The 72,089-nt window shown below is 35.2% G+C and overlaps 2 pseudogenes; both read left to right on the plus strand.

Moving 5' to 3' along the window:
- The first annotated feature begins 45,700 nt into the window (after positions 1-45,700).
- Positions 45,701-53,020, plus strand: LOC103661662 (annotated as a pseudogene).
- A 13,612-nt stretch (positions 53,021-66,632) lies between these two features.
- LOC103661663 lies at positions 66,633-67,145 on the plus strand (annotated as a pseudogene).
- Positions 67,146-72,089: the final 4,944 nt, after the last annotated feature.

Genomic DNA, 72,089 nt, shown 5'->3' on the forward strand with positions numbered 1-72,089 from the left:
AGTTAATTAACTTGGCTTTATACACAACAAAAGTAGCTAAAGTGAATAATTCAGGCCCTCAAATGAATATCGATTTCTTACAATAGTAGAACTTACTAGCTTTCCCATATGTTATGCCAAAACCTAGCTAAGAGTATGTCTACCTCCTTAGGCTTCCATCTCCTTTGCCTTTCCTCACTCCCCACTTTGCTTGCCAACATTTTCAACTAATGTTTATAACTGCCTTGATTCCCCCATAAACTAAAAATGTAATAAGACACTGCAAAATATAGTTCTTTCTTGAGTGATGTATTGGGTGGAGCAGGGTTTGATATTCTCAGTCAGCCGTTTATAGCCAGCATTATGAAAGCCATTTTTGGCACTAGATTGAAGGAATGATAAATGGGGGCAATGGACATGCAAAACAGAAAAGCAATTTCTCCCATATGAAGACTTTGCTATTTTAGTCATAAATAGCCTGACTAAAATTATACCACATATTAGGAAAATGAAGAGTGAATTCGTGAAAATGTTTGGTTTTAATATTTCATTTTTCCACCATTATTATCATTTATTTATTTGTGAAGTGATGACAGGTATTTGGCTTAATCAAACTATTAGAAAAGACAGAGTTCCTGCCCTAACAATTTCCTACGAAAGTGCACAAATTCAGGAAGTAAGATATAGTTTGGTTTAAATAGGGATGAGGTCTTTTTCTTTTTCTTTCAGAAGTGTGACATTTAGGGGCTCCTGGGTGGTGCAGTCCTTAAGCATCTGCCTTCGGCTCAGGGCGTGATCCCAGCGTTCTGGGATGGAGCCCCACATCAGGCTCCTCTGCTGGGAGCCTGCTTCATCCTCTCCCACTCCCCCTGCTTGTGTTCACTCTCTCGCTGGCTGTCTCTGTCAAATAAATAAATAAAATCTTTTAAAAAAAGAAAAAAAAGAAAAAGAAACGTGACATTTACTGTTTTTTTTTTTTTTTTTACTTAAGGGAGGGGGTGATTGATGCCCCCCCCAAAAGACTTCTGATAATAAATAATTTTTAGCAGAAATCGAATATTATAAAGGAAAGAAACTTCATTTGATTATTATGTGATTATAGAAAGCATTACAATATTGGATGTGCCTAATTCATGTATATCCATTTTATGTTACTAGAAAATGATATCAACAAAACGTCTTTTCTTAAGATTTATTTATTTGAGAGAGAGAGAGGGAGGGAAGGAATGCACATGGGGAGGAGAGGTGGGGCAGAGAGGGAGACTCTCAAGCAGACTCCCCACTGAGCATGGAGCCTCACTGATGGGGGGCAGGGAGGACTGCCCTTGGGGCTAGACCCATGAGATCATGACCTGAGCTGAAACCAAAAGTAAGACGCTTACCCAACTGAGCCACTCAGGTGCCCCTCAACATCTTCTGATCAAGAATATCAAATGGAGAAAAGAAAAGAAAGAGCAGTTTAAAAATAAACACAAATTTTGCCACATAAATAAAAATATAGAAGCCACAAATCTCAGTCTGATAATCTGTCCATGAATTATGTTATTTTAAAGACCAAAAGGAACTACTGTGTTACCAATAATTTTTCATTATGTCATTTGTGGAGGAAAAAAAGAGACACAGCTTTTTCCTGGCCTTTCCCAAAAAGTCTGTTGATGAAATACTTGAGATACACTGTTATCATTCCTGTGGAAAATGGAATACCCTGAAATTGTGCTTTCGAATTTGCTTCCAATTAGTAGTGATTGATTGTATGCATATTTGATAAATCGTTTTTGGGTTAGAGACAAAATAAACATTGATGTTTCTAAACCAAAGCACAGATGGGAAATAAAGCCAGAAAAGACAGCTTCCAAAGCTTTCGTATAGCACTTGAATTATGTTTTAAAAGATTTTTATCATCCTGCTTTCAAAGTTTTGTAGGGATGGGATGCATTTTCCTTTTCTTAGTTTACACAAGGGGTTACCTGTCTTTTCAGTTATAGAGTCTAAGAAAATCTCAGAAAATTCTTGTGCAAAGATGTTCCATTTTGGTCTACTGCATTTTTCTTTGGCAAACTTTTGCAGCTCGTCAGCATTACAAAATATGACAGTCTCCACAGCACTGGCTGCCGGCAGGACAACAGGAAATACCCACCACAATAAAAAAGTTTATAGTGTTTAAAAACTTATTTCCTGGGAGCAGAAAAACTGATCTTCTCAACAGGCAAATTTAAAACACTTCACGGGTAGAAAAAACTATGTTTCACTTTTTCTCATAATTATTTCAAACGGCTCTAACTGAAAGATATTCCATACATTGAAAGAAAATCAGCAAACAGTCATGGTAAGCCACATGACTTTGTTTCTTCGAAGCATGAAAGCACTTCAGAATGAAAAACCAGAAAAGCAGATGACTAAAAATAAATTTACATACATATTTCTTTGATAAAATAGAGCTTTTGTAGTTATAAATTACTCCTGTGTGCGGTCTCACCATTAAAATATCATCATTTTTTTTTTTTCTTATTCTCTCCAGGGTATATTTAAGATAACTCAATTGCAGGTGTACATTGAAAAACTCTATTTTTTATTTCCTCTAATTTCCAAATTTATAGACATCTACAAGATGAATTTGAACAGCCAGATAAATAAAAGTATTCTTTTAAGTAAGTTTAATAGTTACATCCAATAGAAAGCAGGAACTGCCAGGAAGAGAGGCCCTTAATCTGTTTCCCAGCCAAAGGAAAACATCACCAGTGAAAAGTATTCCCAGACCACCGAGAACAAAGTTCTTCATTCACAAAGCGAAAGACGCCAAGGACAACCAGAATGTTTATTGAAATCCAAGGAATAGCTTTGATTACAAAATGTTCAATCTCTCTAAGTGGAACTAAAATGTACTTTGTGGATAGTTGCAATTTATTGAAATCAGGAAGAGACGCATATACTCATTATCCTTTCATGAAGTTTCTTTGTATACCTCCATATTTGTTTTAATTTTAAAGTAGACTATGTTCTATATAACAAGCTCCTGTTTTTGTGTTGTTTTTATTCATAAAATCACACCCTTTGGCAAACCACTTCAGAAATATGTTACATTAAAACTCTGTTCTAATCCAACACTTGTTTCTTTTTGTTAAAACTTTCTTGTTTCTAAAGCCTACTTAATGGATATTAAAGTATATATTTTCTCACCAAAAATCTAAGTATGCTCAAATGAACAAGCGAAGTGTAACTCTATCAGTTAAGTATGATGCACAGATGAAAAGATGATCAGAATCTGTTGAGAGCTTTAAATTCCTTTTCAAGAAGCTTGGGTTTGTCCCACAGGTGATACAATAGCATTTTGGGGCTTTTATGTTTTTTTATTGTGGGTGGAGTGTTGGGAAAGTGTTGGGTAGGAGATAGCATGATCAGGTCTAACTTTAGCAAGATCATATATATGATAACAAAGTGATGAAAGTGCAGGAGGGCAAAAAGTCTAGAATCGTGGATAATGGTTTAAAAAATTACTTTTACTACAATACCCAAGTTAAAAACTGCTGAAATCAAGAGGATGGAAATTGATAAGGTATTGTGATTTCTTGGAGGTAGGGTTTAAGGCAAAAGAGATGAGAAGGATTTTAACTCAGGAATTTGGAGGAGATGTTAAACTAATAATTGATACAGGAAACATGGGAAGACAAACTGGTGTAGAGAAAATTTACAAATTCTGAGAAGTACATTTCAGTCAATATGATCAGTAGTAAGTATCTGTTGAAAGAAAAACATAGAGCAACTTGTAAGTTGTTATCACCTTCTTGTTACTTCTGCCACAATGAGAGACTAACCTACCACAACGGGCACAAAAGGCAAAGCAATGAAATCTCAGAGATTTTCAGTCACAGGAACTTGAAGACAGACTTACACAGGAAGCCTAATGCACCCTTGTGAATAGACCCAGTTTGGAAATAATTTTTAAGATTAAATATGTGTCTTCGAAGGAGCCAGTTATAAACTATATATTTCAGTTTAGCATAAAGAAAATAAAAGTTTTATGACAAAATACTAAGAGGTAGAAAGCATTCAAAATGAGACAGAAACCGTTAAAACAATAAATCATTACTATTAACAGGTGACACTGATAGACCAGAGTATGTTATTTGTATTTTGATGCATAGAATGACTGACTAAATTAATGCATATTATATTCTCATTTCATTGTGTTGCAAAACGTCTTCTTAGCCAGTCCTAAAAACGTCCAGATATGTATTGCAACTGAAGTAGAACAAAACTAATCCATGCTACTTCATGTTGGTTCGAATGGGGGCAAGTCAGAGTCAACCTCCGGATGAACATTAAAGTGCTTGGTATAGCATCACCTACTGGTGATTTATTAGCTATGACAAGCATAACTGAGATGAAAAACTCTGAATCCATTATGGCCACAGATTTCCCATTCCAGACACTCAAGAAAGATACATGCAAATCAGACGAGACCAGTAGCTGCATTACAGTTCTTCAGTTAGTCCTCTCTGATCACCTGAGATAGTCCATGTGTGAACTGCAACAGCTCCTTTTTATAAACTATGAGCCTAGGTCTCTGGCATCTTTTCCTGCTGGCTCCCCTCCACCTCTTGTTTGGCCTCTCAAGTTTGAAGCCAGTCTGCTTAAAGAAAATTTGATTTAAGAGGAGTACAAAGAACTGACTTCAAAAAAAATGAATTTCTTGAAGAAATCCCAAGACTTTGGCAAATGGATGCGAAAATCTTTAGCTTCTCCTACATGGCTGAAAACGAACTCTCAACTAACTCTTCACCCTGCCAGGTTGTTCCTTAACACATCCCACCATCATGACATAATAATATCCTTAGCTTTGACTTTGAATATCTGTACTTCTCTTTATTATTTTTACGAATTGGGATAGGGTTGAAAAGGCAAGCTTCCTATTGTAAGGTAATATGCCTTTGTTGACTGACACTCATTAAATTTATTTTAATTTGCAACTTTTTAACAAATTGATGAGCAACCTGGGAAAGTCATTTTACTATGAATTTTAACATCATTGCTAGAACTCAGAAGATTATCTTAAACATACAAACCATTGGAAAAGGCCCCGATGATTCAAGATACCTGGTCTGTGTTTCTACCTTTTTTAAAGCAATATGATATTTTCTGAAGCTCTACTATATCATATGTATACAATCCATATCTCTTTTGGAATTTTATCTCTACCTTACAATTGCTGGACCTCAAACTCCTGCAAAGTTCTCATTTCGAAGATGCTTCTAAAGAATTCTCATATGACTTCATGAAAAAGTCTGATGATGTTTTTTCCCCCACCTGTCGGTCCCCTGTGCTACCATTTATACTCTCTCATCACACACTGAGAAGTACAATGTCTTGCGGTCACTGCCACCATACTTCTGCAGGTTGCTTCTGTCTTCTGCCTTTAACTATCATCTCTCATAATTTTCTACTGAAAACTATTTTTATCCAATTATCTTTGCTTTCTAGCAGGTATCACCATCTCTGGTTGAACACCACTGCTAATCCTACTCTGATCTTGAGGAGCCGTTATGATAGAATGTCCTGGGGCGAAGCGATCAGTTACTCTCTCCATTTGTTCTTCAGATGCTCTTTCAAAGTGGCTCTAAGGCTGCATATTTTGTTCTTTAATAACATCAGGTGTGTCGATGAAACCACCATTTTAACCCTGTGCAAAAATTTTATGATTTCCTCTCTTCCTTTCTCATCATTCTCTTAAGATAAGAGTACCTGGGATATTGGGCCAAGAAACAAGTCTGAGTGAAGCCCCCCCTAGCCCAGCAGCATCTGTCCATTACAATAATAAATGCTTTATGACAAGGTCAAGCTTATCTACCCAACATTGTAACTTGTTTCTTCTTAGCTTCTTACGCCAACAGACTTCTGATGAAACATATGTTTCTCTGAATGACAATATTAAGCAAGTTTCAGATGAAGGTTCATGACACGCAAAGCAGGGCAATTGGACATGATGAGCCTAAGGGTTTATGGAAACATGGCTCTCTACACTCATCTGCTCCTACACTCGTTTGTATTGAGTGATGCCTTTATATCACTCACATTTAGCTTAGTCTTATTTCCTTAAAAAAATAACAATACATTTGAAATTTATGACATTTTTATTTGGGACTATTTCATATTTTGAAGGTCACAGAAGGACCTCTGCAGCAAGATTATATTCTGCACTTATTGTGTATGTATATGTTGAAATAAGTACTCTTTTCAAATATGAGGTAGCATTAGTTACATTATTTCAAGTAGTGAGTTCATCTAAAAGTATAATCATCTCCGGAAATATATCATTTACCATAAAAGAATACGTGCTTATCCACAGAATTTCCTCCAATTAATATGCTTCTCTTTCATTTCAGAAATGTAATTTTTAAATTTTTAATTAAGGAAATATTAAGCAAATCATTATTTCACCAAAACCAAAATATGTAATTTCATTCAACTGACTCAAGTTAAAATAGGTAAAAGCATAAGCTTATTTTCAGCAATTATGGTGATATTCTTTATCAGGTACATGTAATAAACTAAATTCTTCAAACTTTTGTTCTGTTTGCTCTTGATAACATAACATCAAAAAAGGAGAAAGTTTGCAGCCACTGTGGAAAACAGTATGGAGGTTCCTCAAAAAATTAAAAATAGAATTACCATATGATTCAGTAATTCTTCTACTAAGAATTTACACAAAGAATATGAAAACACTAATTCAAAAAGATTTATGTACCCCCTATATTTATGGCAGCATTATTTACAATAGCCAAATTATGGAAGCAGCCCAAGTGTCCATCAATCGATGAATGGAAAAAGAAGATGGTATATATACAATGGAATATTATTTAGTCATAAAAAAGAATGAAATCTTACCTTTTGCAACAACATGGATGGATCTAAAGAGTATAATTTCAACTGAAATAAGTCATTCAGAGAAAGACAAATGCCATATGATTTCACAAATATGTGAAATTTAAGAAACAACAAAGGAGCAAAGAAAAAAAGACAGAGAGACAACTGTAACTCTTAACTATAGAGAACAAACTGATGTTACCAAAGGGAAGGTGGGTGGGAATGGATGAAATAGGTGAAAGGGATTAAGAGTACACTTATCATAATGAGCACTGAGTAATGTATACTGGATCATATCATAATTGTTGAATCACTTTATGTACACCTGAAATTAATTTTACACTGTATATTGACTATATTGGAATTATTTTTTCAAAAATGAGAGAGGCATGTAGAAGAGTTAACATTATTGAATATGCTGTGACAAGCAAGTAGTTGATTATTCAATTTTTATTCTGTAATTTTTTTATATAAATGTTGTATTTCACATTTTCTGATAGTGTATTTGACTTCCACTAATGTCTATGCATACACTAACATATCTCAGAATAGCTGTTGTTATGATACACTTAAAATAAATAAGATGGAGTCAACTTGGGAGTATAAGGTGGGCAGGAATCAGAAATGAGACCTATTTAATGCATTCAGTTAGGGTCTCTAGATCAATGGTCCTAAAACTTTTGGATTAATGAAAATCTAATTAAAGTTATGTTCTCTGTAGAAACACACACACACACACACACACACACACACATTGAATATGTATTTTTAAAGTTGTCACCAACTTTCTATCCATGAAACAAAAAATTCAGTTTGATTTAAGAAAAACTTAGAGCATGCCAACTTTGATGGAACAACCAAGCTCCAAATACTCTGAGATGACCAGGTTGGCAAACTAGCATTTTGAATGAATAAAACAGTCAGAATGACTAGGGATTTTTCTACCCAAATAGGATCTGGGAAACTACTCAAGGAATTAGTAGTAGTAGTAGTAGTAGTAATAGTAGTAGTAGCAGCAGTAATTATTAACTATGTGTCAGTTGCCATCCAAAGTACTTTATACGTGATAAAAAATTAATCTTCACAACTCTATTGGGAAGATACCATTTTAGATGGTACAGATGAGGAAAGTAAGACTAAAAAAAGTTAACTCCCCAAATAATCCAACGTTTAACTGATAGATCCTGGATTTAAATCCAGTCAGTCCTGTTGCTGACTGAAAGCTTTAACTATCATGATATATCACCCTAGTATCTGCTGCCCCGTACAAAAAGTCCCAGCAAGAGCAGGTAAAATTGGAAAATGCAGAAGAATAATTGAATAACAGTAGGTTACTCTGTCCTCACGAGAAAGACCCATAGCTCTGAGAACAGATAGGAGGCTTTATGTCAGTCACAAATGAGAGAAAATTGTCACCTAGGAGACAGGATTGATAGCCACGTGGTTTTGGATATTAGACAGGGAAGAAGAGAGACTTAATTAGTGGTGTAGATGGAAGATACTAGATCTCAGAACAGAAGAGTAGTTTTGTTAAAAAAAATGACAGAGCAATTAAAAATATACATATTATTACTTCCCTAAAGCATGTAATTTCCTTCTTCCTATAATTTGCCTTGGATTAGTCAATAATTCCAATTTTTTAATTCAGAGAGATGTACAAGATGAAAACCACAGTTTTGTACTTCTATGTGGAAATATTTGTCAATAAAATGTCATATGGTCACTATTAACTGAAGTCTATCTCCTGACTATATAATTGTTCATAAGGGAGAGTCTGTTTCATTCAAATAATTGCTTAAGAGAAACAATTGAAAGAATGGCTGATAAATCTGAGTAGTGAACTAGGAGATGTTGAATCTCATTTGCCAACTTTGAGAGAAAAAGCTAAGTTACTGTTACCTACATATATTCACTTCTTAGATAACAAATCTTCATGTCTAGAATCTGTTAAATATCACAGCTCTTTTTTTAATAACCATTACAAATGTAGAAGGGACATAGATGTGTAGACACTGTTATTATTTTAGAAGGTGAAGCTCATATTCAAAATACTCCTGCCCCTAAGTAGTACATGGCATGTACAAGACAGTAAAGTGGCCAGAGACTATATCATAAGGGGCAGATAAAATCAATCTTTTTAAAAATTTTATTTTATACCTGGAAAGATGAATATATTTTCATGGGTATTCAATGGAAAGAAACAAGAAGAGCAGAAGTTCTGGTGCTGGCAACCAACACAATTTAGAAATTTGTTCCAATTATTTGTAACTTGAAAATCAGATTTAATTAAAACACTATTCTGAGGGGAAATATAAATATGTCTGTTGGAACGAATAAGTGAAAAAAAGACTGTAGTCATGTGCAATAAAATGTCATACTCCACAGTGAACAAAATCAGGGAGTATTAAATGTCAATGTTAAAGCTGAAGACAAGGACAGAAATAAATTTTCTTTAATCAAAAAAAAGGCATAAGTTATTTTCTTATAACTAAGTTAATTCAAATGATAGGCTAAAATTAATTAAATTTAAAACTGAAATAATACAGAAGGAATAATAACCTTAATCTGAAATAAAGAATTTCTAAATATCCTTCCATATTGACATATCATTTGTCTTTTGTTATAGTTGGAGCTGAAAATTATCTGGCTATCAATGCATTTATTTATTCATTATGTAAAGAAATACATAATGAGATATGTTAAAGGGACTCTACCAGGCACTAGAGATAAAATATTGGAAAAGTCTACACCCCATTTGCAATAAGATTATGGTTTAATAGCAGATTCAAAATCTGTGTTGTATATAGAACTAATTCTGAGAAAAATTAATGACAAATATTTTGAGAATATAGTGTTCAAATAAATTTGGGAATTATTGCTTTTACTCCCTCTTGAGGTATATTTTCTGATATTTCAGTTAGCATCTTCTTTAGGAGTTAGGTTTTAAAAAGCAAAAATAAGTATACTCAAAATGATCCTTAAAAGTCCCCTAAATCTTCTACAGGATACAACATACATGGCTAAATTTATAGCTCATGTTGGAGGGAAATATATAGTCTAACTCTATTTCATTGTTTTCTTGGTAAAGGATCACATGAAATGTTTGGCTTGAATTTAGAAGCCAAATTGTGTTGAAAATGTGTATCTTTAAACATTAGTTTCATATGCAACATGGCCAGATGCTCTCATGAAAAATGAGTAGCAATTTAAACCAGTTCAGCCAAAAGCAAATCTTATCTCCTACCTCAATTTTATTCTGGATAAATGGAGAGGCTCAGTAGGCGGAATCACTTACAATATTTATGTCTTTTATTTCTTATATTTGTTTTTATGGTTGTTGTTTTACTTTCTTGTTTATCTACTTTAAATGGTTGAAATCTTGCAAGTTGCGTGTTTAATGAGACTTCCCTTTAATGGGAATCTATTTCTGCTTGCTTAACGTGATGTTTTAAATTTTACTTGACCATGGAATTCGTGTATGCGTGTGTAGCACTTACTATTCTTAAAAATGGTGGCCCACAGAACTCAGTTACCTGAATGAACAATGTATTTAATGAGCAACATGAATTTGCTGAAAAATAGTGGGAGAGAAAAAGAAAAGCTGGCAATACTAGGTTTTGTATTTATTCCTAATTATAAATAATTTTAATACTCTTTGTGTTAAAGTCCACAATTGACTGATACAAATATAGCCAACTGATTTCGACAAAGGTGTAAAAGCAATTCAATGTAGAAAAAATTATCTTTACCATAAATGGTGCTAGAAAAATTGGACAATCACTTGAGAGGGTTGAACTGCAACATATACCTTTTATAAAAAATTAACTCATCAAGGATCATAAACCTAAATATAAAATGTAGAACTCCTTAAGTTTTAGAATAAAACATGGGAGAAAAATCTCTATGAACTTAGATTTGGCAATGAGTTTTAGATATAACACCAAACGTGTGATCCATAAAAGACAAAAAATGATAAAACATTACATTATAAAAATGTAAGATTTTTGGTCTTTAAAAGCTACTGTTAAGAAAATGAAAAGATAATGCACAGACTGGGAGAAAATATTTACAACTCATATAAACTCATATAAAAAAATATTTACAACTCATAAAGAGTTTTTTATCCAGAATAGGTATAAAAGAGTTTTTTATCCAGAATAAGTATAAAAAATAACACTTAAAACTCAAGAACACAAATAATATATTTTATTTTTTATTTTTTTATTCATTTGGTTTTTTCTGTTTTTTTAAATTATAATAATATTTTTTTATTATATTATGTTAGTCTCCATACAGTACATCCCTGGTTTTTGATGTAAAGTTCGATGATTCATTAGTTGCGTATAACACCCAGTGCACCATGCAATACGTGCCCTCCTTACTACCCATCACCAGCGTATCCCATTCCCCCATCCCCCTCCCCTCTGAGGCCCTCAGTTTGTTTCTCAGAGTCCATAGTCTCTCATGCTTCATTCCCCCTTCTGATTACCCCCCTTTCTTTATCCCTTTCTTCTCCTACCAATCTTCCTAGTTCTTATGTTCCATAGATGAGAGAAACCATATGATAAAAGGAAAATACCAAAATCTAAAAGATCTTTTACCAAAAAATATGGAGATAGTAAAAAAACGTATTAAAATATACCCAATATTAGGTAAATGTCAGTAGCTAAATCCTAATTAAGACCATGAAGACGGAATACTACATACTTATTAAAATCATTAAAATTAAAATCATTAAAAATTTTTTAGAAGTTACAATATGTCCTATAGATACAGAGGAGTAAAAAGGTCTCATTCATCAATGGCAGAAATGCAAAATGCTAAAGCTATTTTGGAAACAGTAAGGCAGTTTATTATAAATTAAACATACAGTGATTGTATGACCTAGCCATTCAAATTCCTTGTATTTACTCAAATGAACTGAAATTTTATGTTCACACAAAACCCTGTATGCAAATGGTCCTAACTGCTTTATTTATGATTGTCAAAAACTGGAAACAACCAAGAAATTCTTAAACAAGTTAATAGCAAAACAAACTGTGGTACATCCATACCCAGAAAAATACTCAGCAATAAAAAGGAATAGTTATTTACTCATGCAAGAACATGAGTGAATCTCGAACGCATTTTGGTAAAAGAAAGATGCCAGGCCGTTAGCTAATGACTGGACTGACTGGTACAGAAAAATGAAGCTGGGCTTCCATGCTATCATTTGGGACAACTGTGGAAGCAAAATTTTCACTCTGGAGTTCTCCTGAGGGATTAGTCCGTGGCTGGGACTTTGCCCAAAACCTTGTTCTTGCTTGGATTTCCCCCCTTCCTTTTCCTGCCTCCTTTTGTTCATTTCTGGATTTGCTCCTAAGAAAACGTCTTTAATAAATCATATGCATGCAAATCCTTGTCTCAGTATCTGCTTCTAAGATAATGTAAATGTAAAAGTAAAATGAACTGAATTTAGAAGCTTTCTGTAGAAGTTCCTTACTGTTATACTTACTGAAATTTAAGTCCACAGGACATTCGTTGTTTGTAGCTCGTACCTATAGTGTAACAATTAAGAGACTTTATCTAATGTACTTAGCATATTTCTTGAAAAAATGTAACTTAAAGATTGTTAGTAAATAGAGACTAAAAGCAATTTTTAAGTTTTAAAAGAACTAAATCTGTCCCATAATTCCAAGTATGTAATTAATGACCCTTCAAACTTGAAAATGGGAAAAAACGTATAAAGAAGTTTTTGCAATATAAACTTCAATATAAACTCCTAGATTCCAAAGCAGTAGATATCCTTTCTGATTTTCATATAGGATAATGAGGTTATAAACAACGATGGAAAATACATGAAACTTAGGCAAGAAGCAGTGAAAATAAGAGTAAATATGCCCAACCTGTCCACTTATTTTCCTTAAGACTGCTTTAAATGACCATGTATAATTTATATTAACTTATTTTAATACTTACTGGTTTGTATTTATTTAAATTACAAAATAACTTGTATATGTAAATTGGTTTGACAAATATTCAGGTAGTTTTAATACAGAATGGAGTGGAATAAGATATAAAAAATCTTATTTTATTTTATTTTTATTTACTTGAGAAAGAGGGAGCTCACACAAGCAGGGGGAGGAACAGAGGCAGAGGGAGAAGCAGATTCCCCACTGAGCAGGGAGCCCCATATGGGGCTCGATCCCAGGACCCTGAGATCATGACCTCAGCCAAAGGCAGACGCTTCACCAACAGAGCCACCCAGGTGCCCCTAAAATAGCAAAACTAGCAATAACTGCTGTTTGACAAACCTCAGCAAATAATTATTGGTGTGCAATCTAGGCCCATTGTTTCTCAACATGTCATCATGGGAAAAAAGTATGAATCTGGTGTTTGAACAGAGATTCTGATTCTGTTTATCTCGTGTGGAGCTGTGGTGTCCGAATTCATATCAAGTACCATGGCTGATTTTTGTGCATTCTACTGGTGAAAATCCAAATAGATCTGTGCTGACAATTTAATTCTTCTTCAGTTAAGACCATTGTCATACCAAGCAAAAGAATCCTTATGGTTATCTGCATGAGTTAAGAAAAACTTGTTCCTTATTATATGTGGAAGAGATGAAATCATGACATTATTTTCTACCTAAAAATACAGAACCCTAAGTTATTGCAAATTTGGAGTGACTAATATGCTCCACTTTCTGTTTTATAAAAACTATCCAGTTGTACTGTAATTGGTTTAAATTATAGTATCTTATGTCCTTGAACCATGATTACTACTTTTAGAACATAATTTAGCAATATTATTATACTAAAATTCAATATCTTTACAGGTACAATTAATTTAGTATGTGTGATTTAATAATTTATACAATTAGAATAACTTCATTTATGTTGTTAAAAGTGCTATACAGACACTTCGTTATAGTATATTGTGTTCAAAGTACTGATTTATGACCTCTGAGTGGTTTGTCCAAATTAATGTGAAATTTGCACTGGGTCATTAATGTTTTTCTCTGTTACTTGGTAACCAAAAAAAAAAAAAAAAAGTTTTAATATTGCACATCATAAATCATTCACTTTCTAAAAAAAAAAAAAAAAAAAAAAAAACCCTAAACTCTTTGTGGCTCCAAATACAGCAGTTGTGATCTTCATAAGGTTTGAGTGTCAGTGGAGAGAGCTGAACGCAAAACAAAGCCAGGGCTAGCCAGAAAAACAAGCGTGAGATTTCCAGACAGATTTTTAAGAGGTATTTTGTTTCCCAGAGGAAGAAAAGTGTGTCAGCCGGAAATGGGACGCTTTCAGGGATTAAGAATTAAAAGAAGCTAGGCAGAGCACTCCTACAAGAGTAAAAAAAGGATAGAAAATAAATGATTATTAGTAACACAACATGAAGTTCTTTGCTTTTCTGTTTTGCTTGGCTCCTCACTCTTCCTATCCAGGAATGTCTCCAGCTGGGCTGCCTTTGCTCTATTTGCTACAATAAAACAGTTGTTCAATGAAATTATTCCAATACCCTGGGAGGGTTTCATTATAACTGTATCTGACCAGTACAAGGTACTATGAGGACTGAAACTTATGATTTAATCTTTAGAAGTCTCCGTACCCTAATGTGAGATAGAATTTTGACAGCTCAAACCCTCTTTCTCAAAATAATCCAAACAATCCGTGAACCGAAGTTTTCCCTGTTGTATTCCCCTTGAGGTACAATTATCACAAAGTCCAGTTTTAGTCCTTGATTAAATAGTGGAACAGAAGGGGAAAAAAGTGAAATTGGATCACAACCTAATAATCAGGAAATAGAGCTGAAGAGAAACTCCTGTCCCACTGACAATGTGATGATTAGTTGTATGTGTCAGTTTGAAAGGGCAATAGTACTGGTTATTTAATTAAACAGTAATCTAAGTGTGGCTGTGAAAGTAGTTTGTGGATGTGTTAATTAACACCTGCAATCGGTGAATTTTAAGTCACGATTACCCTCAATAAACCAGGTGGGCCTCAAACAATCAGTTGAAAGGCCTTAAAAGCAAAAAGCTGATATTTTCCAGAGAAGAAGTTCTGCCATGATGCTGTATCAAATACTGGGGGTGTTTCCAATCTCCTGATGTGCCCTATAAATTTCAGACTTGCCAACCGCCACAATCACGTGAACCAATTTTTTAAAATCTCTCTTTTCTTCTCTCTCTGTATACATACATATAAATGTATGTGTATACATATGTGTGCAATCGGCTATTGGTTATGTTTCTCTGGAAAACCAGGACTCATATAAGTAGTTACTTAAAATGTCAAATAATTATATGTAGTAACCAGAAAAAAGTAGATGTGTAAAAATAAAATCACTAAACATCCTCCTTCTTACTTCCGTAAGTAAACTAAGCGCTATAGATACAAGTAACAGGTAAACAGATATAACGTGGGCAGAAACCTGGTGGACTGGTCTCCACACACAAGCACATATGTGTGTGTGGTGAGTATGCACATTTACTCGGCCAAGTTGCTTTGTGTAACTAGACTTACTTAATGTTAGTGGTCATCGTGAGCTCTCCGAACACATCTTAATGTCACTGAGTATTTTGGTCAATATAAGGAATAGCGTTGAAAAGGATCAACAACTGACACGTTTGAAAGGACCGGCAAGAAGGATAATATTAAAGAGACGATAAGGGAGCTGTGGCTAAGATGTGCAAATAGGTTTTCCATGTATCTTTGACAGTAATGAATGGTACATAATATCAGTTCTAGGTAAGGAATGCTCAGTACATTCAAAAGAAAAGAGAAGTCAGAGAAGCATGGCAACATTTGGAATTACTAAATGTCATAAAAGCAAGACGATAGAATAAACACACAGAGTATATCATCATTGAACTGTTTTATTTTCATTTTCAAAAAGCTATTAGCTTTTATCTTTACATTTAAACAACAATCTCAGTCTTGAAAGCACCTAGTAAAGTCATGTTTTCTATCACAGGCCCTTCAGATAAGTTTTCACCTAGATATTATCTCTTTATTTTATTCTGTATATAAAGAGCAAAAGACATTCACGTTTCTTTGGTTCCTTCTGTTTGTGTTTAATATTCTCATCTTGTCTAGATTATATTTCAGTAGTTTTCATAGTGTAGTTAGTGAATTCCTGTGTGTCTCTGAGATGTATTCAGGGTTCCATAAGGTCAAAACTATTTTCATCACAATACTAGGATGTTATTGCCTTTTTTCACTGGTTGTACTGATGGTGGAAAAGGAATCGGTGAGAGAAAAGCATGAATTGAAATTATGTTACTAAAGTATAGTAGTCCTTTTATGTTTCACTTCCACACACTCACATGAAAAAAACATTTTACTTAGGAATGTCCTGATGAAGCAGTAAAACATTAATTATACTAAATCTCTATTCCTGCCTATGTGCTTTTTAAAAATTTTTGTGATGAAATGAAAAGTACACATAAAGTGTTTCTGTCATGTACTGAAATATAAGAGTTGTCTTGAGGAAAAAGCACCTGTGCACTTGAGTTGCTAGCTGAACTAGCTGCTTCTTTTGTAAGGGTAAATCATTCTTACATGAAAGAATGACCAGCAATCAATGGTTATTCAGACGGGGGTACAGGACAGCCTTTTCTCGCAAAAGAACAAAGTATGCCTATCATTTTAAGGAAAGCAACTGACAGAATTTATGGCTAATGATAGAATTTGATCTGTTAAGTGAAAGTTAGAGTTTTGACAAAGGTATCTGCCACTCTGAGCCTTGCCAATGCTTAAAGAATTTTCTGGTAAAATTGGTAGCGATATCAGCAAAAATAATTTTCCACATTCTATAGTAAAATGTGACGTTTGGAAGATATGCATAACAATGAACCTTTGCTTTCCAAATGATCAGTGATGATGTAACAAAATCAACCAAGGGTAAATAACACAATGAGAGTGCAAGAAAGACCAAAGGTTTTATTATAATACTCCCTTGGTACAATGCGAGATTCTACTATAACTTGTTGATATGATATCAAATAAGAAATATTCACACTTATCTGAAAAAGCTTTCATGTATTTCTCACTTTTTCAATGACATTCAAGTTCCCTGTCGATCTTTTTTCAACAATATAAGTCTTTTTCAACTATATAGTTCTTCATTAACTTCAACAACACAACATATAGTCACATATTGAATGTAGACACAGATATTACCAGCCAGATATCTTCTAAAAGCTAAACATTAAAGAAATTTAAAAAATACAAAACAATTCCAGTGTTTTTACTATTTGTTTTTATTTTTCAAAATAGTTATATTATAAAAATATTATTTATGTTACCATAGCATAGGTTTATTGTGTCACTTTAAATGAATTTAGAAATATATTTAAAATTACTGTTTTAATATTTAATATGGTTAATATAAGTAGTGAGTACCAAAAAAAAGAGCTCTTCTAAGCAGTAAAAATTAATTGTATTAAAGCTCCAGCGCTCTGTATATGTCTTTTTAAAATGCTGTGTGATGAAATGGAAAGCACCTATAAAACACTTCTGTTATGTGCTAAGCAATGATTTTTAGGTTCTAATTGGATCCTGAGACCACGAAGTTTGAAAATATTTTTTTCCAAATTTTTTTTTGAATTTTTTTTTCAAAATATATAGATTTGTGCTGGTTTCCATATTGGTGTCAGTATTTATATATAGGAATCCCTTGCCTCTCCACTGTTACCTGGTTAAATTTGAGTAAATTCCAAAATCCCTTGCTATCTAGATTTTTCCTCTTTCTCACCAAAAACTCAAACATCAGATTTATTTGGATGACAAAGTCGTCTTTACTCTCTATACTCAGTCTTCAAATCCTTGCTATCTGAAATAAAGAACAAAATAGATTTGGTGATTAAAGTAGTTGGGTCTTAACAACATTGCATTGCCGATTATCCTTTCACTACTTTACGATCATGATCGTCTGCAGGTTTGTCTGCCCAGGCACTCAAGTTTTCCAGGAATATTGCTTTGCCCTTCCCTTCTATCGGGAGGCCTGTTTGGAAGGAGTATCTGTGTTCATACACAACGATGACCTCCCTCTGGCATTTTTGATGAGGCTACAGCAGGCCCTTGCTGTCAGGTGAATTTGTGAGCCCATCTGTTGTTATATTTCGACGAAATTTTCTCAATCACTTTGATGCCCTTAAACAAAGGAAGCTATTAACTCTAGAGCTGCAGTTGATCACTAAGGGAATTGGAAGTCAAACAAATCAGAGTCAGAAGAGTAAAGTAGATGCTCAGGAAGCAAGACAAGCAGGAATGAGAAATGGAAAAAAAAATTTGTTTCTCCTACTTTTTTATTTGTTTCTGGTCTTATTTTTAAGAGAGTCTTTTTCTTAAGAGGTTGCCTATGTCTTTTTAAGATCTCCAGTAGAAATCACATTGTCATAACAAATTAGCTGCCAAAATTATCCATTGTACCTTCTGGTCTGATTGTTACTTCAAAGTACATCTTCTGCTCACAGATCCTTGCGTAGAGAGTGTATGTGAACATGTGATGTAAGAATAAGTTTGTTAGAACTTCAAGTTTCTTTCTCTTCTGGTTTTCTTGTTTTCTGCTTCCATCCCTGACAATTACTTCTAACAGGTTCCTCTTTGTTCACGTTCTTGTTCTTCAAGTTCTGTCCTTGGCTTTATTTATGTTTAGCATATATAATTTTCCCTATCAGCCTTCTGCTGCACCCATGATTTTAATTTCTGTTGTGCACTGGTAATTCCCAAATGGGCATGTCTTACTCGGACTGCTCTTCTGAGACAGAGATTCATTTAATTAACTGCTTACTGAACGTCTCCTATTGTTGCCATATAAAAAGTCACAAACCTTGCAAACTCAACATTAATTTTGACAGCTTCTCCCCAAGACCAGCTCTTTCCCTTCTACCCAGTTGAGTGGCTTCTCCACCTGCCTATTTACTGAAGAGGAAAACAATTGAATCCCGCTTTGAAATTAACAATCCCTCTCTGTAAAACTTCACCTACCCCATACTTTTATTTCTTAGCAACTGTTAAATCTGTCTCATAAATATATTCTGGATAACCGTCTCTCCAACTCCACAGATTTTCATTATTTCTCACCTGGACAATCAAATGGAGACTAAGTGATCCCCCTGAGTTTAGTTTCCTACTTCTCTACTCCAGTTTTTTGTATTGCCGCCAAACTGATTCTCAAACCAATCTGATCATGTCACCTCCTTGATCATATTTCTCCAGTGGCCTTGCATCCCCACTATAGACAGATATTTCAATCTAATGTTGTAGGGTCTTTGTTTTTTTTTTAATTATTCAAGTATAATTTTCAAGTATAATTCATAATAGCTTTCTTCATTATTCAAGTAAAATTTATTATTCAAGTATAATTCAAAATCTTTTAAAAAAAATTTGAAAATAACACAGGGCCCAAAAAACCATGGTATGAGGTAGTCCACATGTAGCTTACATGCACATCACCCCATCTCATCCTTCCCAGAGGTAAGGTCAGGTTATCATGGCCAAACAGTCCAAGGTGGAACAGCAACCTAAACCAAAACCAAACCAGATTGTTCTATCCAAAGGAAGCCCAAACATCTTCTGCAATGGAATTTCTGTGTAAGTCAGCTCCAGACCCCAGGATGGTATAGAATATATAGTATATTCAAGTATTATATTAGTTTCAACAATTCTATAAATTTCTCAGTGCTCCTCAACAAGTGTACTCTTATTTCCCTTTATCTAGTTCATCCATTCTCCCCACTGACCTCCCCTCCGCAACCACCAGTTTGTTCTTTGTATTTGAGTCCTGATTTTTGTTTGTTTGTCTCTTTTTTTCTTCTTTTGCTCATTTGTTTCTTAAATTCCACATATGAGTGAAATCATACAGTATTTGTCTCTCTCCGGCTGACTTATTTAACTTAGTATTAAACCCTGTAAGTCCATCCATGTTTTTGCAAATGGCAAGATTTTATTCTTTATTAATCCCAAGTAATATTCCATTGTAGATATACCATATCTTGTAGTCTTGATGTTGCAGTCTTTCATCAGAGCAAATTTCCGAAGCTAATGTATCAGATGCAGTCCACTGAATTCATCATGAGAAAAGTAAAACAAACAAACAAAAGAACAGCCAGGTACAAAGAAAGAAAAAGCAAACCATATACCGAAGAGCTTTTATACCTACTGCACACTCTATAGTATGTATATGCTTACACTGGAAGCCGTATAATGTCATAACCTAGAAAATGCTGGCTAAAGAGGTAACACCGGCCTGAAGTTGTGAGAGTTGTCTTCTTGCTCTGGAATCTGAATTTTGTTAATTGTGACACAGAACAGCAAATATTGGTGTGATCTGCTTTTGCGGTCAGCCAAATCACAGAACTTATAACTTATATACGTTATAGATACTGCTGGCTACATATTGCTCCTTCAATAAGCCTCCAGTTTAGGAAAACAAAAAGCAAAAAAAAAACCCAACACCATGACATGCTTATGATTTGTAAAGAAATCTTAACATATCTCCGCACAAAATATACTCCCACCACTGGGCAATATTAAAAACTCTGCATGAGAAGGGAGTGTCAATTACCCTATTCCCAATACATGCCACAGCGCCTGTCATAATTCCGAGGATCAATATATCTTGTATAATAAATAAATGAATAAATTAATTCAAACAATGCATTCCTGAAGGACTTGAAATGTTTCTAAACCACTTTCTATGGCAACTACACTCTTCATCCTTTGTCACAAATACAAGATACATTGAAACAAAGTATCTCTAACACCAAATTATCCTTTAGTTTCCTTTCTGTTTTTTTGTTTTGTTTTGTTTTCTGGGAGGCTCTTTTTTGGCTTGGGTAGCAGCAGTGTACTTTCTGAGATGATATTAAGTTTCTAGTATTGTGAAAGCATATTTATCAGATGCAGAACAAGACATTTCAAGAAACTATGGTAATCTAACTATGTACAGACATTAAACTTAAGAGAACACAGAGAATGAACTACAGAAGAAATGAGGCTTAAGAACAGTGGTCCTTAGAGAGTTCTTTTATTGTTTATTTATTTGTTTGCTGGTTGTTTGGTTTTAAATCACAGACCTTTAAAGTCAGACTTCTACCCAGGGAAACTCTGAATCATTAGGCCAGTGGTGGAAATCTGAATAGGTATTTTTTAAAAATGATAGATCTGAAGTGCAATGAAGTTTGGGCAGTGTTACTTTCTAAGAATATTTTTAACTAAAACAAATAAACAAAAAAATTATAAATTTATTTCACTTATAAATATTTCCATCTCTATAATTGATCAATTTTCCTACAATACTGTATCACCTCTAACGTGCCACTAGAGAAGGAATGGTTATTGCTTTAATCATGTAAGTCCTTATTAGGCTTATGATGGTAACATCAAATACCATTTTTGCCAGGTTTTTCTACTAGTTTGCTCTTCTGTTGCTGACATATTTCTTCTGTGTGACAACAATTCATTCCAAGGGGCTATGATTTCTTCATTCTAACTTGCATGGCCACTCTGCATCTTGCTAAGAAACTTCTGTGTGATTTCTTTTTTCCGTTTGAATGATCTGGTCTTAGCATCCCCTGCTATATAATTTTATAACCAACTTAGATCTTACTGAATTAGTATTCTGCATCCTTACTTTACTTACTTTTTTTTTAGAACAAAAACAAACAAAAAAGACTGGCAAAAGATTTTTTAGACATGACTAGAATATTCCAAAGTACCTGAAAGATGAAAACATATTTTCTTTATTAACGATATCTGTCCCTTATTTTTCCTGGTGAAGTATCAAGGCATTTTCTTCAGGATGAACCATTAAAGGTTAAATCTAGAAAACAAAATTTTAAATATTTTTGGAGAAATGTTAATGTAAATTATAATTAGGTATTTTAAAAATAATTTGCAACCTTCTTACTTCAATGGCACTGTCTACTTACCTTCAAATTAATTGATTTCCCTAAATAAGATAAAATATTTCAGAATACTACGAATTTGCTTGGGATTCACTTTTACATTTTGATCTGAATTTAATTAGTGCAACTGGCCATGAGGAGTCTGACATCTTGCGTGCTATTCCTTTTCCCTCAGCAAGGTGAACTTTTCCTCAGCACTTAGAACAATGTAGGAAAACTGTCAGGAGCGTCATGACTTAGCATTATTTCAACCTTGTGATTTGGAGGTATTCTCATCAAATGTCATATACAAAGTTCTTTCTTTTTTGTTTGTTTCCTTAAGCTGTGAGAATATTAGATCTTTTTCAGGCATTTACTGCCCCGTTGCTTAATAAGAAAAATGCAGAGAGATGATGCTACGCACCATTCCTCAATATATTTGTAAGTCTTCAGCCCATCTCCAATGCAAAAACCATAGACATGTTAAGCTAATTCATTTACTCCCATATCAGCTTGAAAATATCTTTTCATCATCTTGTTGTGGAAAAATAATCAGACCGGCAAGGAAGCAAGTGACACTCGGAGAAGTAGGAGAACTAGGGTTTATTTTACGCTGGCGGACCCAGGCGAGCTCGTACTTGAAATTCTGGGCCCCAGGCAGAGGGGTTATAGAGCTTTTTATAGGGGAGTGCAGGGGTCAAGTTCCAAGGGCTATGCTGACTGCTGGTAGGTGGGTTTAAAGTGGGGAAGCAGGGGGAGGGCTGCTTTAGGCAGAAACAGTAGTGCAGGGAGCCTGTGGCGGGAAGCCTGTTTACAGGAGCAGAAAGGGCTGGTTATTTCTTGCTCCCATTGGGGCTTCTGGTTACCTCTTGCTCTACTGACTGAGCTAGTAACTTTCTATCTTTCTATCTACTGGGCCCTACCGGCCTGGGCCTGCTCTGGGTAATTTTCCTCTTCGATCTGACATAGGCCTATATTCAACATAGGCCTTCTCTTCATGGCCACACCTCATTCTTGCTAATCAAAAGAGGTAAGCAAAGATCCATTCAAATAGTTTCTTCTTCAAGTTTGGGAAGACAAACTAACATTTCATTTACTATGCCTTTTTGTAAGCACTGCATATGTATTTAAATATTTTCTCCACAAATAAATCTAATTCCATTGCCCCCTAGAATATTATCTACTAACTCAACCCCATAGTCCTAGATTCACCTCCAAATCCTCAGTTCTCCAGAAAGTGACCAAGTAGAAGAGGCATTAAAATGAAATCTTAAACCTTAAATTAATGTATGTATCTTAAGCCTTAAATTAATTAATGTATGAATTTTATACTTGCTATTCCATAGGTTGTAGGAAAAGGCAATTAGCCAAAACCTAGCCTCTAACCTAGGAATGAAGACACCCGAGTGACCGCCATATCTGTCATGTCACATCCATTTTTGGATGAATCCTATTTCCTAAGACAGCCTTTAATAAAATAATACACCAAAGTGAAAATAATTTCAACATGTGACCCACCATGACTGCAAAATATAACAATTCTGGAACCTGTACAGTGATATTTGAGTTGTCCAGATGAGATTGGTGTGTGTTCAATAATTTGTATATTTGAGTCCTGGAACCAAGACTGACTATAAGAGAGTTTGTTTGGTTCCTTAAATATTTCCTTCTAATACTTCTACCATTTGCCATTTTCATCAGTTTGTGAAATTGCCCCCGGTGAAAAGTATTCTTCCTGTATAATCAGTTTTTCCTCTGATTTAAGGAACTCATTCTTTATATAAATCATTCCTGGCCCCTAATTACATGATCCAAACATGTGAAGCACTTCTATTCTCCCAGTAATGACGAATATTTTATCCAGTATTACCTGCATTTAAATGCCGTTATAGTATAATTTTCTCTAATGGTCTGTCAGAGTGACTCAAAACAAGGGCTCCATTCATTTTAAAAAGAAATTACAATCTATATAATAATAAAAACTTCATATATTCATGTAATTTATTATCACTCTTCCTAGTAACATTTTGTATACAGAGTAATTTATTTTAGACCAATAACTTGGCATTCGAGACCCTGAACTCCTTATGCTATGTTTGTGGAGTTTTGCTCCAAGCAAATAGTCCCTCCATGTAAATGGCTGGAAGGCATGACTTCCTAAGTGGTGTAATAGTTACGCCAGGATCTACATCTTCAAGCATTTGCTTATTCCCCATAAACACCATTTGAGATTTTCTTTTAATTTTCCTCCTTTTTTTCTACTAATACAGATACTCTTATTTGGAAAACAACAATTAGAAAATGGCCCAAGGTTGTGTTGTCCAGTTCACAGCAGTGGTGTTGGAAAGGAAATAGAGGGAAGACAGGAAAATCTTCCCAGTCACTCATGGTCATTCCTCCCCCAAATACTGCTCCCTCAATGTACATTTCTTTCTTTTTTTCCTTTTCTTTTTTCTTTTTTTTTTTCTCTTTTCTTTTCTTTCTCTCTTTCTTTCTTTTTCTTTCTTTCGAGAGTGCACATGAGGGGGGGAGGGGCAGAAGGAGAGAGAGAATCTTAAGCAAGCTCCATGCCCCGCACAGAGGCCTACTGGGGGCTTGATCTCAGGATGCTGAGATCATGACCTGAGCCAAAATCAAGAGTTGGATGCTTAACTGACTGAGCCACCCAGACTCCCCTCAATGTAAATGTCTAAGTTTCCTTGACTGTGTTTACTATTTTACTTCTGTCTACACACCTGACTCAAGAAAACATCCCTGCTCAAACATCATAAGGAAAATAAAAGAGGAACAGGTTGATTAATTCTTTGTGTTCTCAAGATGGAGAATTTAAAAAGAAAGATGTTAAACAGTGAAGTATGGCCAAAGATTGTCCTGGACTACATTCTGTATTCAGATACTTTATTAAGTAATAACAATTTCCCCCCACTTGAAATAAGTTTTTCTATGTTGCTAGAAATTTTGCCATAATTTAAAATACTCCTTTATCCTAAACTAACAATTTAGAGAACTTTTAAAGCAAAGACTTTGCAAATAAGGAATTGACTGCTTTCTTTTATGTTTGCAGTCCAAACCATTTTAATCTATATCTAACAGTAAGGGAGAAATGTACAATTTTCCTAAGATTATTATCATGAAAAAAGCTATTCCATTGTTCAGTTTATTACCCTCCTCACTCTCCTTCCCTATCCCTTCACATCCATACTAATCTATAAGACATTATTCACCATTACCTGATTGGAGAAAATTTCCCAGTTTGGCAAACATAAGTTCATGAAGTCTCTAGAGATACGTAGAAAAGACCTCTCACAAAGAATGAATTGTCAGTTGCTCTTATAAATTCAAAATTGAAGAAAGAAACACTTGTAATCATCCAACAATTATGTATCAGGGAAGAAACTGTTTCCTAAAAATCACATACCACTCAACCCTCTTGAGATACTATTCTTCATCTTGAAATACATTCAAGGAGATCAAACTACAATGTGATCATTACCAGAATGCCCACATTTTAAAATGCTCTATCTATTCCTGATTCCCTTCCTGCAGATCAGTCTTTTCTGGCAGCTGCTAGATTGCAGCAGTCTCTTTGTTTGACATCATTTTTCCATGTGGTAATTTACTATCTCAGACTTTATACTTATATTTGACTAAATCCTAAGTGTATCAGATGCTTAACAGTTCCTAGGGGATATTATGCATGTCACCTATAAACCATTCTTTAGAATGCAGTGATTACACAGTATCACCAAAGATTAGGCACATTGCCAAACTACTATCATTTAAAAAAAAAAATTGAGAGTTCTTGCATTAAGTGCAGTGATTATAAGCAAGATGTATATATAAAATACTAGAAAATTTATAATAATAATCAAGAACCACTTGGGATTAAAGCAAGTCTTTCCCAAAAGAAAGTCTCAGGGAAACATTTTTTTTTTCAAGATTTTATTTGTTTTTATTTTGAGAGAGAGAGAGAGCACGAGCGGGGGTGGGGAGCAGAGGGAGAGGGAGAGAATCTGCAGCAGACTCCATGCTGAGCCCATAGCCCAATGTGGGGCTCGCTTTCACGACCCAACTGAACCACCCAGGCACCCCTCAGGGAAACTTTTAAGAATTAACCCTTAGGTCCCTGCTTTACAGAGAGGTAGATTATATTAATCTTATTTTCACAGTAGGTTTTGGACTCTCAGTATGGAAATGCAGGAGAGCTGTTTTTTACTTATACCACACTTAGGTGGTGGCCCAGATCCACCTAGACCATCACTTTTTCACTTTTTATCTGTATGTGGAATACCCACACCACATCCTGCATAATCTCTAGAATGACATAGCAATGAGGTTACTTGCCAAATGACTGATTTCCAAGGACAATGAATCAGATGCTCTCCTTGCCTCTGTAAAATGTGGGATGCTGTTTGGACTATATATCAGTGGAAATGCTGTCCAGAAATATGTATCTGAGAATGTAAAGGAGATAATCAAAATACTTCATGAGCAAAGCTTACTTTGCTACTTCCATCTGTATTAAATCTCTTTCATAACATAACAGAGATTTGGAGCATGTCTATGTCCATTTTGTATCTTATCAAGTGAAATAGTCGAACTTTCTGTTTAAGATTTAGAATAACCAGATTATTTTGTGTTTAATTTTCATTTCCATCCTTACTTTTGATTCCTGCTTCCCTTTTACCCTAGTGTTATGCTTTCTTCCCTGTCTCAGTGTGACTTGGTATTAGAGAGAAAAGTTTGTGGGAGTGAAATGAACTTGAAAGCCTTTCTTCATACATTTTCAACACAGACTAAAAAAATTTTTTAAGGGAAAACTCATTTTTTTCTCAAGAGACTAAAAAGAGCAAAATCAAAATATATCCCTATGTCAAACTGTATTTGAGTTTCATAATATCAGCAGTAATATAAAAATGAAATCTGGGGGCACCTGGGTGGCGCAGTCGTTAAGTGTCTGCCTTCAGCTCAGGGCATGATCCCAGTGTTCTGGGATCGAGCCCCACATTAGGCTCTTCTGATGGGAGTCTGCTTCTTCCTCTCCCACTCCCCCTGCTTGTGTTCCCTCTCTCGCTGGCTGTCTCTCTCTGTCAAAAATAATAAAATCTTTTAAAAAAATGAAATCTGTTCATTGTTCTAGTTTTTCTTATTTTCCCCATATTTTCAGTCTCCTGCAACAACTTTGGAACTTCTCAGTAAATGTGCAAGTTGTAAAGGTTTTACTATTTCCCATGCCTCTGGAATGTAAAAGTTAGATTTTAAATATTCAATGCTTGAAATGCCAAAATGTGTTACTGGAAGAGGATACACAATCTTTTTTGCTGGAGATCTTTAAGACAGGACGGACACCTCTCCTCGTGTGTTAGTTTAAATGTAGCTGGGCCTAGAGGCAAGGGAAGACAGTAACTGACCTCTGGGGATACTTTTAAGCTCTATGATTTATGAAATGGGTGTGCAGGATTTCAGAGTAGTGTGGACCTTCATGCAGTTAGAAATTTATGAATATTGCCTAATTTATATAGTACATTTAAGGAATGTATTCTAATGAATTGTAAAAGCCTGAGCCTCAATTTGTTAACTTGATTTAATAATCAAATAATAACCATTGAATATCATAATTATTTGTGATCAGGTGAAGAATGTCCCCACAAAAGATATGCAAACAAATCCCTGGAACCTGTGACTGTTAATCTTATTTAGAAAAATGGTCTTTGCAGATGTGATTAAGGATTTTTAACTGAAGACATAATCCTGGATTATCAGGGTGAGCTCTAAATCCAGTGACAAATGTCCTTATAACAGGTAGAGGGAGACTGGAGATAGATAGAAGAAGGGTAGAAGGCAGTGTGAAGACCAAGGCAGAGATTGGAGTGATGCAGCCAAATGCCAAGGAAGACCCAAGAATACCACATCAACAGAACTGGAAGAGGCCAAGAATGAATTCTCCCCTATTCCCCCCAGAGGCCCTGACAGATTTAGGACGCCTGCCTGCAGAATCGTGAGAATAAATTTCTGTTGGCTTAAACCACTAAGGTTGTGGTAATGTTTTACAAAAACCACAGGAAACTACTATCATGCTTTAGTAAAATGTTAAATCTGAATCTAAATTAATATGAGACAATCACATTGAGTCATTTGCTTTTACATAAATTTTATTATTCTTATTACTTATCTACTTAACAATATTTGATAGGTAAAATGTATATATGTATATATATAAACTTCACCATGCTTATTCACATATCTCTGAATTACAGTTTTTATCTGTGTATGGGACTACATCTGGGCTCTCTAATCTGTTCTACAGCTAATTCAACTATTCTAACACCAGTATTATGTGGGCTTAAATGACATTGCTTTATGATAATTCTTGACAGTTGATAGGATATGTCCTATAAGCTTATTATTCTTTTTCAAGAGTATCTTTGCTTTATTTGGCCTTTTGCTGACCCAGAAATTTTAGATAAAGTAATCAAATTTTATCCACTGCTAAGAGGATTTTTGGAGGTTTTTCTTTATAATTACATTGTATCTTTTCATCAATTTTAGGACTATTGACAGTGTTGTCCTATAAAATACTCTTCTCTGTGGTTTTGATATATATCTCTAATTATTTAACAACATCCAAAAAAATGTTTTCAATAAATCTTGAATTGTTCATCTATTAATCCAATTATATCATGATATATTCTTTATACTTTACTGAGATCTGCTAGTATTTTGCTTAAGATTTTATGAATTTAGGAATGAGATTGGCCTATAATTTTTTCTCATACTTTTTTTTTCTAGTTTTGATATCAAGGATAAGTATTATGATGTAAATATGAATTGTGATTTGATTAGGTTTCTATATTTCCTGAAAGAGTTTAAGTAAGTTTGAAATATTTTTTTTTTTAATTTAGGTAGAAATTTTCTGATAGAAAACACCCGGCCTGGTCTTTATAAGAACTATTTCTTTATATGGCCTTAAGACATTGTTCAAATTATAATAAATAAAAATCAGACAGCAAAAGACAAAAAAAAAAAGCAGAAGTCATTTAATTAGCAAATAGAAAAAATAATTAAAGAACTCAGACTATTCTTACCAAGAAAATAGAGATACATCATCACATACGAAGAAAATGTTTTTTAAGAAAATAGTGGCTTCTTACAATTGTTAAATTCCCAGTTAGATAAACAATCTTCTGGGAAAATGTATGTTTCACAATTTGAGTCAAGTAGAAAACATAAGTGGAAAAATAACCTGAGAAAAGACCTGGGATATTATTTATAATGCCAGCATTTGGTATCACTGAATTCAGAGCAGGAAACGTAGAGCTTAGCCTCATCAGGAACTGGAACAAAAAAAAAAACAAAACGTGAAGCTCAAAGGCTCTCAGAGATTGTCCATTATTCCCTCCATTTCTCCAGTGCCACAGACTCTTCCATTTCTCTTTTCTCTGCACACAAGCTTCACCCTTTTCTGTCTACAGCCACACTGTTCAGTACAATAGTCTTTAGTATTTGGTTATTTATTTAAATTTGGATTAATTAAAATGAATGAAATTAGATATACAGTTCCTCAGTCACACTAGTCACATTTCAAATAATCAGGAGCCACACGTGGATAGCAGCTATCGTACTGATCAATGAAGATATAGCACATTTTGAATATGTTACATATGTAACTCCATCATCTGCTTCATCATGAGTGGAAGTGGCTGCTCAAACCCAGCGTTATAGCGGTTTCTAGTTAAAGGTACTAATGGAGCCTGAATTCTATGGTTTTCCAATGTAAAGTGCTGAGGAAGGGAATTTGATGGCTCCAGTTGGGTCTAGTAACTGAATTATATCTAATCAATTGAAGCAAAGGAACGGGTAGATTACATAATATAAATATAACCAAGATATGATCCTTTATTGGGAAAAATTTCAAAAAGAAACAGCTCAATGCATATTGCAAAAGCTAATTAAAAAAGAGTAAATATTAATGACCCATAAATTTATTTAATGTTTAAAGAAATGTAAATTAACTGCTAGATTTAACTAACAATATAACTGCCAAATTGCTAGTTTTGTTTTATGTTTTGTTTTTTAATATAATATCCAGTTTTGGTAGGGTTGGGCCAAATGAACACTCATAATTTTCTAAATGCACTGTAATTTAATATAATATTGTTGAAGTGCAACTTTGTAATATTTGCCAAAAGCATTTTAAATGGTTGTATAAAGAGACCCAGGAATTTACACAAAAGCAATATTCAGAGAAGCATAAAAATGTTTATATAATTAAAATCTCTAAGTTTTCAGTTTTAACAGATAAAAGTGAAAACAAATATAATGCTTATGTCAATCAAAGTATAGGCTGAATCCATAATATTCTGGCAGAGAATGGGTGCCCAATTAATATTGCTTAGAATGGCTAACATTTTTTTGCTATTATTATTTAATGACAATTATTATTTAATTCCAATTATTGATTGGAAACATTGATAATGCATTTCTAATAAGATTATAGAAGTCTACCTAAAAATAGAAAAAATTTGAATGGCTAACATTTTTTTGCTATTATTATTTAATGACAATTATTATTTAATTCCAATTATTAATTGGAAACATTGATAATGCATTTCTAATAAGATTATAGAAGTCTACCTAAAAGTAGAAAAAAAAATGGTTGGATGGGAATAATATTTATCTCTGGGAACCAATATCATGGGACATTTTTTATTGTGCCTTCATATATATGTTAGGTAGAAGCTAGATGTAAGCAGTGGAAGGAACCCCTGAGGAGCCTTCATCCCTTGACTTCAAAGATTTGAGAGTCCCCAGTCCTTGGTGGGGGTGGAATGATAGAGTGGCAGTTAGACAGGAGCTGAAGGCAAGGATGGTGATAAATAGGTTACACATTAGAAGCTCAGGGGCAGGACATCCTGACTTTGTGGCTTCTGAGGCCCTGGGGCTAACAGACCAAGAGCCACAGATGCAGAGCATGGGCTCTCCTCTTCCACCTGTGACCCAGGGTAACCCCGAGACTCATTATAATGCATTCACAGTGCAGTTACAGCCACCTCCCCACACCCGCATGGGGAAAGGCTGCCATGACCAGTCTGGTGCAAACCTTGTAGGGACAAAAACTCCTCCTTACAACGTGTGGGAGAAGTCCCCCCAAAGACTGGAAGCAGCCTCCATTAGAGACCACCCTACTGGACATCACAGCTCCTCCCAGCCCAGAACGACCAACTAAAAATCCAATTCCAAAACAACCTAGGGTTGGATTCCACCTCAGGGAACCTGCCCGCTGTCCCCTAGAGAGTGTACTGTTGCTTTAATCATACTATTTTCTGCTCTCACTTGGGGTGTGGATCTCTCTTTATTGCATCCGTGACAAGAGCTGGGACACAATGTTCTTCAGGCTGACATGTACACTTTCATTTTATTTCAAGTTTTAACACAGAATGTGTACTGTTTTTACAGGAAAAAATTACAATCTATGCTGTTTAAACATCTAAACATTTTTAGATTTGTGGTCTAAAATGATAACATTTTTGTTCACCTGATCAAGTCTGAATTTCTCATTAAAAAAAACTCATGAATGGGGACACCTGGGTGGCTCAGTCCATTAAGCGTCTACCTCTGGCTCAGGTCATGATCCCAGGAACCATGGATCAAGCCCGTCAGCTCCCTGCTCAGCCGGGAGTCTGCTTCTCCCTCTCCTCCCTGCTCCTGCTCTCTCTCTTTATCTGTCACTCTGTCATTCTCTCTTAAATAAATAAATAAAATCTTTTTAAAAAATAAAAATAAAAAATTCATGAATGTTCATAATTCCAGGAAATTTTTCATCATTGGAAACAAAATGTATCCTTTAAAAAATTATCTTACGTCTAATAAAACTGACAGAAGCTGACTGTAATGATCTCTAAACACTTTGTTATCTGAAACGGAATACATGACCAATTTGAGCATATTATGTTGACCTTAAAAACACAGAAGAGCCAGCTATTTTACCAGAAAAATGAGCTTATTCGGGAACAAAGATAATTACAATTCCGGAAGAGCGAGCTACGGAGAACCATATAGCCAAGTCTGGAGAAGAGAGAAGGACTTGCTTTTTTTATACAGGCAGGAAGGAAGCTGGAGGGGCTGTTGCAGCTCCTTACTGGCCGGCTATGACAGTGTCTCATTGGCTGGGCTCTTGGGGGGCAAGAAGTTTTTTTCTTCCTACGATTGAGGTGTGTACTTCTTCCAGTTGGAGAATTCCAGATACGCTTCTTAGGGGTGGGTGGTAGTGCGTGAGAGCTCCCGGACGTGGAACTCCAGTTTTTTTCCAACTCCGGTTTTAATGAGGTTGCCTTTATTTTCACAACTAGTTTGTTAGAGCTTCTGTTACAAAGTACCACTAAATTGTGTGGCTTCAACTACAGGAATGTGTCATCCCACAGCTAGAAGTCCAAGGTCAAGGTGTCAATGGGCTGGTACCTGAGAAGCTTGAGGAAGAATCAGTTCCATGACTCTCTCCTAGTTTTTGGTTATTTGTGGACAATCTGTGGCATTTCTTGGCAAAGGGTGCATCACGCTGGTCTGCCTTCAACTTCACGTAATGGTCTCTGTGTCCAAATTTCCCCTTTTTATAAGGACATATTTGTACTGGATCAGGGCTGCTCTAATGACCTCAGCTGAACTTTGTCAACTGCAAATACTCTATTTCCAAATAAAGTCACATTTACAAGCACTGATGGTTAGAATTCAGCATCTTTTTGAGAGACAAAATTCAACCCATAACGGGAAGTAAATCAGAAGAATTAGCCCACTACTCCCTGCTTCTACATTGGACATATAAAGCCATTCTATCTAGAATCCTGAGCAGCTACCACCATCATTACTCCCCAAATGCATAAGTGCTGTTTCCTGAGGAAATTTGCTTGGTTTCCCCACTCTTCCAATAGCTGTCCCCAATTCTCTCACTATAATCATTAAGGGACAAGCGCATACCCAGAGGGAAAGGGGAAGAGACAGTAGAGCTTTGCTCAGAATAAACATGTAATCCCTTTGAGAAGCAATTCCGATGAGACTGGGGAATTTCCATAGGAGTTCCCAGAGTGGGGAAGATTGACACCAAATTTCAGTAGGTTAAACAGGTAAATGGGAGGTAAGGGAGTGGAGAATATAACCTGTGGAGGCTACCATGTCAGAAATCTTGCCTATGAAAGAATAGGTAATATTGAGGAAGTTGTTATGGAAGGTCAAGGTTTTTAGTTTGTTTCGTTAGTTAATTTTAAGTAGAAGAGAATTCAGTTGAAGGCAAGGATATAATATAATGAGAGAAATGGAGAACAGATTTTTAAAAAGGAGAAAATACATGATAGAATGTCTAGGTAGAATGGGATTTACAGAAGTAGAACTATTAGTTGTGGACATAGGCTGAAGGTCTTTTGCCCTGCATTACAAAAAGGGCTCCCAAGATTGCAAATGACAGAAAATAAACGAGTTTTTCATTACAGAATTATTATTGCATACTTTCGTACTATTATGTTTTGTATACTTTTTGTATCGAGTGCTATTTATCCCATGTCTTTGTAATCCGTATAGTAGCAAGATCACATGTGAGAATCTGATCAAAGATGGTAAATTAAAGCCTGAAAGATTAGTGCTGTTAACTCTGGATTTAGTTGTGATGATGATTTACAGCTCTAAAAGTTTAGTAAATAAATGATAATAAATGAAAAAGACTTTCGTGGCCTTATTCAGAAGCAAAGAGACAGAATTTCATTATTAAAGAACTCTATTTTGTGTTTCTAAAGTTCCATTTCCTCAGTGATAAGAATTTTAAGTTACTTTCTAGTATGTGTTGTATCGATAATAAAATATAGAAAATAGGGCTAGCAAACTTTTTTTCGCATTTATCAAGTTTTATCTCTATCTTTAAATTGCATTTATTTTTTACAAACATCTTTCTCTACCATAGTACATTTCCATATGAATTACAATATAAAAATTAGTATGCCCATGCAGCCATTGATTGAAAGGTAATTTGTAGAACACCTATAACTGCTACAGGCTGCTCTATTATCCTAAGCTGTCATTCAAACAGTATTTTCTGGTGTACTTAAGAGTCAGCTCTATTCTCCCTGATGACTGACAGTGCAATAGTGCTTGTTAAGTACAGCATTTTGAATTTCACCTCAGGTTTTGAATAATTATTTTATTTAATAGTTGACTAATCAGAACCCAAAAGAGAATTTCTGAAAATGAACTGACCTGAACCTCCCTAGCTTGCTCTTCCAAAGTGCCTCTGTAAATGTAGCAAGCTAGACATTCATTTGTAAGTTGCTATTATTATAGGTAGCATTAGCCATGAGCCAAAAATGTGAATTCATTTATTAGAAGAACATATAATATCGTTGCTACTAGAACTCCCCCAGAGGAGTATGAGATAATTCAACATTTTTCTGGCAGCAAGCTATTTTTAATATTTTATTATTAAATTTAATATATTAATATTTTAATATAAGAGTTTTTGAAATATATTAATCACATTAATGTTTATCTTAGGGTTTTTTTTTGGTGAGATAGCCAATATACCCATTTTATTATATTTTTCTTTCTCTATTGCCTTTGATAATAATTTAACTTTAACTTATTACTGATTTTTTCCTATTTTCATATTTATATGAAACAAAGAGTCCTACACATACTTATTTAGAAATTAACTAGTTATCATTAATTAGTTGCCACATAGTATGTCACTACCTTCACAATGTGAAAATAATGTTTTGAGAAAATGTGAAGAAATAATGTTAAAAGACTTTACTTTGTCAGAAATATTTCAAAAAAAATAAAATAATCTTTTCAAGAAAACATAAGTAGCTGCAAATAAATGTGTCAAAATTATGATAATTTGTAGCCAACCAAAATTGGGTAATGCTAACCACCATTACTGAAAAAGGCACTATTCTTCATTTGCAGTACAAATCCTATGTTTGATATTCTTGATTAAAAGTGAAACTATACATTTTTAAGAAAAGAAGTTATCTCTGAATGTTTTAAGTGCAACCAAAAGGATTAATTTAGAATGAATAGACGTAAATTTAAAAATGTATTGTTTACTAAATATTTCATATAAACATATATTCCTATTTGTATATTCTTGCATATGTATATTATATATAAATATGTATATTATATATTTATTATATTTGTGCATCATAGTTATATATTGCATATACATATATATGCATTTTACATATATATGTAAATATGTGTTTGTGTACAAATATGAATATAAATAATGTATGTAGTATGGTTATGTATATAAAATATGTAATCCATATTATAATATACATATTTATGTACCTATATATAGTCGTTGTGCCAATCAGCTTCTTTTTTTTTGTTTTAAGATTTAATTATTTCGGAGAGAGAGCGAGAGAGAGAGAGCGCAAGCAGGAAGGGGTAGAGGGAGAGAGAGAAAGAATCTGAAGCCCACTCCCATTGAGCGTGGAGCCCTATACTCAATCCTACAACCGTGAGATCAGGACCTGAGCCGAAGTCTGAGACTCAACCCACTGAGCCACCCAGGAGCCCCATGGGAGTCAGCTTCTGAGATGGCTCCCAGCGACCCTCACCTTCTAGAATTTTAGTATTATACATAATCCATACTCCTTAGTGTGGGCTGGACCTACTAACTTACTTCTGATGAAGAGAATATGATGAAAAGCTCAAAGATTATGCAACAAGAAGACCTTGGCTTCTTTCTTGCGCACCTTCTCTTGCTCTCTCACTTGCCTTGATGTAAGTCAGCTTTCATATTGTGAACTGCCCTATAGAGAGACTCCCGTGGCAAGTAACTGAGCAAGGCCTCTGGCCAACAGCCAATGAGAAACTGAGTCCCTCACTTCAACTACCCCTAAGGAAATGAATCCTGTGAATGTTAATGACTGAGCTGGGAAGCAGATCCTTTCCGGCCTCCAAGCCATCCAGCCTGTTGAGCTTTCAATTAAGATCACGTTCTTGGCCATTACCTTGATTGCAGTCTTGTAAAAGACCCTGAACCAGAGAACCTAGCCAAGATGTGGCTGAGTTCCCGAGCAATGGAAACTGTGAGATACTAGATTGTTGTTTTAAGCCATGCATTTTGGGATGATTTGTTATGAAGCAAAAGCTAACTAATGCATCTATGTATTTATCTACAAATGCACATAAAATGATATAAATATTATTTATTGGAGTATTCGCTACTGATGCTCCTACTTACTAAGGTAGTGGTAAAAATCTTGAGTTAAGTATCATAAAATTACTCTGGTTATTTCCGTTCCTATTAATTATTGCATAGAGAAATTTAAATTCTAGGTATTAGAAAATGTATGTTTTTCAGATATGAACTATGGAAAATATTGTCATGAAATCCTGTAGACACCTTGTGGTGACTCCTCCTCTCTGCTGTTTCAACAATAACATAAATATTTTTAACCTTCTCTGACTTTGCAGGCTGAGCGTTATTTCAACATCTTTATTTTTTTTTCTTAAAAAAAAAAGTTTAACTTGCTTCCTCCTGCTTCCCACCATGAAATGACATTCCTACTTCTTTTTTCATACTCTGCTTCTGATGTAACAGCATGATCTTTCCTTTTTAATTATATCATGTGTTCTTATTTGTGTCTGTGCTGACTTTTGAAAATTAATTCCTGGAGTTCATAGCTATATGCTTCAAAGATAACCTTCTCAGAAATGAAATAAAAAAGAAAATGCTGAAATTTATTTCTCAATCCACGTAGCGATTCAATATTTTAAGGAAACTCATTTTATGAATGCTTACAAATTGAAATATTTTGCTTTAATTTTGGATAGTAATAATAGTAATGGTAAAAGTAGTATTTATGAGCTCTGAACAACATTTATTGACTTTCATGTATTTTATTTTCTCCTAATCACAACTCCCATACTAGCTAGTAGTATTCTCATTCTTCATATGAATAAACTAATGCTCAGAGATGTTAATTAACTTATATAAGGTCACAAATATGGCAAACAAGTGTGTTAGAAATTGAGTTGGCATACTTTGAATTCAAAGTTCTGTTTTTTATAACAATTAAGAATATGTAGCCCAAACAACCAATATCCACAATGAAGTTACTGTCAATTCAAAATTACATAACTATGCTTTCCTTTTCTTCATAGTCTTATTGGTATTCTTATCAATAGAATAATGGATTAGACTAGGTAATTTCTAACGACTGTAAAAACTCTAATATACCATGATTCTACTCAGGTGCCCATTCACACCTAATGGCAAAATCTATCACAGTGTGTTGAAATAACAATCTTAAGTACATTGATTTTGCCTTACACCTGTCAGAATAGCTAAAATAAAGAAGAAATAACAAGTGTTGAAAAGGATGTGAGAAAAACAGAACCTACATGCACTATTGGTGGGAATGTAAATTGGTATAGCCAAAGTGGAAAACAATATGGAAGTTCCTCAAAAAATTAAAAATACAAATAACATATGATCCAATAATTCCACTGCTGGGTATCTATCAAAAAACAAAAACAAAAAGAAATAAATTCCACTGGTGGCTATTTACCCAAAGAAAACAAAATAAAAAAGATATAGGCACCCTTATATTTATTGCAGCATTGTTTATAATAGAAAGGATATGAGAGAAACCTGTGTCCATCGATAGATGAATGGATAAGGAAAATGGGGTATATATATACAATGAAATATTACACAGCCATAAAAAAGGATGAGATTGTGCCATTTGTGACAATATAGATGAACCTAGAGGGTATTATGCTAATCCAAATAAGTCAGACTGAGAAAGACAAATATATGATTTCACTCATATGTAGAATCTAAAAGACAAAAAAATGAATATACAAACAAAAAGCAAACTGATGGCTGCCAGTGGGAGGAGGTGGAAGGATGCACAAAATGGGTGAAGGAGAGTGGGAGAAACAGGCTTTCAGTTATGGAATGAATAAGTCATGGGAATAAAAGGCATAAGGCATACAGTCAATGTTAGTGTAATAGCATTGCCTGTGACAGATGGTAGCTACACCAGTGGTGAGCACAGCCTAATGCAGAGACAAGTCATAGGCTGCCTTTTAGCTTTGTTAGTTTGTTTCCTGGGCTGTGCAGAAGCTTTTTATCTTGATGAAGTCCCAATATTCACTTTTCTTTTGTTTCCTTGCCTGTGGTAAAGTGTCTGTAAGAAGTTGCTTTGGCCAAGGTCAAAGAGGTTTCTGCCTGTGTTCTGCTATAAAATTTTGATGGTTTTCTGACTCACATTAAGATCTTTCATCCATTTTGAATTGATTTTTGTGTATGGTGTAAGAAAGTGGTCCAGTTTCATTCTTCTGCATGTGGCTGTCCAGTTTTTCCAAGAGCACTTATTGAAGAGACTGTCTTTTCCATTGGATATTCTTTTTTGCTTTGTCAGTGATTAGTTGTCCATATAGTTGTGGGTCCGTTTCTGGGTTCTCTATTCTGTTCCATTGACTTATGTGTCTGTTTTTGTGCCACTACCATGCTGTCTTGATGATTACAGCTTTGTTATGTAGCTTGAAATCTGGAATCATGATGCCTCCAGTTTTGTTTCTGTTTTTCAAAATTGCTTTGGCTATTTGGGGTCTTTTGTGGTCCCACGCAAATTTTAGAATTGTTTGTTCTAGCTCTGTGATTAATGCTAGTGGTATTTTATGGGGATTGCATTAAATGTGTAGATTGTTTGGGTAATATGGACATTTTAACAATGTTCTTTCAATCTATGAGCATGGGATGCTTTTCCATTTCTTTGTGTCATCTTCAATTTCTTTCATAAGTGTTCACAGTTTTCAGAGTATAGATCTTTTTACTTCTTTAGTTGGATTTATTCCTAAGTATCTTATTGTCTTTGGTGCAGTTGCAAATGGGATCAATTCCTTGCTTTCTTTCTCTGCTGCCTCATTATTGGTGGATAGAAATGCAACAGATTTCTGCACATTGATTTTATATCCTACAACTTTGCTGAATTCGTATATGAGTTCTAGCAATTTTTTTGTGGACTCTTTGGAATCACTATGTTGTACACCTGAAACTAACAAAACATTGGATGTCAACTATACTCAAATAAGCAAGTACATGAAACAAATCACCTAGTGTTACAACAACAGAAAGAATATTTACTTTATAAAATAGATTCTATTCGAAGGTGAGAGGATACTTTCCAAACCAAAGTTACTGAAATTTGAATATAATATGCTAAATAGCTTATATTTCATATTTTAGCAAGAAATCTACTCATCTCTTTTTTTGAAAGAGGCATGATATAAGTTATGAAATAAAATAACCTAAATGTAATAGAAGATTGAATTTCAGAAAACAAAATTATTGGAGATGTTCTAGAGTAAAAGTTATAGACTGATAAAAAATAAAAAGAATTAAAAGAGACTTGAGGTTGATTGCTGGTTATTCTCCTGTTGTCTCCTGGCCACGTACTCCCTCTTCTGTGCTTCTTTCTTACAGATATCTCGTTCTTCATTTACAAATTGTGACTATAAATCTTATTGTTGAAGTTTTGTTTTTGTTTTTGTTTTAATGTCATTTTGCTTGGTCTCCACACAAATATTCAAACATCTTGATTGTTCCATTCATTTTCTTTCTCTGGTGATTCCAATATATGGTCCTTTTGAGGATATGATTTTGTTGTCATGTGTTGGCTTTTAACCATTTTAATCATTTGGCTTTCAAGAAATTTGGTGTGTGTGTGTGTGTGTGTGTGTGTTCAATGAATTTGTGTTTTTTCAGTTGCATGGATTTTTTTTTTCTATAAAAAGTTGAGACCTGCATATAAATGATTCCTTAGGAGAGAATTTTACTTTTGCTTCAGTGAAGTTCCTGGCTTTACTACCAGACAGGAGCCACCTTAGATAAACGTTGTTCTTTTTTTTTTTTTCTTTAAACCATACAAGTCTTGTGAATTTTGTCTGCAAATATGCTTGATGGTCTACAAATCCTCAGAGAAGTTTTTTGGAGTTTTTTTTTGGGGGGGGTTGTTGTTGTTGTTTTCCTCCCTTGTGCTCATAATAGTGAAGGAGAAATGAGGTAGAGGTGTGTGTAGGTGTGGTGATAGGTGTACGGGTTTATTATTTGCTCATTTTTGTTTTTGTGATGATGCTATAAAGCCCATCCTTACACAGGCTCATACATTAGCCTCCCCTGCATGAGCTGATCCTTCCTTTACCTTTGCTTCCCCCAGCTCCACAAGACCACGAACAGTGATACTTAAATTCACCAAGTTTGATAAATGCCCTCAAGGCAACTGGTCTCAATGCTGATTCTAGTCCATGTGTATTCCCTTCTCCATAAAAACCCAGCACTGAATATCATGTGATCAAATTATGTTATTTACTAATACCTCACATTTGTGTTCATTCACTGGCTTTCAGGCCATTTCCTTTTACTTTGAAACTCATTTAGCCCCTGGCTCTTTGTAATGATCTCCAACATCATTCATAATTTAATGACTGATTACTTCAGTAGTGACAAGATGATTCTGCTGAAATCCTCGCTCTTAGTTCCTTAACTTCTCTCTTATGATTCAGTCTCAACCATTCACTTTAAAGTGTCATGCCCTCCTGGAACTTGTCAGTACCAGGAATGTCAACTCCTCATTTTTTCCTTTCCCATTTTGTAAAAAACATCAAAAAACACTTATTTTTCTGGCTCACTTCCTCAATTTGTTAGTCCAGCTCTGACAATACCTAGGACCCTTTAGGATCTTACTCCAGTATACTTTCACTTTTCAATGCACCTTTCCCCCTCAATGTCTTTCTTCTCTCCTTATCCAACCCAAAGGTCAGTCTTTATAGTTTCCTTGAATGCATTCTTTTTTTTTTTTTTAAGATTTTATTTTTTCGACAGAGATAGAGACAGCCAGCGAGAGAGGGAACACAAGCAGGGGGAGTGGGAGAGGAAGAAGCAGGCCCATAGCAGAAGAACCTGATGTGGGGCTCGATCCCAGATCGCCGGGATCACGCCCTGAGCCGAAGGCAGACACTTAACCGCTGTGCCACCCAGGCGCCCCACCTTGAATGCATTCTTAACTCTCTTGTTCTTTCTGTGCTTCTTCAAACTCAAATGGAAGAAACAGAATCCCAGTTAACTGCCTATCATTGCCTTCACCTATCTAGCAGATTAACCCTCACTTACACCTTGAAAATATATTTAGAATCCAGTTACTTTTCAACACCTCCACTGCCATCGCCCTGTTCAGAGCCACCATCTTTTCTCACCCAGATAACTGCAGAAGACTTCTAACTTGTCTCCTTGTTCTCACCCTGGTTTTTCTACCATCTGGGTTCAACACAGTAACAGTGGTCATCCCTTTAAAACTTAATTCAGATCATGTCACTCACCTGCGCGTGTGCACCCACTATCTCTCCACTTCACTCAAAGAAACATGAAATGTATTAAAATTATGTACAATTAAGGTGAACATATGTCTTAGTTTGCCCAAGAAAACTTCAGATTATGCTTATTTTCTTGCATAATTATTATTAGTTCATATTTTCATTCTTAAAAGGGTCTTAGTTTAGCAATTAACTATATTATTATTGCCTACCCTTAAGGCCCTATAAAATCTACCTTACTTCCATTATTTCACCTCTGCCTGCAGCTCCTACCTTCCACGTATTTGATCACTTACATCTGATTCCTCTCTTGTTCATTACCATCCCATGCTTACTCCCTTGAACAATGTAGCATGTTGCTGTATGGGATCTTTGTGGTGACTGTTCCTTTTTCCTGGAAAATTTTACCCAGATAATCAAATAACTATTTCCTTCATTTAATTTCATGTCTCTTTTTTCCCCCCAATTTCTCTTTCCCAGGACAGCCCATCCTAACCACCCTATTAAAAATTGCAGTCTGCCTCTGTAAGTCAAGACCTCCAATTTCCCTTATGCTGTTTTATTTTTCCCCTTGATCATTGATCACCTTTGGATTTGTTTTATTTTCTCTGTGTTCCAACTATCCAAAACACCCTGCAACAAAGTAGTTTCTTAAACTATGAAATGAAATAAATAATACAAATAAGTTACCATAACCAAAAACCATTATTTTCCAGATTAAAAGGATCAACCCATCAATGATCATCCCAATACACAAAAAAATCCTCATACCAAGCACAAATATTCAAAACATGTGGATAAAGAAACAGTCTTAGAGCTTACACAGAAGGAAAGAGAGACAATTACAATCAAAGTTCATAAATAAGAATTATATAAGAATCTTTTGTAGCCACATTTGAAGCAGAAGAAAATGGAGAAAAGCCTTAAATGTTATTAGGTAAATGCCCAATCTAATATTCTATCCCAAGACAATTCTTCCATCAAGGATTCATGTTGGATAAGGTATTGTGAGGTATCTAAGGTCTCAAAACTTCACCTTTTATTCATCTTTTCTTCCTTTCTTTGGGAGCTAGTGCAGACTGTGCTTCACTAAAAGAGTAAACCAAGAAAGAAGAACCATCAATAGAAGGTCCACAAGATATAAGTGAACAGACGTCTCAAAGGAATGGAGGATGAAAATCCAAAGATAGCAAATTTGAAACAGAGCGGGAGGACAACCAGACCAGGTTGGAGCATGGAGGTCTGTGGTTTTGATTGTCATTCAAGGAGAGTTGAGGCAGTAAGCTACATATTTTTAAGGAGCTGGACCTGGTCTTTCTGAAGAAAATGTGGAGTCTTGAGAGGTTATGCCATCACGAGAAAAAGAACTAGTAAAATTCTGTCCATAAGACTGATCGAGAGAGCTTGACAACATTTCAAGACAATCGCTCAAAAATAATTAGCTGATGAGAAACTGAAACCACGGATCTCATACACATGTAGTAGTAGGGTGCTAATTCTTACAACTGATTTTATGTGAATCTTTAAGCTGAGGAATTACTATCAAACTGTTCCATAGCCTTAAGGCTTTTATCTGTAGAAACCATGAAAGGAATAGAAATGCATCTCAAAAATGGAACAGACTGTGACAAAAGGTGAGTTTTATGAATGTTAAGTCAAGGGAGTTTTATGAATACAGAATAGACTTCAACCTATATAAAGGCAGAGAAATTATGTTATAAATAGGGAACGGCTAAGTATACAGCTGAGTTAGGACTCAATAATGAGGTGAGAATTCTCTTCGAGTGGGAGAAGAGGGAACCAGAAAACAAGAAAACAATCCTTCCTTTGTGACAGAAGAGGCAGAGTATCAATGAAGATAATGGGCAATAACATATTTGTGATACTGAAGTATATTTAAAAACGTTTAGTCACTCAGACACTGTTATGGAAGGTAATTAGTACAAGACTAATGTGCTTGAAATTTATTTTATAACGACTTCTTAAAATTATCTTTAAAAAAGGAGATTGAACTTTTTCTTCTAAAATTAAAGTCAACTGTAGAAAAAAAGAAACTACCATAGGCAAGATCAATTTATTCAATAAGTATTTACAAAGGACCCTACTGTATGCCAGATACTCAATTAAATGTTAATTGAATAAAGATAAAATGGTTGATAATTTGATTTCTATCTTTTTTCATACTCCAGTGCTAGTTTTTCTTGAATAATATTTAATTCACGGAGGTAGGGAAATTGCACAGAGACTTCATGAGAAAATATATTTAGTTTGAGGATAAGATCAAGATACTTTATTTTGGAAAAATATCAAACTATATTAATGGAGAATGGCAGTTCCCACTTTCTATAATGATACTATCTTAATTTACATAATCTGAAATTGTAGAAATTACATTCAAATATGTTGACATTTATTTTTTGAAATGAGGTGAAGCTCAGTACTATTTTTCATTTTGTGGTGTTTTTTTTTTTTTTTTTTTGAAGAAATCAGCCATTGTATAAACAACTGTTTGTTAAGATGTTGTCTGGTACATTATATAATTATATTGTCACCAATCTCCCTTTAGCAATTATTCTCCCCACAAACATAAGAGAAGTCTTACTTATGCAGCTTTATAAAAGGGTAACAGCATATTATTAAGAGAAAATACACAACCTACACCTTTCGTTTAGTCTTACAAAAGATACTTCACTTAAATTATACAAGATATTTTCTTAAGACAAAGATTGTTTCAACAAATCATATTTCAAATAGAATGTGTATGTAACTCATGATTACATTTCAAGATTCAGTGTTTTAATTCTAAGCCCTTACTGGGTTCAAAGTCATTATTGTATTGTAAGGAACCAAGATTTAAAACAATAATAATAATAAGCACACTTATCATGATGGAAAAATAAAATAAAATGGAAAAAACAAAAAATATTTAAAAATAAAAAAGAAACAATCAAATGAATTTTTCAAAGTACTGCATCTTGAAGATAATTATATATATATATATATATATATATATATATATATATTTCAAAGCTGCAATTCAAAGGTATCCTTTATATGAAAATAAAAACCAGACAGAACTTCCTGTCAAACCACTAAAGACTTAGAAGAATCAAATAATTTTTCAAAGTGGAATTTCAAAGCAAAGTATTGATTTGCACAATATTTATTAGAATTTTTGTACCATATATGAGATACTATGGAAGGTAGGACGGTGGGAATAGAGATATCTATAAAGTATTATCACTTTTCCTCAATGGACAGACTAGGAAGTAAAATAGATTACTGAATTACTGTATACAATAGAATAACTATATACAATAGAAAGTGATAGATAAGAAATGTATAAAAAGTACTATGGAAGGGGGTAACATTACTTTTTGAGGGTGAGACTAAACCATTGCAAGATGAATAGAATTTGGTAATTTGGTCAATGTATTAGATTTTTATGGCTGTATAACAAACTTCTACAAATTTGGCTGCTCTTAAAACAACAGAAATTTATTCCCTTATAATTGTAGAGGCCAGAAGTCCAATGGCAAAACTATGGCTGGGCCACACTCTTTCTGAAGGCCCTGAGGAAGAATCCTTTCTTGCTTCTTCCAACTTTTGGTGGTTTCAGGTGTTCCTTGGCTTGTGGCTGGATACAGCTAATTTCTTCCTTTGTCCTCATGTGGCCTTCTCTATAGCTGCCTTCCCCTTCTCTGTCTCTTATGAGGACATTGCCATTGGATATAGTGTCCATCCAGGATGATCTCATATTAAGATTCTTAACTTAAATATGTGTGCAATGACTCTGCAAAGCCACATTCATTGGTTTCATGGGATGGGATATGAATTTTTGTTTTTTGGCCATTATTTAACTGGCTAGTCAGAAATTGGTGTGATGGATTCTGGGGGAGGGATAATGTGAACTGATTTATAGGGAAAAAAAAAAAGAAAGTAGCATGCTTTAAAATGAAAAGTGATCAATGTAGAAAAATAATATAATGTATAAATATATGGAGGGGCGCCTGGGTAGCGCAGTCGTTAAAGCGTCTGCCTTCGGCTCAGGGCGTGGTCCTGGCGTTCCGGGATCGAGTCCCACATCGGGTTCTTCCGCTATGAGCCTGCTTCTTCCTCTCCCACTCCCCCTGCTGTGTTCCCTCTCTCGCTGGCTGTCTCTGTCAAATAAATAAATAAAATCTTAAAAAAAAAAAAAAGAAATTTAAAAAAAAAAATGTATAAATATATGGAAAGTCAATTGAGACCAGGTCAGAGAAGACTGAACATAAGACCAGGAATGTTGGAAATTATCTGGTAGGCAATGAGGAAGTATTGAGTTACATTTAGGAGGGAGATCACATGTTGAGAGTTTTGTTTTTAAAAAAACTATTAGGTATGAAGAGAAAAGAGAGTAATGAGAGTAAAGAACGAAGACTGAATGTTCTAGCCAGTCCGCCATAAGAAAGAAGGAAATCCTGCCATTTCAAGAATACGGAAGGACATTATTATGCTGAGTGAGACAAGTCACATGGACAAATAGTGCTCTCTCTTATATGTGGAATCTAAGAAAGCCAAGCTCATGGAAACAGAGTTGAGTTGTGGATATCAGGGACTAGGGGGTGGGGCAATTGAGAGATGTTGATCGAAGGATTCAAACTCGCAGTTACAAGGCGAATGAGTTCTAGAGATCCAATGCACAGCGTGGTGATCGTAGTCAACAGTACTGTATTATATGTTCCGAGTTGCTAGGAGACTAAATCTTAAATGTTCTCACCACAAAAAAGAAATGGTAATTATATGACCTGATAGAGGAGCTAACTAATTCTAGGTGGTAATAATAGAGCAATATAGAAATGTATCAAATCAACATGCTCTACACTTTAATCTTACACAATGTTATATGTCAATTATATCTCAATTAAAAAAAAACAGAAATTTAAGCTAGTAGGAGGAATATTGGAACTGACCTTTTCCTGGCCATGATATTTCAGCCTATAAATGACTTTCACTAATGAGAGTTGAGAGGAAGAAGGGACCTCTTGCCTTCTGCGGCATGAATACTTTCACCTTCACATGTCCTTTTCTTCAACACCTCTCTAAACCCTCTGGGCAGCACCCCCAGGTACCTCTGCTTTCTTTAACACCACTACACAGTAGAAATGCAATGAGAGCTACATATAGACTTTTACATTTTCCAATAGCCACATAAAAAGTAAAATGGAACAGACAAAATTAATTGTAATAGTATTTTAAACCAATACACTTAAAATAGCATTTCAGTATGTAATCAATATAAAAAATTATGAATAAGATCTTGCTACAGATTGAATGTTTGTGTCCTCCCCAAATTTATATACTGAAACCTCTGTAATGATATTTGGAGGTAGGACCTTTGGCAGGTGATTAGGTCATGAGGATGAAGCACTCATGAATAGGACTCAAGCCTTTACAAGAGAGACCCTAAAAATCTCCCTCGCTCTGGGCCACGTGAGGGCAGAGCAAAAAGACAGCCAATCTATGGACAGGATGCAGGCTCCCACCAGACACGCTACAGATCAATGCCTCATCTTGCACTTCCCAGCCTCCAGAATTGTGAGAAATAAATTTCTGTTGTTTAGAAGCCACCTAAGTCTATGGTACTCTGTTATAATAGCCCAACAGACTAAGACAGATCTTTTACTTTTTTTTTTTTTTCAAGGCTTTGAATCTGGTGTGTATTTCATATTATACCACATCTCAATTCAGATTAGTCACATTTCCAGTGCAAAGTGGACATACGAGGTTGACAGCCATCCTATTGATCATCCCAGCTCTGTAAAGTATCCTTGTCTATGTGTTTGTCTCAGTAAGATAATTTGAAATCTGGCAGTCACATCTCATAGAATGAAAGGAGCGTATAGAGAAACAAGTAACAATGTGTTTCTATGCATGCCAGTATTTCTTTTCTCTGTATATTTCCTTCTCTTGCTTTTTCCTCTCTCCTTTTAAGCAGAAACTTACATCCATCTCGCTTGGGAACTAGTCTTCCTTATTTTATGTTTGCACCCCTCCCCCTGGTATTTTCCATATTACCCCATGCCCTGCCCACTAATGACAACTTGTTTGAGCATGCCTATTTAATGTTGCATTACAACAATAATTATGATTTATTTTGTTCACATCATGATCCTAAAATGCTGAAGAGTTGGCATTAACACTTACATTCTCCAGATATTCCCAGAGGCAACTGTACTTTGCAATTTGATGTGAAGTGCAGGTGTTAGAAATAAAAGTGGGCCTGAAAACAGAGCTGCTGGGCACCACTGTTATTTTGTATCCTCTTCTGGCTTGAAATGTGATGCTTTGATGGAACTACTATATGTACTAGCCTGACAGATCTCCCTGTAGGCACACTTAATGGATGAAAAGGCTAAGGCAAAGAGGAAAGATTAATTAGCTCGTCTGAGGTCACTTAATGATAACAGTGGCAGAGACAATAGCAGATATGTATGCAGAAACATGAATTTGTAGGAATTTACACAAAGTACTTGGCAACTTAATTTTCCTTGATGAGAACCACAACTGCAGTGTCAAGAACAGTAACTTCTGGATACCAACCACTCTAAATGAATTTAAACTCAGTCATGAGTGTCATGTAAATGCCTTTGTATTAATTTCATATTTGCTGTCAATCTTTCTTACATGAAAACTGATCTGATTCTTTATCTTGAGCTATCTAAGGGCTGTTATTTGTTATGCAATCTAATGAAAGCATGTGTTTGTTGTTCCCCAAAAGGACCTCACATTTCTACTTCATACAAAAATATTTCTCTTTGAATCCTCATAACTTACATCAAAGAGTTCATAAAAACCTACCCATTAGCTACCAGTTACATACATTTTCAATTACATTTTTGAAGCCATAAAGACGACAGTTTGATCATGTAAATTTGATGATAGAGCAGATGATGTATATTATAAATAAGTATCGCATGAGAAGATAATGTAAATATCAGTTACCAAATTATAACACTACAATGCCTAAAGTTTGAAGTGCGAGGGATAGAAGAAAGTAACCTGAGCTAATGGTGATGGTGACACAGTACCTGAAAATATAAGTCATCTCAGCATAGTCTTGGTTTACTGATTGATTGATTGATTGATTTATATTCCAAGATGGTCTTAATGTTCTCCTCAGCTTGACTAAATTTTAGACAGATTTCTTCCTGATTATAGGCCTCAATCTCCCTTTTTTTTAGAACACTTACTTTAGAAAACTTGCTATATAAATTCTTTGTCGCTTTGAGACGTAAATAATTATATATATATATACACATATATATGTATATATATATAATGGTTTATATGTAATATTATATATACAGTTTTAAATGTAAATGTATGTATAATATTATATATACAGTTTTGTCACCAGTTAGACCCCCAAACCTGACCTCTGCTGCCCACCTGCTTATACTCACTGACCTTTGTCCCACATTTTTCCTTAAGCTCTTCTTTCCAGCTTGTCTCTTAATTCAGAAAAATGGAAACCAAAACCACCCCTCAAGTGATAGCAACTGCCCTAGTAAGACCTCCCACCAGCCCAGACCACCCAGACCAGTTTGATTGTAACCCCTAGCTCACACCTGTGCAGAGAGACCATGAAGTGACCTCTAGAATGACCAACAGCTCTCTTTACCTCATTATAAGACTAAAATTTCTGCCCAAGGAGGAGCACAGCCTCCTCTACATAATGTACAATGTACGTATAGGCATGTTTCCTTAAGGCACCTGCACAGCCTTATGCCCGCCTCTTCATATGATGACAAGGTTTCTCTACCTAAATATTCATCTTCACCCTAAATAAAAGGAACCCATTCACCTTTGCTCGGGGAGTCATGGCTTTGGAAGTTATTCCCTGTGAGCTCCTTATTTACTGCAAATAAAGTTTATTTTATGTGACTACTCCACGTGGTGTATCTGTGACTCACCAAGGAGTGAACTCACATTGGTTTGGTTACAGTTCTAGGTACATATACTTTTAGATATGCATATACTTTTAGATATGCATATAGATTTTAGGTATTACATAGTTTTAGATATATGTATTTTAGCAATGCATTTAAAAGCAATAATCATAGATTTATGAATAAAGATATTTAAAAAGTAATATTATTTATATATTTTTAAAAAAGATTTTATTTACTTATTTGACAGAGAGGGAGAGTAGCAAAGGGAGAAGGAGAAGCAGACTCCCCAAGGAGTAGGGAGCCTGATGTACAGACTCCATCCCAGGACCGTGGGATCAAGACTTGAGCTGAAGGCAGAGGCTTAACTGACTGAGCCACCCAGGCTCCTGAAAAACAATATTATTTAGAATAATAAAACATTTATAGCAATTAAAAGTTTCAATGATAAGGAATCATAATATGTACTACTACAGAAACCTTAAATTCATGATTTGAGACTTACTGTTTTTAACATGCAAATACTCATGTTGTTTTTGCAGTTTAAAGACTATAGTACAGGTGAGCCAGGGTGACTCAGTCAGTTAGGCAGCTGCCTTGGGCTCAGGTCATGGTCAGTCCTGGGATCGAGCCCACCTAAGGCTCCCCAGCCCACGGGGAGCCTGCTTCTCCCTTTCCCTCTGCCTGTTGCTCCTCCTGCCTGTGCTTGCTCTCTCAGTCAAATAAATATATAAGAGCTTTAATTTTTTTTTAAAAAAAGAGTATAGTACATGTATCATTACCCCATTTTTAATTTGAATAAATTTGTATAGAATATAATTTTGAATAGATTTGTATATACTAAAATCCAGACTTTAAAATAATAATTGCTGGGTTTGAACAACTTTAATTTTCTTCTTTAAAAATACTATATCACTTAACTTCTCTGCAATTAATAAATATGGTAGAAACAAGAACTTATACGATATTTTCCTTAAATTAAAAAAAAAATGTTCAAACTTCCTTGTGTAAATTTATGATTATTTACAAATTCAGGTCAAAATTCACTGAATAGACGGTGCTAGGGGAAAATTGACTTGTGCATATTTTATTATTCACACAGCTGTCTTAATTACTAGTAAATTTGAAATAGTGAAGTTTTTTTTTTCTGTCCTACACCCTTCAGCTATTTTTTAACTTCTTTATCTTTTATGCCTTATGATCAACTGAAATAAAAGGAAGTAGTTTTAATTTAATACAAAAGTTAATTGTTCACATTCTGCCAGTTAGTCTGGTCTTAGGTCTGCAAGTACTTTGCCTGAAGCAATACAATTGCGGTTACTCAAAATACATACCATTCAGAGGATGTATGTATTTTAAGACCCACTTTGCACAGGCTGGCCACAGAGTTCCCTTCTGTTACCAGTATGTAATGATCGCTTCATTGAGCTAAGTATTATTTTTAGCAGAGTTGGTCTTCCATAGCCTGTAGCAAAGAAGATAGAAAAAAACGACAAAAACACTAGACTTCCATTTTGTAACATGTGTTACTATTAGGCACTATACTGTGTAGACTATACCACCTGGAGAACACAGGAAGAAATGGGGAGAGGGTTATTTTCCTTGTATATATAGTGGGAATGTAATTTCTTAAGCCGGGTGAGGGAAAAAGATACTCCTTCAGTTGTGTTGTATCCAATATGCAGAACAATTATCAAGCCATCCTTTCAGAATTAAGTATCAAAGTTCAGGGGACTGAATGGGTAAAATAAAAATCAATTTGAGACATTTTTTTCTCCTTTATCTGGGCCAAACTAAATTTCTTTCATAGATTCAGATTAGCTCTGATTAATATTTCTGATTTTTATATTCTCCTGATCTCAAAATTTCTTTGGTGCAGTCTACCAATCCTTAAGATTTTTTAAAAAATTGTAATGCAAAATTTAATTTTAACAGAGAATATGTCCATACTAGATTACTAATATTTTCTTTTATACCTTATTTCCTAAAAGCTCTTCTTATATTTATTTGTTTGAGAAAGAGAGAATGAGAGAGGACCTCATGAGTGGGGGAGGGGCAGAGGGAGAGCATCTTCAAGCAGACTCCCCCACCCCTGAGCATGAAGTCTGATGCAGGTCTCCATCCCACGACCTAAGAGATGGTGACCTGAGCTGAAATCAAGAGTTGGACGCTTAATTGACTGAGCCACCCAGGTGACCCTAAAAGCTCTTATAATTTCTCCTAGTCTTCAACCAATATTTATGAAAGATATTAAAGATAAAGTGACATAAGTAATAAATATGCTTTCCTTTCTTAGGGAAAGAAAAAAATTGTTTCAAATTTCATAAATGTGAAGACAATATAATTATGCAATTTATGCATCATTCATAGGAATCTATTTAAATTTTTTTTTAAGATTTTATTTATTTATTTGACAGAGAGAGACAGCCAGTGAGAGAGGGAACACAAGCAGGGGGAGTGGGAGAGGAAGAAGCAGGCTCCCAGTGGAGGAGCCTGATGTGGGACTCGATCCCGGAGCGCCGGGATCATGCCCTGAGCCGAAGGCAGACACTTAACGACTGCGCTACCCAGGCACCCCATAAATTTTCTAAAATAATAAAATGACAACAAGTGTGTTGCCAAAACGTCATGAAAACCACCACTAAACCTAAACCAAAACAGGAAAGGAAAAGACCCATATCAACATTTTGGTCATCGACACATAGCTTCAGGCAAGTCTACCATTACTGGTCATCTGGTCTACAGATGAGGTGGGATCAACAAAGGAACTATCAAAATATTTGAGAAGGAGGCTGCTGAGATGGGAAAGGACTCCTTAAAGGATGCCTGGGTCTTGGATAAACTGAAGGCTGAACGTGAGCATGGTATCACCATTGATATCTCCCTGTGGAAATTTGAGACCACTAAGTATTATGTGACCATCATTGATGCCCCAGGACACAGAAGCTTCATTAAAACATGATGGCAGGCACATCTCAGGCTGACTGTGCTGTCCTTATTGTGGCTGCTGGTGTTGGTGAATTTTAAGCAGTTATCTCCAAGAACGAACAGACCCATGAGCATGCCCTTCTGGCTTACACACTGGATGTGAAACAACTAATTGTTAGTGTTAACAAAATGGATTCTCCTGGGCCACCCTACAGCCAGAAGAGATGCAAGGAAATTGTTAAGGAAATCAGCACTTACATGAAGAAAATTGGCTACAAGTCCAACATAGTAGCATCTGTGCCAGTTTCTGACCGGAATGGTGACAACAGGCTGGAGCCAAGTGCAAACAAGCCTTGGTTCAAGGTGGCCGCTTACAAAGATGGCAACACCAGTGGAACCAAACTGCTTGAAGCTTTGGATTGCATTCTGCCACCATGTCATCCAACTGACAAGCCCTTGTGTCTGCACCTCCAGGACATCCAAAAAATTGGTGGTGTGGTACCGTCCCTGTGGGCCCGGTGAAGATTGGTGTTCTCAAACACAGCATGGTGGTCACCTTTGTTCCAGTCAATATCACAACTGAAGTTAAATCTGTTGAAATGCACCATGAAACTTCGCATGAGTTTCTTCCTGGAGACAATGTGGCCTTCAATGTCAAGAACATAGCTGTCAAAGATATTTGTTGTGGCAATGTGGCTGGTGACCGCAAAAATAACCCAACAATGGAAGCAGCTGGCTTGATGGCTCAGGTGATTATCCTGAACCATCCAAATCAGAGCTGGATATGCACCTGTGCTGGATTGTCACACCGCTCACATTGCTTGCAAGTTTGCCGAGCTGAAGGAGAAGATTGATCGTCATTCTGGGAAAAAGCTGGAACACGGCCCTAAGTCCTTAAAATCTCATGATGATTCGGTTCCTGGCAAGCCTGTGTGTTCAGAGCATATCTCCTCTGGGCCGTTTTACTGTTCATGACATGAGACATACAGTTGTTGTGAGTGTCATCAGAGCAATAGATAAAAAGGCAGTTGGAGCTGTCGAGGTCACCAAATCTGCCCAGAAAGCTCAGAAGTTTAAATAAATATTATCTCCAATTTCTGCCACCCAAGTCTTAATTAGTGGTGGAAGAGTGGTCTCAGGACTGTTTGTGTCAATTGGCCATTTAAATTTAAGAGTAAAAGATGGGTTAATGATAACCATGGATCGTAAAACCTCAGAAGGAAAGGAGGAGGTTTTGTGGACCATCTGGTTTTGTGAGTGTGTGTGTGGCAGTTTTAAGTTTTTAGTTTTTAAAATCAGTACTTTTTAATGGGAACACCTTGACCAAAAATCTGTTACAGAATTTTGAGACCCATTAAAACAAAAGTTTAATGAGAAAAAAATAATAATCAAATGAATTTTTTTAGTTAAGAAATTCTGTTTTAAGTAACAGTAATTTAATACTTCATGCTAATTAGTAACTTGTTTGTTTCCCATTCCTTTTCTGGAACAGTTAATGCTCTCGGGTTTCTCCACATAGACGGGAAGCAAATGGAGCTTTACTGACTTGTTCCCAACATTCTTTTTGTCACTAAATCGGCTGCCTAGTCAGAACTCCTAAATAAAACATCACCATGGTTCAGAATTGGAAGCTCAGAGGAATTCCCAGGAAAGGTTTCTTTGTCCTGTGCTTCTCCAACAGAATTTCAGGAACCATGCCCAGCTCAGTTCCTACCTGCCCCTAAGGTTTGCTGCAGGATACAACTCTGTTTTGGAAACCAAAGATGTAGGTGTTAGAAGCCAGGTCATATCAGAGTCGGGAGGCAGCCTTACTGGGACTCAAGTGACAACATTTCTTCTAGCTATAAGGAATTCACTCAGTGTGTTTCAACTCAACCTAAGTGAGAAAAAAATGTGTGATATTATTTGCCTAACATATAACACTTTCTCCAAGAAGGTTTAGGTCATCAAAGTAAATGTATTAAAACTATAAAAGTCATGATTTCACCAAATGTGCTTTAGTGAATCTGATTTATATGCTGCAGGCACCACTGTATGTGAGAAGAACGCAATGTGAACAGGTCAGTATGGTCCTTATGTTCATGAAGCTCAGGGGCTGTTGGGGATTACAGGCGTCGAATGATGACACAGCGGGATAAGCTGTTCATGGAAGAAACATTCCCACACTAAACTTTGAGCTGTCAGGAGAGGCTGCAAGTATGCAGTACACAGGCTGGGTGACCTTCAGGAGCAGGTCAGCTGAGTTATGGTCCAGTGAGTGATAGAAAGCAGCATGGCAGTGTCCCAAGATATGAGAGAAGTAAACTGAAGTAATTTTATCCTAAGATGACTGGGGAGGGATAGAAGACAAAGACTGGAGAGATAAGTGAGACACCATCATGAAGGTCCTCATAAACTATGTGAAGAAAGCGTTTACACTTTTTTTTTCTTTTTTACAACAATAGGAGCTAATGAGGAGCAAGTGAAGGATGGGCTCAGATTTACATTTTAGGAAGACCACTTTAATGAGATCAGGATGACAGAGCTATAGAGAAGACTATTGAAGGAAAGTAGGTAAGGAATGAAAGAGGTTCTGATTTAGGGGCATGGCAGGGGAGGTGAGAGAAGAGGACAGCAAACTTGAGAAATATTTGTGTCATAGAATTGATACAATTTGGTGATTAGCTTGGAGTGAGAGGGAAGAAAGAAACTCATGTTCAGTTTTCTGTCTTAAGTAATTGAGTGATATATTTACTAAGAGAGTGGTCAAGAGAATGGCAATTCTGGGGAGCAAGATTGGATCAGAAAGAGTGGTGAATTTACATTTGGAAGTTTCATTCCAAACTAAATATTTCACTCAAGTGCAGTGATTTTCTTTTTCTCTCTCATGAAGTTTTACTCTTTAAATAAATTCTATTTGCAAGGTGGCTGGCCCACTTTAGGAATGTCACTTGTAGAAATAAAATCACAGGTCCCCAAATGTATTGAACTCAAAAATTTGGCAAGATAGTTACTAAATCAAATGAAATTTATATAATCAATGAAAGGTTTATTTGTTAATTTAACTTGTTTTACATAATATACATTTGTTCTTATATATGTAAACACACATATCTTTATTCCAGGACTCATTGCTGGTTAACAATAAGTCTTTCTCTTTCACACCCATGCACATACACATACGCACACACATGCCCACAAACACATATATCAGTATTCAATACTGTTAACAATAATAGCTCTCATTTATGTAGAATGTAGATAGAATTTATATGGAATTTACAGAGATTTATTAGCTTGTTTCAGCTTACTAATTGTTAAATGGCAGAGCTGGAATTCAATCCCTATTCTTCCAGATCTATATAATTTATTTTATTATATCATAAATGATGCTATTATAATATTGGGAGAAAAAAATGAATGAGAAATCTTACTCAGAATTTGTTTGGAAAAATTTTAGATGTTTAATTTTGTTTCATGAAATGCTGTGATTCTAATGAATGTTTTCTGACTTCCCACTGTACTAAGAGACTTCTAGTAGTTTATATTCTAAAAACTAAACATTTCCTTTTGCTTTTCTTTTAGGAATTGCAAAATAAAAAACAAAATGTCTTTTTACTTCCTAAATATTAAAGTATCGGAATAAATGCAACTCAACAGGCTCAACTAGCATATGGTCATTGTATTCTTTTGAATATTGCACTGGAAGATTGATCACCAACTGTAACCCACGTGAACTGATTTGATGATCAAGATAGTCATATATAAAATGCTTGGTTGCATAATTTAGAAAACTAAAGTGTTTTAGCAACGAGTAAATCAGATTTTTCATAAATCACACAGATAAATGTTCATTCTAGTAACCTATCCCATTTTATTCTAAGAGCAAATGCATCTTCTTATTTCTTTATCCTGTATCATGATGCTTGTGCGCTTTCTCTTGCTTTCTCTCTGTTTACCTATCTGCCTACCTACGTCTATCTATGTTATTTAGAATATGGGTCAGAGCCAACAAAGAAAATTCACCCTGTTTAAATAATAAAGGGACTTTATAGGCTCACAAGCTGGAAAGTCTAGAGCAGAATACTCTGCTTGATCCACAGGTTGATATCTTTAAGGTTGCATATCCATTTGTTTGTAATTTCAATTCTGTCTTCCTTACTATGTTGGCTTTATCCTTAGCCTGTTTTTCCTCATAGTTGTCAGAGAGGGCTATCCATACGGGCTACATGTATGCATTTATTTATTTACTTATTTACATCTAAGAGAAGAGCATTGCATCAAGTTTACAATTATTTAAGAGAAGATATGGGCTTCCCTCCATTTGAACTATATCCCCAAACCAATCTCTAGGGCCAGAGGAACAGCATCTGTTAGTTTATCTTAGTTTTAAACCATTGGCAAGTTTGGAACAATCACCTTGACAAACATCGAGAACAAGAGCAACAAGAGAATTACTAAGATTGGCTTTAGCCAATCAGGGGTTTAAGATTAGCTTAAGCCAATCCTTGAAGTTTAGGATGGAATCAAAACTCAATAGCTGTCTGAAGCATAGAAAGTATGACTTGGTTCTCCAAAGTAAAATCTAGGTGCTTGTTGTAATGAGAAAGTATGGGATATGGCTATGTATCAACAAATGTCCATCATTAATTGTAAATCTATTCATTTATTCACTCATTCATCCTTTCAATTCTGTGCATCTATCAATAATCTCGATTTACTAGTCTATATCTTCCTCTGTCTTTCTACATATGTAACATGCTTTACATATATGTAGTATGTCCATAGGAAAAAAAGGAATATTTAGAAGATGCCAAGCAAAACTAAAGGTTCAAAGTGATGAAAGCTATCAAGAATTGTATTAATGCTAAATCTTTATTCAAATGAAAAAATGACTTTTGAATTGAGCATTACTTAAATATGCTTGTTTAATTATTCATATATTTACTGTTTGTATTTATTTTTGTTTAATATATGAGAAATAAAAATAAAAACATTCCATTATGTTTAAGAAGTTACTCTTGGGTTACCAGAATGATGATACTTACATTGTAAGCTCTATTAAATTTTACCATTACATGAACTGTCATGGAAGTACAGGAATTATGGGCATATACTGAGGTACTAGTATTCAGATTAGATATTCTTATTGGAGAAGAAAAGCTGTCAACAGAGGATCATACTGAAACATGAAGGAGACACCACGTCAGTTTTTCAATTCTTATATTTTTTAAGAGTTCTCTAAAATCTTAAAAATAATATTTATTATTTATAATTATTATACATAGTTATTTGCATTGTATTAAATTTTACCTATAGAGGATAAAAAGAAATTTAGTGTCATGCTCTCATATTTAAGGAGGTTAAAGATCGAAGCATAGCCACTTAATTATTAATAAATTCGATGATTTGGTTAGTTCGCTAAAAAATAGGGGAAAAAATGACCTAGTTGTTGAGAGAAGAACCAAATAAATAGGTATTTCAGATTGGAGGAGGTTTACACACATTTTGCTTTCACAATATATTAGATAAATAAAGGTTTAGTTTTGAGGAATGCACAGTTTGAGAGAGTTTGGTTTGTTTGTTACTTAGGTGGAGAAGTGTGTGTGTGTTTGTAGATCAAAAAACAGAAAGGATAACGTTAAAGATAGAAAATAGAATGATTGGTGACAGGAAGTTGTAGAGGAAGAATTGTTTCTTCAGTTGACCTGGTGGAGAAGTAAGCTTTCAAAGCAAAAAGACGTGTCTTTGAAACACGAGATGAAAGAGAAAACGTGGACTTGGTAAGCAATTTCAGGTTCAGAAAAGAGGAGAACAAAATGAAGAAATTCATCAGAATAGCCACAGAATTTCAGAAAGTAGGATGCAGAATTTTCTGCTAATTGTCCTAATATTAGAGATTGAAAGTTCCATATTGTGAAGTATTGGAAAAACTCTTGAGCAATAAGGAATCAATTAACAATAAAACTGATAGCCATCAGGTCCAAGTTAAAGGCAGGGCAAGAGGACAGGAAATTACTGATAAACTGAGGAAGTTGGAAAAGATTCAAATAGCTTATGGAGGCACTCACAGGCATAATTCTCCTGTAAAGAGAGCAAAAGAGGAGAGAAAAGAAAAAAAGAAAAGGAAAAATAAAAGATAAAAGAATTCATTAGTCCTCAAAGGGAGTTGAGCCTCTTATAAATTTCATAATGAAGATATAATAATTCTACAATTCAAGTCAAATATGTATTTTCAGATATTTACATGTTCTGATAGCCCAAATAATCAAACTATTGACTTGTGCAAATTTTTCTTTTCTATTAAATGGATTCGATGCTATAAGTATATTACAACTATTTCTACTCCTAGCTTGTATTCCTTCCTTCTTTCCCTCCTTCCTTCTTTCCCTCCTTCCTTCTTTCCCTCCTTCCTTCTTTCCCTCCTTCCTTCTTTCCCTCCTTCCTTCTTTCCCTCCTTCCTTCTTTCCCTCCTTCCTTCTTTCCCTCCTTCCCTCCTTCCTTCCTATCTTTCTTTTTCCCTCTTTCCATGCACAAATATTTTGAGTGCCAAATATATGCCATTTATCAAAGTACATAGTACAGATTTGTAATCACCTCCAAGCTAATGGGAAAGAAACAGACACAGATGTTTTGATTACAGAGTCACAGGTATGATAATGGCAAGCAGACTGTGTTATGGTACAGCATTAACTCTTGAAGGATGATATGACAGACCTAATACTGTTTACAAATGGCCTTTGTCTCCTCAACTAGCCCTTTCCTGAGACCCCTCCTTTACATAATAGCCTTGGCTATGTGACTTGTTTTTGCAATAAAATGTTGATGAAAGTGAAAAGCAGACGTTTTATAAACCACCGCAATCTCACTTTTTTTTTTCCTTCTGAATCTCACTTTTTTTTTTTTTTTTTTTTTTTTTTTTTTTTTTCTGTCACAGGACCCACAGTGTCCTAGAGAAAAAAACCATTCCTTAAGCCTGGATCCCAGAACGTAGGGTACATGAAGCAGGACCACAGCCTCCCCACAATGGACATGCCCATGAGACAAAAAGAAACATTGGTAAGCTACTAACACCCAGCTATTAAGAAGGCATGGTTTACTTTGGAGCTGAAAGTTCAATGCATATGTTAACAAATGTTGAGAAATGGAAGGAGAGGTGAAGATAGATGTGGTTGGATGGGGGTTGACAGGAAACTGATTAATTTATGCGTCAAGTCAAAGAGGCTTTTATTCTAAAAGCTATAGTTGCTGGGGTCACCTAGGTGGCTCAAGCGGTTAAGCATCTAAATCTTGATTTCAGGTCATGATCTCAAGGCCCTGAGAAGGGCTCCAAGCTCAGCATGGAGTCTGCTTCTCTCTCTCTCCCTCTCTCTCTCTTTCTCTCTCTCTCTTTCTCTCTCATAAATAAATAAAAAAATAAGCTATAGTCATTGAAAGAAGGAGTCCTACATGATCAGGTTAGATTTTTAGATGTGAAACTCTAGTAGCAGTGTTTTGGTAAGCAGATTGAAGGGGAAATGAGACTGGAAACAGAAACTAAGTAAGAGGCTTTGTAACGATTTTATTCTGTGAGGGTTTTCCAGGTTCGGTCCCTTTGACCACCACTCCTCCCACATACCTGCCCCCTTGCTCTGGGCATTTCTTTGTTCATTTGCTGATCACTGATATTCTTCGGTCTTCTTAAGGTGGCTAGGGTAACTCAGTCCCAAAATATGAATTCCGAGTTATATCTCATCCTTAGACGTTTTCTTGAATAAATTAAGGGAGTGATTCTCCTCCACAAAAACCAATTGACAAAGTACTTTCCTTATGGTTTTTGCCAGATCAGGTCCCGGAAGGAATGTCTATGTGATAAAGTGCAGAGTGATAGAGGAAACATTGTATCAGCATCCAACAATCAAGGAGGGGGGGAAGCAAAGCCTGAGCTTCCAGAATTCTGTCTTTGCTTCTGCAGCTGCCTTGGCCTCACACTGCATGTGTCAGTTTTGCATTTCACTTGCAACACGAACTCTGCGGTCTGCGCAGGGACCTCCACAAGCAGCTCTCGGCCTTACGGAAATTCACTTTTTGTTGCTGCCTGAGGGTGATCCAGGGGCTTGGAATCTGGGAACTGCCTTTTGTCCTGCTGCAGGCTCCGGCCTTTTTCATCTCATTTTGGTTGTAACCTGCTTGAAGGCAGAGAACACGGGATTCTGTTACCTTCCTGAGGAACTGGGCCTGTTAAGGTATTTTCTTATACCATAAGAAGAACAAGCAGAGAAAAAGATAATGAAATTAAGTGTACGTTGGCTCAAATTTCAAAGATCTTCTGGAACAGAATTTCTTAAACTGTTTGTGGAAAAAGACCAAGTTTATTTCCACCATCATCTTCGTATCACGGAGCTATGCTTTAGTAAAATTTAACAAAATGAATTGCTAGAAAAATAATAATGAAATGACATACAGGACACCTGGGTCACTCAGTCGGTTAAGAGGCTGCCTTTGGCTCAGCTCATGATCCTGGAGTCCTGGGATCCAGCTTCACTTCAAGCTCCCTGCTCAGTGGGGAGTCAGCTCCTCCCTCTGCTCCTCACCTAGCTTGTGCTCTCCCTCTCTCTCTCTAATAAGTAAAAGATCTTAAAAAAAGACATACAAAATACAAGTCTAGATTTTTTAGATTCAGTAGGCATAAAATTGCTCTGTGAAATTTCTATAGTTGTTTCTAAATATTTAATTTTCATTTTTGTATTGATATTTTGTATTGATATAAAAAAAGTTTGCACACAAGAACTGCTTTAAAACCACCTTTTGATTCAAATAATAAAAGAATAATAGAATCATATAATGTAACATATTTTGTAACAGAAAATTTACAGATTAAAATATCAAATAAAGAGATAAATTGTAAAACCAACCATCTAAAGAGAGTTGTCCTGACAGCATTATTAATTATCTCTCATTAAAATAAAGCTCTCTATACTGAAGTCCCTACTGCCATATGGCCATCTAATTTGGAATGAGTCACCAGCCATATTTTATCAAAATAATGTTTCAAAAACAATATTTCAATTTAATTTCTCAATTCCTGAAAGTTTCATACTCATTCATATGTATTTTGTTCAGACTGAATAAATCCAGCAAAATGAAGAAACCATGAAATGGTTAGAAAATTCCAGATTATGAAATAGGATCAGAAAACCAAACTCCAAACTCTATCTCTCTTTTTTTTTTTTTTTGTAATGAAAGTGGCTAAGTTCCTTAAAGCAAAGAGCTGAATAGCTAAAATTGCAAAGATCTAAGCTCTTCCCCAAATTCATATATTGCTTCTATTCGGATTGGCTACTGATCTTGAATAATGAAAAATGTTGTACTACATTGTGCTCCTACTAATCCTCAAAGAGAATCAATAAGCCACGGTGATTAGCAGCGTTTCAGTCGGTGGCATATAAAAGCGCATTGTGACCTTTACTAATATTAAAATATTAATGATAATAATTGAAACGTTATGTTTATTTTTCTCCAGGATTCTGGCTACACCAGCAGCAGCAGCAGCAGTTAACGCACCGGAGGAAATATAATTAAATTTCTCCATTAAGAAACCTCCCCAGGAATGCTAATAATACGTTTCAACATGTTATTTATCCTACATAATAATTCCTCATGAAGTTTAATGATAGTTGCCTTTATAAATAACAACTGATAAATATGCTTTTAAGATACAAAGAGTTATGAAGCTGACTACTTGCAAAAAGACTGGAGGATGTTAACATATACTTCAATATTTCCGTTTAAAAAGGACTTACTTTGTATGGTCGTAGAATAAGAATGGGATGGGATAAGGATAAGCAGTGGTCCTCTGTGTTGCATTAGGGAGAGATAATCTGCAAACTTTTATCTAGTAATAAACAATGCCATAGTGAGAGCGAATTTGATATTTTGGGCTGCAGAAAGCTTTTCACTTCACTACAGGAGCTACTACTGAGCGAGGGGACGATCAATTCTCTCAATTTTATCATAAGAAAATAAATTTAAAATAGATAAGAAAATAACAGCAACATGAACAAGAGAAAACCTGTGGAGTGAAAATTTGTTAACTCCCTAGGAGGAATTCAATAACGCGTAAGTTAGTCTTTTTGTAAAAAGGCTGCTTCACACTGGGCCTCCGGGGGCTGTTTGTTCATATGCCAGAGCACCTGCTATTAATTTCTTACATCTCATTTCAGGAAGAACAATTCCTCTCTCTGTCTTCCTCACCTCTTACATCATGTTCTAGTAGGAGCATCTAAAAATAAACCAAGACAGATAGTCAAGACACAGGGGTTTTTGAACAAAAATTCTGCATTAGTAACCCCTCAATTTTATATTAGAAAAGGCTCAGAAGTAACTTCAGTAAAATAAAAGATTTTTAATTTGATTAAGCCGTAAAGCTAGCAGGTGGTTGGGCTGGAACACAATTTCAATCTGTCTGATTTCAGAGCTCATTCGTGTAACGAACACTCTATAACCATATAGAAAATCTGCTTACAAAGACTCTTCACGCATGTTTCTTTAATTAAGCTATTTGCTAATTGCTGGTTGTAACAGTAAACATAATTTTGTTTGGCCCTTCTTTTTACAGGCTAAATATGCCATTTTCTTTAGCCTTCTTTTGAAGAATTGTTACCTTGGAAAATGGGTTTGACACTTTATCTCAAACATCTGACAACTTCGCTAACATTCATCTCTGGATGGAATTCTTTTCATACAAAAACATATCCTCTGTGAGATACTTTCTCAAAATGTTCATTTCTAATTCTGCTTGTTAGAGGGAAGGTTTCTGACCAGTGCATTTTTTTTCTTATATGGAGACACATCAGAATTAATAGTGGGAAAGCTGAAGGAACCCTCCCGTGAGAGGATCTCCCATTTTGCAGGACACACACGTGGTTCTAAAGGAATAAAATATGAGAGGCAACCTCACGGCACTCTGAAGTGAAAGCCAAAAGCCATACGCCAAGGAAAGGATCTTCATGCTGCCTGAAAATCATCCCCCGGGACTGATTACACCCTTGAGTCAGTCCTTCCTATCATTACTTACGCCATTTGCTACTACATCTATTTACCCAACTTGGACGAAAGTTGAAAGGAAATGCAAGATTTTTTTTTCCAATCAGATATATTAGGAAGAGTCTCTTTATTATCAGAAGATTGGTACAGATAACCTATTTTGCTATAAAACATTTTCCTAACAGTGGCCAAGCTTAAATATTTATAAAAGTTTGATTTGCTTTGTTTTTCACAAAGTAATTTCACAATGTTCATAAGCAAATTTGTTGCATATTTTGCCCCCTCAAAAATTTGAGTCGTAACACATTTGCTCCTGAAAATTAAGAATTTTTTTTTTTTGGAAAGATCATGTTTTTGGAATTTAACTTAGCTGGAAAAATTGCAAATGTCAATTTTACTGTGATTTCTGCCTCCTAGGAAAGTCTAAAAGAAATACTTTCTGTGCGTATTTAATGCCCTCAAATGGTATAGCAACCTTATTATTGATTCCTTCTGATTTAGGGTTAAATAAGCCCTTTAACAATTCTGTCTTGACCTAGAATTCAAACAGAAGACAAGAAGCTGCAGAGGAGAGAGAACCAAATACCCGATTGTGTAATGTGGCTTTCTAACGTGCTCTGGGAAGTTCCTTCCCCTAGAAAAAGGAAGTGGTGCTGGTGGTGATTGAGAAAAAGAAAATGTTGGAGTCATAAGAGAGTCGTACAAGGATTTAGCATTCATCCTCTAATCCTTGGTTTGGTCATAGATATATGACTTAAGGGAAAATTGGTTAACTTCCCATTAATTTTCCCTGTGACAATATATTATAATACTTATCTGAATTTATAGGGCCTGCCTCCTTTTTACCCATTTTCATACTTTCTTTAGCATCATATGCATTTATCTGTCTGATTATATATATTTATATATATATATATATATAAATTTCAAGGCATCAGGGGATCTTGGGCTTCGTTAACCTAGAGGAAATGGACAACTCTTTATAGTTATAAAAATTAATCTTGTCTATCACCCCTGATCATAAATGGAAGTATATTAAATTTTATAAAATGCAGGTAAAATAAATAAAACATTAATTATATACGTAGTTAATGCCCATGACAGTATAACCATCCATAAGAACAGTTTTTTATGTCTTCTATGAGAGTTGCCTTTAAATAATATATAAATTCTTTATAAAACATAGATCACCTAGGAATAAATATTCTCTCATCTGATTTAGATAAAATGACAATTTTCTATGTCAGTAAGAAATACGGGTCTGTCTCATGCCTTGAGAAACTGGATATTATTTCAAGTCAGATTTTCTCATTAAATTCTGTGCACGGGTTTTCTCTTCATTATAGAATGTGGTTATGCTAGGATATTATGAAATATGAGAGATTACAAATTTGTGTATTGGGACTTGTACTCAGACAAAATCAGTTGATTGTCTCAGAGATACAGTCTCCACAGTGATACAATGGAAAAATCTCCCAAATCCCTCCCACCCTCTCCTCTTTCCCAGACACACGCAGTTATCCATCCATGATGCTCTTAACTGTGTGAGGAAAGCTACACCAGAGGTACTGGTAGACAATAGGTCTTCTTTCCTCCCTTACAGGTCCCTTCTGCCTGCTCCATGCTACTTAGACGTAGCTACTGTGTCTGCAGCCTCTCTTCAATAACTTAGTGTTTTGAGAACACCAATATGCACTGCCTCTTACCTGTTACCGTGTCCCTTACCTACTTTCCTCTAGCCACACAGGCAGAAGTCCTCATCTCCAATTGCTTTAGAGAGTCGGTCCCTGTTTACACTCATTTCCTTTGCGTTTATTAATCGAAAGGAACCGCTTATTTATTTTGTGATGTTCTTCGTTCCCCTGACCCCCCATTCACTCTGGGGGCAGAGTAGTCAAGAGTTACAGCTGTGACTCATGATTTTTTGTTATTTGAACAATCCTAATAACACATACAGTTGATTTAACTTCTGCCCTCCCTTTCCAATACATAAATACTCATTTTCTGAAAAGTAGGCAGAAGATTCCTTCTAGGCTTTTTATTTATTTATTTGTTTATGGCTTGCAGGATATACTATCTATGCGGCTCAAAGTACACATTGTCTAAGATTAAGTACAGATATTATACTTTACTCTTCAGGTACTGACTCCGTCTTGGAGAACACCTGAGTGAATAACAAATAGGAGGGCCACGGAGAGGTTAACAGTACAAAACAAGTAAGTCACTTGTTTAACAAAACATCATTTTGTTTAAGTATAGAAGTGTATTATTTGTCCACATTTTAGATTTATTGGTAAATCCACGTTGGTCTATGTAACATTTAATAAAAGTACAGATTACAGTTTTTCAAAGGTCTCGATTTTTGATGAGAGTCTTGGATTGGAATCTCAATTTTGATGTCAACTTGTCAACTTGCTGTATGACCCTTAGGTGAGTAGCTTAATCTTCTTAAGAATTTTTTTTTTAATCTATCATATGAGGGTTTTATGTTTCATATCCCTGTGGTTTGAAATTTCATGACACTAAGGTCCCCTGGGAACTACAAGGACTAGAGTGTTGTGCGCAGGCAGGGAGAGGCACCCTGCCAATCATTTCAGTTCCTGTAGGCAAAGAAGAAATTCTCCCATCCCACATTAGTATACAGATGGTGTTGTGGAAGCTGCTTTAATACATAGTTTAACAGGATGGTTGTGATACCACGAAGATTTAAAATAAGGTTCCTGCCATGATGTTGTCTGAAGATGTTGCTACTGTTGTGTTTTTATCTAACATCTAGGGAAGGGAGCAGTTCAAGTGACTTCTCCACGTGCTCAATATAGCTCGATTGTATGTGTAAGCAATCACAAATTCTAGCCTTCAGTGGTGAATATTACACAGTGTTAATGGTTTATTTCTCAGATATATTCTAAGTTTATTCTAAGTTGTTTATTTCTAAGTTTATTTCTGTTTATTTCTAAGATAAATAGCTTTAACATTACCTATACACTTATGCAATACTTTATTTCAATACTTTATGAAATACTTTATACAAAAATTTGTTGTAATATCATAATGAGGACCATGTTCATTAATTTGTGATTACTTAAAAGACATCAACACTGGTACAAAGATGTTTTCAATCTGCATAATTTCTGGAGGATGCTATTTTTTGATTTGCATAAATTATTTCAGACATTATAAGTACCCCACATAAGTTTATTAAAATATTTTGTTTACAGAAGCTATGTTTTAGAAAGATGTGAGGAATTCAGTGATTTTGGCTTTCTTATTGCTCCATTTGTTGGCTATTGTGTATATTTTTAATAGGAAAGTAACATATACAGTTTAACAAGAAGCTGCTGCCTCCCAGTGGGACCTCATGCTTTGCTACCACGTCTATCATGTGAGCAGTCAGCTGTAGCAATCCTAGACTACATTCATTCTTTGCAATGCACTACACTGTTTCACATTTTCCTACCTCACCCATGATTGTTTCTTCTATCTTCAATGCCTTTTACATCAAGTCCACCTAGAAAACTACTACTTTGAAAGTTAATCTTAAATCTAATTTTCTTAGTCAAATACTGAAAATCATCTAAGTAGTTTGGAATATTACAATAAAATATTATGGAATTGTAAAGAATCAGAGGCAGGAACATCTGTAGATGATGATATGGAAAATAAGCAGATTATACTATAAAAAGCAAATTATGGCTTGCAGATTCCGCTGCCCAGCCATCGTCAGCCCCACCATGTTCTTCTACGTCATGGTGGATGGACAGCCCTTGAGCCGCATCTCTTTCGAGATATTTGCAAAGTTCCAAAGGCAGCAGACAAGGTCTGTACTCTGTACACTGGGGAGAAAGGATTGGTTGTAAAGTTTCCTGCTTTCACAGGATTATTCCGGGATTTATGTGCCAGAGTGGTGACTTCACAAGCCATAATGGCACTGGCAGCAAGTTCATCAATGCGGAGAAATTTGATGAGAATTTCATCCCGAAGCATATGGGTCCTGGCATCTTGTCCATAGCAAGTGCTGGACCCAACACAAATGGTTCCCACTTTTACATCTGCACTGCCAAGACTGAGTGGTTGGATGGCAAGCATGTGGTCTTTGGCAAGGTGAAAGAGGGTATGAATATTGTGGAAGCCTGGAGGGCTTTGGGTCCAAGAATTGCAAGACCAGCAAGAAGATCACAGTTGCTGACTGTGGACAAATCTAATAAATTTCACTTGTGTTTTATCTTAACTACCAGACCATTCCTTCTGTAGCTCAGCAGAGCACCCCTTCACCCCTCTCTGCCGGAAATATCCTATAATCTTTGTGCTCTGGCTGCAGTTCTATGGGTTCTATATTTTCCTTACTCCCCTCCAGGTCTAGCTGGATTGCAGAGTTAAGTTTATGATGATGAAATAAAAATCTAACAAAAAAAAATAAATTATGCTAATCTTTATAAAAAATAATAAATGTATCTACATTTTTATATGTAGAATACTAAAGAAAGCATTAACAGTACTTGGATCTGGGGTAAGATGGAAACATTTCTTTTCATATACTTTTTTACTTGAATATTTTACTATATTCTATATTACTTATCAACTAATAATGATTTAAAAATATCCTTCACACTGTTGTTTTCTTTTCCCACTCAAAAAATTAGTCCTGACTTGCTTGTATCCTAAATTACTAGTCTTCAAATTCTTTGTGTCTAGTACTTTAATAAGAATTTCAAGGAACTTTATACCACTTGACATATTTTTGGAGGAACATCTAAAATTTCTCATTGAAAATGGAAAAAGTTGCAAAGACTTCGTGAATTGCTTCTTTCTTTTGATTGCAAAATTCTCTTTCTGTCTTTGGCTTTAGATAATTCGACTATGTATCTCGGTGTGAATTTCTTTGAGTTTTCTTTCTTGGAGTTTTTTAAGCTTCATAGATATGCAGACTAATATTCTTTAAAAAAAAAAAAAAGATTTTATTTATTTATTTGACAGAGAGAGACAGCCAGCAAGAGAGCGAACACAAGCAGGGGGAGTGGGAGAGGAAGAAGCAGGCTCCCAGTGGAGGAGCCTTATATGGGGCTCGATCCCAGAGCACCGGGATCACGCCCTGAGCCGAAGGCAGAGGCTTAATGACTGCACCACCCAGGCAGCCCTGCAGACTAATATTCTTCATCAAATCTAGCAAGTTTTCACCACTATCTCTTCAAATATTGCTCCTGTTTCCTTCCTCCTGGCCCCCTTTTTCTTATTCTCCTCCTCCTCTTTCTTCTTCTTCTTCTTCTTCTTCTTCTTCTTCTTCTTCTTCTTCTTCTTCTAGAAGTCCCTTTATGCATACATTTTTATGATTGATAGTGTCCTACAGGTCTATAAGGTTCCATTTATAGATCCTTTTTTTCTTCTTTTGGATTCTTAGATAAGACCATCTCAATTGACCTATGTTCAAGTTTTAAATGATATATATTGGCAGCACTGGAAATCAGAGTCCTTCCCACCTGCCAGGATTTGTTGTTGTTTCTGTTTGTCTGCTTGTTAGTGACTTTCCTGAACTAATTCTGTAAAGTCGAAATTCCCCGTCATATGTGGCCACTGAATTCCATGCTTGGTTATCATGGTAATCTAATAATTTCACTGAGATATTCTTATCTTCTTTGAACTCATAAATCTCCAGTCTTTGCTGAAAGGTACTGAGCCTGTGTTCATTTAAACTTTTAACATTATCTTAGGCATCATCTTCTGCTCAGACAGAAACCTCAAGATCAGCCAGAGGTAAGAGTTTAGGGTCTTTTTATATCTTTCCTGGATATGTGCATGTCCTTCTAGGTTTCCAGATATATGTAAGAGTTTGCAAAGGTCTCTATGACCATTTGATTCCTCAATTTTTTTTTTTTTTCCTCTTAGGATTTCTTTTTTAGCCTTCTTTAACTCCAGTTGATAATCCCACCTCAGGCAGCTGTGATCTTCAACAATCACTGCTGATTTTTTGTTGTTGTTGTTTTGTTTACAAATGCTCTGTAGGCTGTTCATACAGAGGAAGCTCTGAGTCAGGTTAAATAGAAACAAACCTGGAAAACTGAGCTTTTCCAGGGAATTTTCAGACAAGTCAAATAGTGACAATTTTTTTGGGTGATGCTTTTGGTGAACCCCAAATATAACTGTCCTGCCTCCTCCAAAGTCTAGCAGGTTCCTTGTTTTCCTAGTTCCTGTGGTTGTGAGAGTGTTGGCTTTCAAGGCTACAACAGAGCTGGGGTGGGGGAGGATATGATAAGGGCAAGGTAAAAGACAAGACTTGTTCTTACAGAGATTCTGCTTTTTCTTTCTTTTTAAAATACATTATCATTGGGTTTCTTCAAGCTTTTCATTAATTTTAAGATTTCAGAAAAAGTTGAATTTGATCATATGTGCAAGTCTTATTATTTTTATAGGGGGCAGATTTTGAGAGATCCTTACTCCACCATTCTAGAAGTTGCATCTCTGAATATACTTCAATTTAATTTGTGCTTACATTGGAAATGGTAAATAAAGATCTCTACCAATGTGGCTGATGTAATACTCATCCATTAGATTGACTTTCTTTGCTCATATCCGTGTTGTGTGTGCCTTTTCTTCAACTAGGTTCATGATTTCTTTGAAGTAATAATAAGGGCCATGCCTTATTTATTTTTTACCGCCACAACACAGAGCATAGTTACTGCCCTGCAGATGTTAAATGAATGATTAAATAAACACACATTTCATATTCCCTTTATTTTTGTCATTCTGTATTTACAACCTCCCCTAGCAGTCTTCTCCAACATAATCTCTATTCAGGCTACACTGGCTTTCTTTTGTGTTCTTAAACGTATCTCTCCTCTCAAGACCTCTACAAATATTCTTCTTTTTTTCCTTCCTTAAATATTTTATCCTTGATTAAATTCTATTCATAATTCAAATTATAATTCATATTCCACTTCCTCAGGAACACTTATACTGATGCATTCTTCCAACATTGATAAGGTTCCCCTTGCCATGTGCCCTATGTGAGATATATATCTATATATAGATATATATATAGATCTATCTACCTATCTATCTATCTCACGGGGTTTGGGGAGCAAAGGAAAATTAACAAAGTTTTTGTTTCTAAAGCATTTATCTTAAATATATATGTGTGTATATGTGTATGTGCTAATTTAAAAGTTTAATATTCACTTCATATCCCATATCCTTCAGTTATACGGGTAATAGCCATATACTATTGATTCTTATTTAGCATTTAATGTACATTAACATTTTACAAATAGTAATGTCTCATTACAATTTCCAGTAGGTTGTCATTCATCCATTAATTTGAACCACTGAGAAAAGAGAATTTATGTGTCAAGGTTATAAGAAGCTAAAAGACAGCATTTAATTATCCTGTATTTGAATATGGAAGTTGAGAAAGAGCATGATATGGGGCTAATGGACCAGCAAAAATGCAAAGTACCATTCAGCACTAAAGTAATTGGGCAGAACAGTGGAAAAGACTACGATAAAAGATTACTTCATTAATTTTAAAATTAAAGGGCAAGATAAGGTGGTCACTATCATAGGGTTATTAAGGTAAAACAAGCTAATCAGCACATTTCAAATGTAAAGTTGTCAGCTAATCATCCAATGATTACCAATTTCTGAAGAGTACAAAAGAAAGCAATTTATTCTCATTTTATCAATCAAATCATGCAATCAAATGTTTTACTGAAGGAAAAAAAAACCTTCTTAATTTATTTTTATCGTTCCTTAATATAATTTAACTATCATGCGTTAGTAGGCAAACTATAAGAATATGGTGATTTTTATTTCATCTGCATGAACATCAGCAAAAATGACTTTCTTATCAAAATAATGTTAAATGTCAAAGTCTTTCAAGCTTGACTACACTAACATAGTGATTGTTACTGTGAACCAGACTCAATTATATCCTCAAATCTCTCTTACAAAAAAGCTTTACTAGTAGAAATCTTATAAGCATATTATATCATAAACACTTTACTAGCAAAAAGTCAGCATGCAGACTGCTAAATCTAGAAACTGGAGGGAAACCATAACAGAGAGAAATTAGTTTTCAAAAAGCTCAAAAACAAAGCTAAAAACATTTTTATGAAAAATTATCTTAAATTAAGTAGAAAGTAAGGGGGAAAAAACTCCGATGAGGAAAAGTCAGATGATTATACTGGGGACCTATATTTCTTCATTTTACCTAACAGAAGGGGGAAAAAAGAGAGAGAGTATTTAATGAACTCTGATGAACATGTAAGTGAAATAGTTGTGTATAAAATTGATAAATATCAGGTAGATGGATAGATAATGGATGGATAATAGAGGCACAGATAGATAAATGAAATTTTGCTCCTGGACATAATGGGGTATCAGAGAGTAGAGGACCCCATACCAAAAACAAACAAACAAACAAACAAACAAACAAGAAACAAAAACAAACAATCAGAAAAGGAAGCAAATAAGATGAACCATTCAATTTCTCAAGCTTTCTCTCTGTATTCAATTTCTGGGCTATATAAGCAGGAAGGGGAAAACCAAGTAAGGCATAATAGTTTTAATGAATCAAGTAACTGAAAGAGGTGGGAACTGTGTGGCACGGTATGCAGAAGAGAGAGTATGCAATAAGAGAAGTCTCAGGAATCCTTTTAAGTCTGCTGAATACACACAAGTATATGCATAGGGTGAAACCACCGGTCTGAGCAGGAGTGATCAGAGAACTGGGAATGAAATGATTTCCAGAGCAACCATAGTTCTGGGAACTGTTCGACTTTCAATCAACCAGAGAGTATAGTTTTCAAAGATCACTTGGGGCACTGTTAGAGACCATAGAGACCAATGACCTAATCTTATCTCCTCCTAGGTCAAGGCTACTCTACACATAACACCATATATCTTAAAAACCGGCCTCTAAAGGATAAAATTAAACCAAAGTAACTTAACTGCCTGCCAACACAAGCTCCAGTTCTCTCTCTCTCTCTCTCTTTTTTTTAAAGATTTTATTTATTTGACAGAGAGAGAGAGACAGCCAGCGAGAGAGGGAACACAAGCAAAGGGAGTGGGAGAGGAAGAAGCAGGCTCCCAGTGGAGGAGCCTGATGTGGGGCTTGATCCCAGGACTCCGGGATCACACCCTGAGCCGAAGGCAGA

This window comes from Ursus maritimus, unplaced genomic scaffold (assembly GCF_017311325.1).
Source record: "Ursus maritimus isolate PB19 unplaced genomic scaffold, ASM1731132v1 scaffold_9, whole genome shotgun sequence".
Taxonomy (NCBI): Eukaryota; Metazoa; Chordata; class Mammalia; order Carnivora; family Ursidae; genus Ursus; species Ursus maritimus.